This window comes from Phoenix dactylifera, chromosome 6 (genome assembly GCF_051530095.1).
Source record: "Phoenix dactylifera cultivar Ajwa chromosome 6, Ajwa_hap1_PhDact_Kaust_v1.1, whole genome shotgun sequence".
Lineage (NCBI taxonomy): Eukaryota > Viridiplantae > Streptophyta > Magnoliopsida > Arecales > Arecaceae > Phoenix > Phoenix dactylifera.
This window is the reverse complement of record NC_143195.1, coordinates 28,677,335-28,748,826: the sequence shown is the minus strand read 5'-3', so window position 1 is coordinate 28,748,826 and position 71,492 is coordinate 28,677,335. Positions and strand designations below refer to the sequence as shown.

Sequence of the window (71,492 nt, the reverse complement as noted above, 5' to 3'; positions counted from 1 at the left end):
ACAAGAGGGAATAAGATTACAAGGTAACGCTGATCCGGAGGACAGCCAGAATTATGTTGTTCCTGTTCCTCAATGAAAGCAGAGCAGAACTTTGTGGTGCTACGGCTGTCCTTCAAGAAAATCCATTTATTATTACGTTGCAGCCAAATTGTCCAGCAAAATTGTTCATGGCTTCTAGTTATGGGTAACCTGGCAAAATGGAACCTATGATATATACTGGAATTACATATAATTTTGCAGCTTAAATTCATGTAGTTGGAAAGCAGTCATTTAAGAGACTCTGAAGAGTCTGACAGAAACAAAAATAAATGTTAAAGCTAAGACCAAGTGTTCAACATTGGGACACTACCATAAGCCTAAAGATCCCCATAAGTGTATGCACTTGTCCATGACTAACCTAATCAAACAACAGTTATATGAGTGGCCGAATATTCATATTCTCATCACACAAGCATGAAATTTATCTTGATCATCCACCAGATAATTCTCCAAAGAATTCCATCAAATTCAAGACAGATGGTGAAAATCAAAAGGTTCAATAAATGAAAAGCAGGCTTCGTAAGAGAGAGAGAGAGAGAAAGAGAGAGAGAGAGAGAGAGAAACTATTCTGTTACTTTAGGCTTTTTAGTCCTGGAAGATAGCAGCAAGAATGTTCCAACAAATTTTAAACACATTGAATTTGGTTACAAGTGGTTCCTGCCATTTTAGATCCCATTCCTGAAGGTTTCTTAAATTTACTTCACACCAAGTTCAGCCCAAGCTTGCAATTCCAATTGGGCATCATAAGTCATCTTTCACCGACATAGCCTAGCTTCGGCACCTGGTCATGGGTAAATGCATCCATCACTGCACATGCTTAACCAAGTTCACATTTTTATCCTTAAGGTTTCATTGGTTGTGGCCTTTTACTTTCTTGGACTTGCTCTTGCTTTCCTGCATCTTCTTTTTCTTCGCCTCTGGAGTAGTCCAAGTGTAATCAGATGGTATCACAAAAGGATCCTGGATATCTTCCACGCGGCTACTTGGTCCTGATGTTGTGGAGTAGGACTGACGGTAAGGTGCCCTTATCCACTGAATCCAGGAGCTTGATGACTGTGCTGCAGGACTCTTGCTTTCAGGGCTTGAAGGAGGGGTTTCAAACTCTTCCAAGGGTTGGAGCTCTTCAAACTTTGTGAATGTAACCAGCACCCGGATAGTAGGTACAACTGGAATTGCAACCTGCAAATGTCTACAACTTCTCACACAAACAATACAAAAACAAGATGCAACCTAAGTACCATATGCGTATTCATAACAAATAATGTAGTTGGCATTGCTTAAGAGAGTTCAAAGAAGCTAACTTAATCCTCAAGAAACTTCAGCCTACTGATTGTGTTCTGTCCTCATTAGATGTTCTCGAAGGATTGCAAGAAGAATGTGATATATGTAGAAGCAGAACATTACAAAACCATATTTCTGTTACTTTCATGTCATTTTCTCCTGAATCATTTCAATGTTATCTCCAGATGTCCCAAAGTTCCATAACCTCGACCTCTGAAAAATAGGGTACAAGGACACTTCTGTACAGTACAGATAAATAATTGCATAATAATATCAAAGGATACAATTGGGCAGCCTAAATACAAACCAAATCTGTTAATGATATATTTTGTTAACAGATTAAGTTTCACTATTCCAATACTGAAGAAAATGAATTAAAAAATCTGACTCTTGACTTGAAGTGTTCGGTCATTGTAAATTAATATTATTTGGCACCCAAAATTTTTGAAACTTCAAGTCTCCCTAATTGTACATTAGAAACAGTTTGAAAATTTTGGAAACTGGGTCATATTGTGTCTAAGGGGTTGCCTGCATTTCTAGATGCCTGCAAATGCTACATTTGTATTTGCAAGAGTCTTTTTGGCTTGCTTGCCTCTGAAAACAACAACTGCAAAAATCCAATGTTTGGTTCTCTAACATGGAGAGGGTGTGATCACTATGCAATTGACGTGGTAAGTACTTCCGCTGATAATATTGTACCATATTGTATTACTAATATTATACTACAAGATATAATATAATATAGCATAATATAATGTTATCTTATGATATAATATAATGCATAATATATAATATAATATTAGAAAATACAATAAGATAATATAATAAATATAATATAATAATCATGCAATACAATACAATATACTATTATATAATGTAATATATAATACTATATTAAACTATATTATATTATTTTATATCATGACTATTATAAAATCAATTAATATGATTATCATGTTATTTTGTTTTAATAATTAATTAGTATTGATAACGTAATATATTACAATGATTATTATCAAATTATAGTAATAATTATTATGTTTGACTTCATATTATTAGTATATTATCTTATGATATTATAATTATGTAATATATTATATATGATTATGATATTAATTATTATTTATCATATAAGAACTAATAATAATAAGAATCATGATAATATTATGATGTTTTTTATTATTATAAGCATAGTAATATTATTTTCATATGATTATTGGAGAGAGAGAGAGAGAGAGGGAGGTAATAGTAGCCCATATGATTATCTAGATCCTGTATCTGAAGAGGTGGCCTTTGGCTGCATCTCTAGATGCAACAAAAGGGACTCAGAGTGCAACTCAGTTGCCTGCATCTGACCCAGTTGCAGGCAACCAAACACCTGCATCTGTTCACCTGCAACAGGGATCCATGATTTGAGGCTCACATGCAGGAAAGCAAACAACCTCCAAGCATCTGAAAGTCTGAACACTGCAAAACTTATTAAAAGCTGGAGTACTCAGACAACACCAAGAATGAAACACCTACCTTGTTGAAAATGCAGAATGCACTTCATCTTTTAATTTCAATCAAAGGCATCATTTTTCGGTAACACAACCTTTTCAAATCCTTCCTCCCAAATCATAATAAATCAGATTACTTAGTTAATAATGAAGGGAACTTAACAACCTTAGCAAAAGGATTATTGAAGGGCTCCCTTGCTTGGATAATTATATTGGGTCTCATTGAGTCACTGGTATGGGATGTCAGGAGTTCTTCAAACTCCAAAAATTGGATTCATAACAGCACAGCATATAGTCGGACATCAGTGTGTGCATGTCCATGCATGTTGTAGATCTAAAATAATAGGCGTGTCTATGTACGCTTAAAAAACACAACAGCTGAAGCATTAACTAAATCGTTCGGCATGTGGAACATTTATCAAGATTAAGCAAAAAGTTGAAAGCCACTGCATCTTTTATCTGCATGACTAATCTATCAGAACATGAATCCATACAAACCCCATGTCAGAGATGTTTATCACTTCTGAGTCAAAAGTACACAAAAATGGATTCTCCTTAGCTTATCAAATTATAAAGATGAGTGCTTTTTTTAAGCTACAATCGATATGATTTTAGTTAACCTAATGGGCTACATATAGCAAAAGAACGGAAAAGGTGATAGTTTCATAGAAGAAATTGGTAACATATACTGTAGTAAGGGTTGAAATAGGTTGTAAGGGTTGGTTAGCCTCATATGCATATGGATTTGAGCTATACTTGATCTTACCAGCTAAGGTATCATAGTTAACCAATATCCAGCAATGGCTAATAACAGTGACCCAGAACTGACCCACCTACTCTGCTCACTATCTTCCCGCATAAACGACTTTATTACCTCGTAGTGCAGCTAAAAGAGCAAATTATACCATCAAATATGGACTAGCAATAAAATTAGTATGAAAGTTTAGTACTTTCAACATATTGCAAATGACCAAGTGGATCATGTGAGTGCTGATCCATATAAATTGCAGGCCATTAGTAATTGGCCCATAACTGTCTTGCAAAGGAATACATGCCTTGTCATATCAGCCTTAGGTGAATCAGGTTTCGTGGATTAGATCCAAGGATGCCATCCCTAGAAGATGAGGAGGCCAAAACTTTCTAAAAAACGGGAATTCCCATAGCTTTCTCGATCATGAATTTGTGCTGGAAAAAGAGCACAAAAGTGGTACATCATCAAGTTAAGCTACTTATCTCTTTCAGCAATTTATAAGCAACATGAAGGCGATGCACATTGTTTGGGAGTCAAGAACACTCCAACACCAATTAGATGATCTAAAATTGAAGCCACAACCAGAATTAACACAGGCTAAGGAATCTAAGCAGATTAACAAGTTCAATGACATCCTAGGACCATGATAGATGTCTATGAAAGCCTCCTCTTAAAGAGAAAGCAAGAGGAAAAGAGAGGGTGAAGAGAGAAGAAAGAGAAGAGAGAGTTCCAAAATAAGTAAGTTATTCAATTACTACTCCGAAAAAGCTCTTTTCAAAGATTGGAGCTTCATAGGTTGTCCGTTTACATCAATGCCTGATACACAATTCCAAGAGATGATTTAGTACTTGCCAATCTAATCTTTACTTCTCTAGCCCTACAAACACAGAAAAACTCTAGTTTCTTAATTACAAAAAAATCACAAGCAACTCCATTAAGTTCTAAATTTGAGAAAAAAGCTGCATCTAAAGACCATCCTAAATCTTTTTTAAACTTCAATTACACCTTATAAGTACAATGCAGAAATTCAGGAATCAAGATTCCCTTACATGAAGTAGCATGCACAGAAATGTCATTTGGTCCTTAATCCATTTTGTCATGCGTTAATGGATGAAACCATTATATGGTGGTGCTATATTTGAGGCACTCAAATTTTTAGATGTTTACTTCATGGTAGCCATAGGATAATCTCGTGAGGATTTCTTGTTCACTTTGTCTGGATGGGATATAAAAATTAGAAGAAGAAGAAGAACGGAAGTGCACATGTGAGTTATATTTGATGCATGCTTCGAGTTTTTTTGTTTATTTTCTTGCAACTCTTATTGTTCAATTTATTTCATTACAATTGCATAACATTTGAATCGTTGTTTTTTCCAAGTTCTAATGCTGTTTAAATTTTTTATTGATTGACCATTACTTGATGCATGTTCCTGTTGTATCTACTAAATATTCTTGAGAAAACACGAGGCAGCATTGTTTTTCAAATGTCCTAGATTTAGATAATGATTATTCCAACATTGCTTCATTGTTTGCCTACCCTCACTTAAAATCCAGGCTCCGCCACCGGACAATACAATATAAATATCACTGGAAAAGGAACAGGTCAAACATTAAGGAAAAAGAGATAAAGACTTTCCTTCATGAACCTTTGATGCAAAGCAAAACCAGCCACCCTCCTCAAAAGGAATGAGGGTGAGAGCCACAGGGATTAAGAACCTAGTGGTCTAGCGACCAAACATAACCATAGCCTACATTCTTTTTACCATGGAGAGGTTGAAGTTAAATTCAATCGAAATGTTTGCCTTGTGATATCACAGCAGGTATGCATAGATTCAGCTCTTCAGCATGCTTATTTTTGGGTTATCACTCCTGCATCAAATTTGCTAAATCCACAAGTTCTTGTTGAACCCGCCATTATGCCAACCTTATGACTACCTCAGAAGGCCAGTATTGAGTTTGACATAGCCCATGATGGTCCTGCTGATCCAAAGTCCAAATACAACTCTTCCAAGGCAAGGTTAATTCTCATAGTACCTATCCCCCATTTCAGTATGGAATCTTCAACAGATCCCCCCCCCCCCCTCAAAACTCTATGCAAACAATCAATTCATACTCACATTTTTTACTTTTGATGCTGCTGTGAAAGATCAAATATCCCTACATTCATATAGAACAACTGCCCCAAAACCATGCTTGCAACTCCAACTCTAAATGGCCTACTAAATAACAAAGGAAAAAGATGTATGAGTCTACGAGATCCTTTGATTATAGTAACTATAGAAACAACTATCAGCTATACACTAAAATTTTCATTCAGTTACCGGTCTGGGAAAGCAACATTGCATGAGAGGCTATCTAGATTTCACATCTTTGTAATTATCACCATGATTAAAAAGACCAGAAAGTTGACTTAAGTGACACAAGATCATATTTTGATATCTGATTAGTTAAGCAAAATAACAAAATTTGTATACCAACTAAGTGCAAAATCTTATTTGCTTTAAAATCTTAGAACGATAGGGCCACCTTTGTATACTGTCATCCATATCAACAGATCTCCCTATCTACTAGCCCATGCATATCGAAGTTATAGGTAGTACCTTAGATCAATGCATGGTAACATCTATTTTGTTCCTTTTCTATTTTCATTTTTTTGGAGGATCTTTGGTTTGACTGGTTGATCTAGTCCAAGGAGTTTCTCGAGTGGCTCATGTCTCCTTTTACATGGGAGACCATGTTGGCAGTATGTCAGGGAACAGTCAAGTTTGTTGAGCCTTGTGGGTTTCATCACATGAAAAACCGTATTTTTATCTCATCTCTTCATCTAACGCCTGGGTATATTAGGATTCAAAAACGCACTTTGTCCCTCCTATTCCAGAGAACACCTCATCCCTTGAAATATCAGTCATTCAGATATGCTTTCAGACTAGGCATCAGCTACAGTCAAGATTTGAACTGACTTTCAGACTTCAACTTGCTCATCAAATGCACCAAACGCATGGATATGGATCAAGTATGCACTAATATCCCACTGATTATAATATTTCAACCTTACTGGATTTTTTTCATGATTGCATGATGTCAATTTTTTGTTTTTTTGTTTTTTTTATCCAATGCATCCTTCCATCGGGCACATCAATTGATCTTCAGTCATTGTGACATCAAAGCATTCGATTCCCCATGTAAGCAATATTAACCTATAGTTGAAGCATTAAGAAAGAATGGAGAGATAGAAACAAATATGCTTATGATAATTAAAGTTGGATGAAGTGAAGAGGTCTTTCTAAGAGTTTGAGTGGCAACTTATTGTAAATATACTAGAGGAAGCATAAGAATTGTATTGATCAAGAACAATGTGATGTAAAATTAATGAGAAGGTATGCTCTTGTACCATGGAGATCCACAAGAATCTAATACAAAGATTTGCTCATATGTGCATTGATGGGTCTAGAAAGTGGAAAGAAAGGCCAAATTTTGCAAATATAGAGGTCGTGACATGTGAAAAAGGATCTGGAGAATGTTACAGTTATTTTAGCCTTAATAGGTAGTGATAAGTCTTAAGCAAACAACAATGTTGAATGGCTCTTATCATTGTTACAACACTCCACATTCAAACATGAAGTAGGTTCCGAAGAAGCATTTCTACAAGGTCAAAGTGAAGTCTCAATTAGAAGACTAACAATACAACTACATCCATGGATAAAAAATTGAAATAAAATCCCAAAACAAAAATGAACCAAAATTAGCATGAGGAATAGATTTAAAGATAGTTAACCCCAAAGCAAAATAATTGGGCTTAAAGACCAAAGGAGGTGGTTAGCTTCATTACATTATAGCATAAAACTAAAAAACATTACATAGATTTTCTTCTCACCAACTTCTCATCATTGTCCCATCAATTATAGAATAAATCACAAGATTGAGAACTACAACTGCATTTATACAAGAATAATAGTACAATAAAAAATTTGAAGGATGAGACCATTAGACTAGAACCATAAATTCAGCATCAGAATAAGAACTCCTTGTAAGACATGTAACTTACTGATAGCTACATATTCAACCCAAGTATTTAGCTTTTCTACTTCTAACCGATTGCATGATCACCAAAAGGATGACCAAGATTTTGCGATGGTAAAGTTGTTTCTTTTTCAAATAGATCAGGGTTGTTTTTTAAGAATCTTCAACTTTATATAAGATATTTCAGATACATTACAACACAGGGTTTGTTCTGCCATTAACTATTAAGAACTCACTGACCAACATGCCAACAAATTCTATAATCACTTTCAACATTTACTAGCAAGACAGATGTTATTGACATAGATAAACTAAAAAGTGCATTGGTGGTGTAGTGACAAAAGCAATTCCAATTGCTTCAAAGAAAAGTTTGAATAAGAACTATAAAGGAGACAAAAACTACAAGGTATAATAACCATCAGTTTGATCAAAGAAGAAGCATGATGCAAAGAAATGAATATTTTCTTCAATGGTTGAAGTTTCTGTTGATAACATTAATCATGTAGGACAACTAATTCAGTTCCAACAAGGCATGGTCTTTTAGTGTTGCATTCCATAAGCTATTTTCAGCAGGTGACGATTAAAACAATTTAAGATATTAAAGTGGGTATATAGCACCTATCTACTTCTAAATGCCATACAACCAAGAGCACGCAATAAGTGAGAGATATTTAGTATTACAGAAGAATCGGGAAAGCAAGTACAAAATGAAACACTATAATAATGCAAATATATCCCATGACAGCTGTAAAAATCATAGTAAAGCACAGGTGTGATCAAAGGACATAGTGATTGTTTGGAGTTAATCATCGTACTAAAATTATTTTTTTTAAAAGAAAAGGCCTAAATCATGTAGTTGAAGTCTCATACCCTGACTGGAAAAGTTCCAGGAGGAAGCTTTGTTGTAAGTAGGTCCCTCAGACGACGTATTGCCTTGACCTTGTTTGCAAGAATATCAAGCAATGGTAGCAGCTCTTCAGTCTGAAGAGGAAAGTTCGGAGAAAGCCAGAGAACAGGCCTTAAACCTTTCTTATACTCACTTTCCTTGCTGCTCTCCTTATGCCGATGTCCATTTTCCAAACTAGCAACAGATTTTTTTGAATCCCTATCCCTTCCTCTTCTCAGATCAACCTCCACTGAATATCTTCCTGGCCTACCCTGACACCTAGAAGGAGAATCACCAAGGAGATCGCTCACCTTCTCATCCACACAAAGTGAGCTCCTTGGCGGCACAACCTTCTTCTGCCCTTCCTGCTTGTGAGCCTGACCCCTCTTTCCCCAACCACTAAACCAACCCTTTTTCTCTTGCTTAGTCTCACTGTTACTACAGCTACTCATGTCATCAATCGGGATCTCCCTTTGCTCATAGCAACTATGCCGGTGCGCAATGAACCCATCAGCCTGACTTTCTTCAGTCGTATCCGGGGATTCCACCTTAAGTGCATTTTCCAATTGCTTCCTCTCCTCCTCTGTGAGGATGTCCTCAAATTCTTCACTCTCGGCATCATTCTCATTGCAGGACGAAAAGAACTCCTCATCCGTCATAGCACCGGGGACCCGCCGAGACTTCACACTCACCACCACATGATGCATGTCATACACCTTGGCTTTCCACAGGCCAACCATCTCTGTCCTCTCCTGCCTCCTCCATGTCAATTGTGGGAGCAGCACAGCCTGAGTCACATCAATTCCTGGCCGAAAGATGTTTGTTTGGGACATCGCCGACACTTCTTGCTGGATCTCCGATTCACTGGCTGGAGCCCCGGCGCCATCCAAAGCATTCATCACCTCCTTATCCTTGTGAGAAATCATGCACAGTGATCCGGGTGGCACCTTCCCATCCTCAGAGCCATCCCCGAGGAACAGAATGCTCTGGTCAGACCGCTGAATCCGAAAACCATCGAAACCGGCCAGAGTCATGTCGGCCCGAAGATTGGAACCCCTCTTCCAAATCTTGTAGGTATCGGAGGGCGCAATTCGGGATATAAATGGGATAACCGAGCTCTCAAAGTGGAAGGTGATCTCCATGTAGAAGTCCCTCATCCTCCTCATCGTCGCCACGACTCGTGGCAGCCTCCGGCACCACTTGGCCCAAGCTAGCGGCTGGTAGTGCCGGACTATTATCTTGGCAAGATTCACCTCCCGGGTACAAATTGCCTCCTGGAGAGCACTCCACCCCTGCTCATTCTGGAGGCTCCAATCAGCGCCGGCCACCATGATCATCTCGGTGGCAGTGGCATCCCCGAGCTTGACGGCGAGGTGGAGCGGCGTCTCTCGATTTGGGACGTCCCGCCGGTCGATCACCGCCGAGATTTGGTCGGCCTTCTCCTCCTCGGCAAGCGACGCCGCCTCCGTCCGGATCTCCGAAGGGTCGGCGAGCCGCGGCAGCGCGGCAAGTATCCTCTTCAGGCCGGCGTAGTCCCTGGCGAGCACCGCCCTGTGGACGGGGCTGTGGGCATACTTCGCAGCATCGATTCCGGCCATCAGACGAACACCAAAAGGATCAAAATCGAAACTTTACCACAATCACAGCAAGAACGCAATACCCATTCCCCCAAGAACCGAACTTTCCACGGAAAAACACATGAAACTCGACGCCAAGAACTGGGTTCCGAATCGCCGGTGACCAGAGGCGGAAAACCGGCGAAAACCCAAGAATAAAGATCCGATTTTGAGCCCACCCAGCAGCCGAATTCAAGGAAATCTTGCTCCGAAGAGGGAGTTTCTTGGAGAAAACCCACCTCCCTCCTTGAGGAAGGGATGGAACAGCGGGAACCTCTGATCTGTGATTCTGAAGCGACAGGCCCTACAGGCGATGCATGTGGCTCACAAAATAATATATTATAGAAAGAGAAAAGAGAAGAAGAGCGAGAAAGCGATAGAGATAGAGATAGAGATAGAGATAGAGAGGGAAAAAAAAAAGGGAATCAAGAAAGGAATGGAGGACAGAACAGCACGAACGCAAAGGATTTTGGAAGGAAACAGAGGGAGAAAAACTTCACCGAAGAGAGAAAACTAGCTCTCTTTCCCTCTATATTCCCCCACAGAAGAGGAGATGAAATTATTCCAAGTACCAGATTTTCTTTTAAAAAAAAATTGGTAGAGAAGAGTAGAGGGAAGGGCGGGGAAGGAACCTTGTGGAAATATTTCTGCCATTCTTTTGGGGCAGCGGGGCCCACAGCAAAATACGCGTCCGCCGAGGGACACCGAATCGGCGGTGAACGAAGGGGGGATGGACAGCCAGGAGGGAGAAGGCGTCTTTTCGCTGAGGTTGGGGTTGGACGGTGGTGATGGATTTTTTGGTCCGCCGTTGGCCTCATTGGCTGTTTCATAATCTCATTTGGAGGCTTTACGTACGTTGATTGAAGAGAATGTTTTGTGGTGGGGGAGGAAAAAAATAACGACGGGGAGGGAGACTTTTCGTTGGTCATTGGTTTGATTAGTTTGTCACTGTTGATATGGGATTGTAAAATTCATTCCGATATGCACTTTGGTTTATTGTGGCTGAAAACTCCAGTAACAACTTTCCTATCAACTATTAGGGCTAATTTAGTTGGCCAAAAAAAGGAGCTCGACATAAAAAAAAAAAAGGTCAAATTTTTACCGGCTAGAAATGAGAATTGTTTTTTGTCAAAAATATTTTAAGCTTTTAGATAGAATACGGTAAAATCTTTTATATTACATATTTTTTAAAAAAATAGATGCTCCATCAAATATATATTATTTTCAAATGTGCCATTTTTTATAGCCAACCAAATACGTAAAAACTACCTTCCAAAGCATTATATATCTAAGTATCAGTTTCTGAGAGAAAAAATTCTTTCTGCGAACCAAATGAATCTTTAATCATAACATATCTCCAAATCATAGGGATGTATACTCTTTTTCACTTAATATTTTTAATGTTTTTTTCTATCAACAAGAAAAGAGAAATCAAATGTTGATTATGATTTCACAGCGGGCTTTGTAATATTATCTTTGAGAAGTACGTTTGCATCAACTCTAAAAGATCACATGCTGGTTATGCCACGGAATCAAATTAAGATTCTATTTAAAAGCTCGAACATTTATATGGATAAGTCCAAAAGTATATAAGCATCAAAAAGGTTCCTAACCTATCCAAAATAGAACTATGATTCCTCGGCACCTCCTCTCATACGCATAATGTGGATTAGTAAGTGGAAGGGTGAAGATCTCGATAAGCAAGAAAGATTGATGGGCTCTAATATTATGTTAAGATCTCACCTCAAAACTCGAGCTTTTAGATGGATAGGTCTGACATTATAACCTAATCCTCAACAAAAGTTTTCTAGCTGCAGCCACACTCACAACAATAAGCAACATTGTGATGACATGGTTCTCGGATAGAGGCCAGCCAATCCTACGCTGTGTTGTTAAGTAAATATTTTGCATGAAACCACGTTATGGGGTGGAAATAATGGTATCCATTACCTTGCGTGCTAACTGGTGCTAGGAATGTCAAAACAAAGGATGATTATATGAGGTGCAGCATCCAAGCTACACTGTACCGGTAGACACAATGAAACATCATAAGCCATCTTGATATAGATTGATTTAGATGCGCATGGTATCGTCCAAAATTCAAATGTACAAATAACAGCCATGATTCGATCCAAAAGAAATGTTGCTGTCGGTCTCCTTCCATGGTCGTTCTTCATTATATACGTCATTTCCAATCCTTGAGGAAATTTTTTAGGCTTGATTACATAAGCTATTTTAGTCGAGAAGGCTCAAATGGCAAACGAATTGGGTTGGATTGAGGATGGGCATAGTTCAAATCTTAAAAAAGTTACAGTTAAACCCAATCCAATTCTGTTTAGGTTGAATCAGATCGGACTTCACATTAATTTTTTCAATCCATTGAAGTTTTTAAGTCAAATTGGGTCAAAATAATCCAATTTACAAATATAATAAATGTATAAGTTGATTGCTTAATCATTTCGCAAGCATATTACGCAATAAATTATAGAACATTATCAAAACCATATTTCATATAAGATTTGATTGCTAACTGCATATAATTATAACTAACAAAACAAATTACTGATAAACATTTTATGAAAGGAAAATTAATTTTTATATTCAAGAAAAGTTTAAAGTTATGTAGTATATTTGGATCCGCTTGCATTGGATTTAGCAACACAAATCTAATCTATTTTCAAAAAAAAAAAGAAAAAAGAAAAATCACTTTTGATAGAAAACAAAAAGAAAACTACAAATCACTCTCAATGTCTCAGAGCATCAAAGCCCGGACTGGCCCCGGGACCGCCAGTTCTTTTAAGGAGCCATAGGCTGGGGACCAGCCTTGAGCTAATGGTTGGTAGATTGCTTTAGCTGCGGATCTTTTTGTCCTCGAGTGGGGGCGGATGCAGATCCTGAGAAGGAAAAGGGTGAAAAGCTGTCTAACGTTATTGGGAATGGTAAGAGAGGGGGAAGGCAGCTGCAATTGGGTCTCCCTTTATGGGGAGTCAAAGATGCCTCTGCTCCTTCCTCCTTCTCCGAGGTTATGGATGAAAGCTCCATCTTTGCACTTGGCATCTAAGGTCATGGATATGTATATATTAACAAAACCACCTGCATTTCTTTAACTACATGTTGTATATTGGTGTGAGTGTTGAGAGCTTAGATTAGTTAACAATACCACCCTTCATTTCTTTAACTACATGTTGTATATTGGTGTGGGTGTTGAGACTTGAGAGCTTAAAGGAAAAGGTGTGGGATCTTGGATTTGGATAGTGGGGCTCTTCTGGATTCTGAAGGAGGTGGAAATTTGAATTGGAATAGCCAATGAAGGCAACCAATTGAAGAGGGGCTTTTGGTTGAATGCACAATTTATGCTGAGTTTCTCTTGTATCTACTTGGTAAACAGGTCATGTTTTCTAGTTTATCCATGTCTTGCGACTCTATCTACCTGTCTGTCTATCTATCTGTCTGTCTGGTTTGCTTGTTCGTGATCATACAGATGCACGGTCCATGTTATAAAAAGTCTGGATCAGAACACCATTCATCTGATAGAAGTTTGATTTGTGCCTACCGATCGATACAGAATGGCTTCGATTAAACTATGCTATTTTACTTGAGGTTGGCTACTTGACTAAAAAAACCCTAAATTGTTGCAAGGAATGTCATGCTGCGTAAATAGATCTCCTTTATGTGCGTTATCTTTAGGCAGATTAACTACTAAATAGAGCTGATCATAGGTCAGACTTAGGAATATAAAATATCAAATTTTAAATAGGCTTGGCCCGAAACCCAACTATAAATAGATATAGTTTAGACTTGAGGTTTGACCCATGATCAGCTTTACTACTGAACCATTTTAGATCAAAGCACAAAAGAAATGAGTACAAACATTATTTGCACAGGAAATTGAGACTTCAATGAAACTTAACAACTTAGAATAAATTCATCAGAAACTTTACGATCCAACCTTCTGGAGATCTCAACGTCGTGCAGGTTGGCAACTAAGATAAGATTCTAGCAATTGTTTTCTATTAAGCTAATCCACAATGTGTGAACAAACACTGTCCAACTCCTAGGATGACAAAAAATTGTCCCTAACCCAAATCAATTAAGAAACCATGTTCCATACCAGGTAGATTCACCTAGTGTTGTGGGTGCATTAGGAAACAAAGCCACATTTTCCTTGAAGTTTCCAACAGTGCAAGAGCTCCATCAGACGAGTCTTTTGGTACTTGTGATGTTTGTGGAGTGGTGTGGTTCCCGAGAGCTTTTAGATTAAAAATAATTTTGCAGTGAAGTTGGCATGTGACTGTATTTTCCAATTTCATAAGAACGAATAATTAGGAGTATAAAGAGAGGCCTGGAACATTTAGGTTTCTTTCTTTTGTGGGTGCATGTGCGTGGATACTTGAGCCTTGGAATCTGGAATCTGGATACAGTCAAATAACAACAACTTATAAATTTAGTTTAGTTTAATATTCTGCATAGAATAATCAAAATTCCTACTTGGATATCTAAAACATTGATAGATCCTACTAAAGAACAACCAGAATGCCTGTGCAGGGATACGAAAAATTTTTACAGACCAGTTGGAACATGGATTCGGCGTCGACACCAAAGAATTGGATGATCATTCAATCCTACAGTTCACATCAAGACTTACAGTTAGTGCAGGCTCAGAAAATCCAGCCTGATACCCACTCTTGCAATGGATGCTCATGCTTAGCGTGAAATTTGCCTGCTTTTTCATTGCAATGACTTCTAAGAGGTCTTCAAAACTCCGTATCTGATCTTCAGATTCCACTGAAAGCTTCTGCTACTTTAGGAGAACCATGAAAAGATCTAGCACATTGTAGCAGGTTTAGAATATATTTTTAAAAAAGATCCAGTGCACCAAGTTCTTTTGAATTAATCTTTGACCATGATAAAAAAAGCTTGGTCATTTTAGTTTCTTAAATGTGACCATCAACCAATTAGAGATCAGCTACCTGTTTTATAGTTCGTCTACCATGGACAACTTGGGAAAATCCAGAAGTCTTTTTTCTTTTCTTTTTACTTTTCTTGAGGGGTGATGAAGCCCACCAACTGTTATTGATCATAAGAGAGAATACCAGGAAATCCCAGAAATCACACAACAAATATATCAACACATCACAGTAATAGCACAGTGAGGACCTTTCAGGCCCTGAATGTGGCTACGTTTTCTTAAGGAAAGCACACAAACTACAGTGAATCTTGGGAGGAGCCTGCTGCAGTACCAAGCACATGTTGAAGTTTAACCCAAAGTAGAAGAATAATCAATAACAGCCAAGAGCTCATTGAATAACAATTTTTACCAGTAGCAACAACTATTTCATCTCCAATGAAAAGGGAAAAGGTAATTTTATTTTTGAATGATTTCAAGTCAACGTACAAATATCATACAGGTCATCCCACTGGTATGCTATTTGATGCTCAAACTGGTTTCAGAATTGTGATTACATTGCATTTCACAAGATACCAATACTCCCTTGAGGATATAAACTCCATCTTGGGCTCTATACACAATCTTTCACACATTATCAGACAGAACCATTAGACGAGAAATAACATCTTCAAGGCAAGATATTTGAGTTGAGATTTCATCCCTGAGTCCAACAGAGTCAGCTTGACAAAGAGCATTGCGCATAACCTTCAGACCACTCTGAAGCAATTCCATTCCTTCACAAATTCCATCTGGAAGCTTTCTCTTCTTTTTGTTTACACAACTTTCAGCATTCATCTCCATGGTTTCAGAGCCAGAAACTTGTGGAATGGTATTTAATAACTTGCTTAATTTTTTCAGTGTTATCCCTTCCTTATCAAGAAGACTTAGCTGCTCTTCAGATGGAGTAACTTCATTCAAAGCCACCTCCTTTTCAAGAAATCCTTTCAATTCAGACATGAATCTGTCTTCATTTGTCTCGTTCCCCGTATCCGTATTGTATGAGAGAGCTGCATCATGGGGAACAAACCTCCAGAGTTGGGTACATGATGTACGAGCAGCAAAATAGCCAAAAGAAGCAATAGCCAAATGAATAAATGCCCAATGTCGTTCCCTCAATAGCACATGATACAATTCCCATATTGCAGAACACAGTGCACTACCTTCCCCTTCTGCTATTTCCATGTGACTAAGACCAGCCATGAAAGAAGCTAGAGAAGGCTTGCACTGATACAAAAATGAATCGGCATCAGCAGAACCTGATGCAAAAATGGTATGAAGCTCCAAGATTACTTTTGCAAATTCATCAGAACCAAAAAGATGCTTCATATTTGAGATGATATCTAAAGTCATGCCAAGAAGTCTGGCATAATGATCTTTCACAGCATCAATGGCACTTTTATACCCATGAATGACAGAAAGCATAAATTTCAGGACCTTCAAAGTTTTTTTTTCATCAATTAAATCAGAATTCTTGATATGGCTGAAAAAAAGAAAAAAAAGGTTAGCCATGGAGTTTAAACTGGTTAGCTCAGAAGATTAACTCTGAATAACCTGGAATTTCATTCACAACAGTCTGTTGCTTACCAACAACGTAAGGCAGATGATAAAGCATACACAGGTAGTCCAGGTAAACTGGAACTACAAGATCCTGGAGAAATATTCAACGCAAGTTCACTGGAGTTAGTCTCCATAAAACCATAAAATGCAGTGACAATTTTTTGAGTGGCAAGTGATTTTATGTTATCAGATAATGAATCCAGAGGGAATCCCTCCATGAGTAATGCTAAATAGATGACAGATGACAAAAAGGTGGAATTATCACTTAGTATAGAAGTGGAAACATGATCTACAATGGCCACAGGTGCATAAGTGAGAAGCACACATATTGATCTTGACATCTTTCTTAGAGCACTATTGGGTGTAAGAGCTGGTTCTGATGATGCTATCATCTTTAAAAATAAAAAGAGTCTGTTAAGAATGCAATTGACCATATCAGTTTCAGCATGACGCATAATAAAGCCCCAGAGTTCTGTAACAATCTCCACACACAGAAAATGAGGGTGGAAAAGGTTCTCATATAAAAAGGTTTCCACCTCCATCCAAGCTGGATCCAAAGAAGATGAGACAATAATGAAAGTCTTTAGGGCATGCAAAACAGAAGATAACATGGATTGCCAAACAACCCCAGGGTTTGCTCCAAAACCACACAGAACAGGTATCTGCAAACCAAGAATGGAAGAGTAGACTTCTTCATGCATCAAAATATTCAGAAGACACTCTAACTTCCTAGAGATTCCAAGTACCATTTCTTCTCTCAGAACTGTAGAAGTCTTCAGAAGATACAAGAATACAATAACACGGCCAAGCATTAATGTTTTGGTTCTGGGGATAGCATCAGAATCCACAGTGAATAAGCTATCCAAGGAAGTTGACTTTGCAGCAGTATTAACATTATTCTCCAGATCTATGGAATCAGACTCAATCTCATCTTTAAATAACCAATCCATGATAAGGAATTTGGATTCAGGCTTTATCTCAGCTGAATTCAGTAGTGTATGTAATAGGAGAAAGGATGTCGGTTCCAGGAACTCTACCAGTGCCTCACTTGCAGCTCTGAGATGCGTGTCTTTGCTAAAATAAATGCCTAAAGATGAGATCAACAGCACACACCTAGTTATCTCCTTATGTATATTTATGGCTTCACATGGAAACTCAGAGGAGATCCGTACAGCATTAATCAAGTAAAATTTTATCGGTAGAAATGTCCTTTTTGCTTCACTTATGGCCAGGGTTTCTTGTAATGTTGCAGACAGTGCTTGGGAAGCACATTTCAGAGATTCAATGGCCAGTGAAACCAGGGTTAGAATAATATTGCCCACAACTATCTTTTCAGCTAAAACCCCTTTACCAAGTTGCAGTAAAGAAACAACACCTTTCCACGACACATTTAGCACACTAGCAAGACTCCCTCCAGAAGCTGCAAAGATTCCCAGTTCATACAAATTCTCTATGGTGCAAACTGTTATGCTGATGATGTGACTACAATAATCCATCATTTTATCATCCTTTGATCCTTCATTTCTGTCAACATTTATCTCATAGCAATCCCATTTAGTGGCTTGAGAATATGCTCTGCATAGCTTTATTGCAGCATCCAGAACCACTTGAGCCACCTTGAGTACTTCTGAAGCAATTGAATGAATTTTCTGTATAAGAATGTACTAAGAATTAGGATACATATGACGTGGAACAAAGGGTTGAAGCATCTCGCAAACCCTATACATATAAAAGAGAAACAGAGCAACATAGATACTGCTCGACAGATATAGCTCAATAGTTTTACAAGATGACCTAAGGAATATTTTAGTTCTAAAAACTTCTATACTTCAGGAAGTAAGCTAAAGATCACTAGACTTTAGAAAAAGAATCTAGAAGAAAAATAACATTTATTGTCATCATTTACTGTTAGAATTCAAGTCAAACAGGTGGGTGTTTGGAAATATCAGGGGTGCAGGCAGCAAAGGGAACATTAGAATACAGAGCACAGTAGAGGATGCAAAATAAACCATTTGACAGTTCTCAAATACATAATCCACACTCTTCTTATGCCTCGTGTACATTTGTCTAGTATGAAAATGGATGGGCTAGTTTCAAAAAAAAGATGGGCCATGTAAATTGAATCAACGCTGTTGAACAGGATTTACATATCTTAAAATATGTTTGGACCAAATTTAGGAAATATAGGCACGTCCAACCACATCATATTATTTATCCCAAAGTCGTCCATTTCATGACCATTTAATGCATAATAAGAAACTGTCAGGACATTTGGTCAGGTTTCTGACATCTTAAATGATGTGGATTCAGAATTTTGTACACAAGTGCACGTAAGTGCATGACTGCATGGATTCATCTGCATGTATACATATTATAATGTGTAAAAGACATATGCGTGTGCATATGTAAATGTATAAAATATATACGCAATGTATGTGTACGTATATATGTACATATGTGTGTTCATATGTGCATGCTTGCTATGTGCATCCACCTACCTGAGCCAACTACTTTAGCCTACATACTACTTGCGCAAAGTACAAGATGGACCTTACACTGATAATTCCATATTATTGATCATTGCTTATGTAAAATACTTACAAACTTAAAATGTTCACAAGCTTTCATATCCAAATACTAAGCACAGGAATGGATCGTTGTTTTGACAGAGTCCATTATTATATTGAATTCATTCTTGGAAATCTCCACTGGCTTTTAGCATGCACATTTTTTAAGATGTTCCAAATAATTATTAATAGTGTTGCTATTCCCATTTAAATGGCCCACCATCTTGATAAACCTGTAGGATTTGGTATTGAATTTACCTAGTGATCTTTAGTCTCTCTCTCTCTCTCACGCATGCACATGCACACACAGTGTGTGTACATAATGTATGAGTATTGATTAGGAATAGTTTTACCATCTCTATAAACACTGTATGGTACAACCTAGGGGGTGGTCTTTATATTGGACTATTCCAAAACCTGCTTAACATAGTAAATTCTTTGCATCCTTCCAAGTTCCAGCTTCCATTCAAGCTTCACAATTACATAAATAATATTCAATACCAAGTAATACCTTGATCTCCAATATTATGGTCTTTGTAAAGCTTAATAATTCCACAACAAAATTCTCAACAATAAGCATCACCGCCTTGTCCCCTCTGAAGGGAGATCTTGTCAAAAGAGAAATGGTGGTAGAGGAGAAACTTAAAGAATCCAAAATTAACTGCAACAGAAGGATATTGATTAGTAACTTAGCATTTACCATGCAGAAATAAATTTGCAAGCATAAAGACATATTTTAACAAAAATAAGAAATCAATCACATACGACAAAACTTGAAGGACATGCACGAGAACAAACAATGTTGACAGTTCTAAGAAGGAGTGACATTATTAAAGAAGACGATTAGGCCGTGCGAAAAGTTGAAAAAAAAAGAGAGATGCAGACATAAAACTATGTGATATAAGAAAGATGTGAGGAAAACTGTAAATTTTTTGTAAATCTTATCTTTCCTCTATAAAGTACATGGATTCATGTCTTATGAATTACGACGACTTGAAATTCAACCAGAACCAATAAGGTCTTTCCTATTACTTGATTAGACATAAGTGCACATTACACACACCCAAAAAAACATTGAGGAAAAAAGAGTTATCCAAATTTGTGGCCACTTTGAAATTTACAAATTATAATATGCATAGAAAATCATAAAGATTATTTTAATTTTTATGGCAATTGCATTTCAAGGATGAGGCATAGGTAAATTCGAATGATCTTTCCAATAGTATTGTTTCAGTCATCTCTTAGCACAAGTCATGGCAATAAGCCAGTAAAGCAGATGATAGCCACAAGTGAAGACAGAAAGGTTTCTTCTCTATACAATAAGTTGGTCCAATTGGGAAGCAAGATATTTCTCTTGAAAAGATATATTAATTTAACCGAATCCTCTTAAGAGCAGAGAATAGTTAGTATGGATTAATGATCTAGATTCTATGACTCCGTCACATCCCAATCCGAACACTGAAACATGCCATAAAAAAAAAAAACAGATGGCGCCAGGAAGATAATTAGAAAAGAGGAGACCTGCAAAGACTTCAACGGACATGGTGAGAAATGAATACAAGAGATTTTGTTTTACAGACTCAGAATTGGAGAAAAACCAACCTTAGACACAACCTGTACACTTGCTCTAAATCAATGAGATAAGGCCCCTTGTTTACCTCGACACTCAAGTTGTTGTTTCTGATTAGTTGTAGGTTATGGACACTAAATTTTATGATAAAAAGAAAATATGAGTGCTCCTTGTTTTCATCCATAGGAACAATTAGGTCTTTGCACATAAAGTTCGGAACAAGTGATCTGCGTACCTGAAAAAATAGGCTAGAATGGTTTTCATCTTGGAGCTCATCAGATGACTCAAGTGTGACTAGAAGATGTTTTTGGCACCATACGCTTGCCTGACATGTGATTCTTGGAATTTTCCATCATTTCGCCAATCAAGTTTGCATAAAGTAATGCTTTAGTTTGAGAGACCTTGTATGTAGGATAATGCTCTGAAATATGCAAAAATTACCTTCATTCCAAGAATGAGAAACTGACGTGGGCAATCAGACATATCTGATTCCAAGTATTTTGCAGCTACATGCAAGATTACTTTGTTTAGCATGCATTGTGATGCACCCAAGCATGGGGAGTCATTCCAAAATGTCCAAACTTCTGTTAAGGTGATCAAAATTATAAAGGTTGGTTATTCTCAAAAATGCATGCAAGATCGTTTTAATACTTGTCACATCAGTCAAGATGCTTCAGAAACCAAAAGTACCAGGACAGGAATTTCATTTGGTAGTAATTTTGTAAGATATGATTCTTAAAAAATTATATATGTTCCGCATTGCAGAATCTTGGATATAACTTGTATGTTTTCTTGTGTAACATCTTAAAAGAAGCTAGTAGAATTAGCTAAAAATATATGGTTCATAGAAATTTATAATATAGGAAAGTATAACAGCAGAAAACAGCCTTCTCATATTAAAAACACTGCATAATACTAGTTTTCAGAGGAAAATTCAAATTAAAATAAGTATATGACAGAGGATACAGTAGGCACCATTGTTGGAGCATAAAAGAAACAAAGCATAAAGTATTCCTTTTTAAGTACAATACCATACCCTTCCCTACAAATCCTTATTCCTAACCTGGAACCACCGGCATGCTTTGCTGTAATTTCTATATTTGATTAGAGAATAAAAGAAAATTAATATAGCAATTAGCCACCAGTTTCATTTTCAAAATCTGGTAATGAGAAGTTTGAACATGTCCATAAATCCGTTAGATTCACTGCATAGGGCAACCCACAAAAGTAGAAAATTGCACGGGATACAACAAGATATTCAAACAAAAGGGTCTGATCAGATGTCTCAGACTGGCATGAATCTCCAAGTTGGCTGATAAGTGCTGTTCGGCTCTCTAAAATCTGTAATAGAAAAATAATCAAGTTGGTGACAATCAAAATAATGCAGGATCCAATAATTATGTAGTCAAAATAAGGAAGATAAGTCCAAATACGAAAATATAATACAATTAATAGAAAGACTGAGGAAATAATAATGCTAACAACATTATGTGGATATGAAGTATAGTGTAATGATTGGCCCAGCAAGATGGTGTATAATCAAGGTGGTGGATCATCAAGATCCGAAGTATTATTCAGACAGTATGCATTCAGGCAAAATTACATGACAATAGAAAGCATTATTGCAGTAAAGAAGATCACTTTGAAATTTTCCAGGTCCTATACCAGGTGTGTGCTTACATATTTAGATCATTCCAATGGGATAATGCTCATCTTTGCTCTAAATCAAGCAATCCCACTGGTGATAGCCTCGATCTAGTGGAGTGCTATAGTCTTGATGTGAATATTCAAGTATACAACTCCCTCTTTCTGTGCATATCCCTTAGTTACTGATATCTTATGGTCCTATAATTTTTCCTTCATTGAAGCTCGCTTCCTGGAATACCCACATGCAGTCAATGGCTATTTACCTTGGAAGTCCCCTAACTTCAAGTCTTTACTTTATGTAGTGAAAACAACTCTTCCATGCTAGCACTAATCTATTCTTTTATGTTTTCATTTTTCTCAATTGCTTCACATTACATCATTGGGTCTCTTGGAACACTAAGAACCCAAAAAGGAAGGTTTCTTATTAAGTTGTTGGTCACTTGAATGAGTTGAATCCAAGATGCAGGACTGAAACAAGGAGATAAAAACTGGAGCCAGAATTTAAGACATCAATAAATGAAAAGGGAAAAAACATAAAAGAAAGAGCAAAATGAAAAGGGGAAAACAGTACACTCTAAGCTATCAACCCATGAAGTGTCCTCATTATGAAGGCCGGCCATTTACTTGAAATATCGGGAGACAAGAATATCCCCAAAAATGCCAGGTTAACACAACAAAGCATTAGCTTTTCTAATCAAATTTCTAATAGGTGTATACTACTTTAGGATCAGAAAATCGGAGTGTACCATCCATCAGATCTGATTTTTCTGCTTAAGAATTCAACACAGCCCATCATGTGATGCATATATATTTCCATGCCTATTTTGGGACGCATGATCTGCAACAAGTAGCAACTATGAGCTTCTATAAAAAAGTCACATACCTAGTCATCAGAATTTTACATGGTCTATAAAGTTCACAGCAACATTCTTCGCAAAATGGTGGTTATCTATGTCTCTTAGGCCTTGATTGGCATTATTGTAGGTAGTAGAGCTTTGAGCACTAGAGCTTCTACTAGTAGAGCTTTTAATAAAAAGTGTTTCCTGTTTGGTAACTACATTTCGGAAGTTCTATGAAAATTTAACATTTGTCTAGTAACAAAACTAAGAATGTGCTTTTAGGTCTTATTTGACATTTCTATTGATAGTAGATCTTTTGTCTAAAAAGGTTTAAACGGTAGAGCTTTTACTAGTAGAGCTTTTAATAAAAAGCTATTTGCTGTTGATAATTACATATATGAGAAATGCTGTGGAACTTTAACATCTGTTTGATAACCAAAGTAAAAAAGTGCTTTTAGGATCAAAAAATGACAATAAAGGACATTCAATAATGCTTTTGATTGTCTAACTCTTTGTACCATCAAAAACTATTTTTATAAAGTATTCTTAATTCATAAATTATTTATGTTGATATTTGAATAATGATAATAAATTAAATATATAATAAAATAATAGAATAATTTTCTAATAATATTATTACATCACAATAATAATATCATTATAATATAATAATATAATGCTATTATTTTAATATAATATTATAATAATATCATATCATATCATATTTATTATTCTGGATATTTTTGTCTCTGTGGAATTTTCATCAAAATAAAAATAGCTTCCTATGCATCTCAAGTAAAGCTTTTATCCAAAAGCTCCAAATTGAAGTTTTTTCCTAGTAGACTTTTTTATGCTTTTGAAGAAAGCAGAAAAGTTGCTTCAGAATTTTTACCAAATAATTTAAAATCATCCAAAAAATCCTTTAGCCCTCCAAGAAGTGTTTTTTGGCTCTCCAAAAGCAATCCAAATGGGGCCTTAAACAAAACTGAGCTAGTAGAAATTAAGAAGGCAAAGGCAAGCACATTATTGCAAAACAATTTCTCCTGGTTTTGGAACCAAAGACCCACCAACTTGCAGATTACCTCATCATTCTAAAGCAGTCAGAGCCATCAGCCTGTAATAACATGCTTTGCACTTAAGTTGCTATAGTGTTTCTGTTTCTTAGTTCATCTAGTGACAGTATTACCTCCTAGAAACAGGCGATGGCCTATTATCTCCTCTAATAGAGACGTGACCCAATTAACATCAAAGTTAGAATGTCAAGACAACAATTACACATGTAAATAAGGTCCTCACCAAGGCCACATTTCAAGTAACTAAGAGTTCATCAAAGTATCAACACCCTCTCTAATGCAGAATACCAGTAGCATGCATTAGCTAGATTAATACATTTACCGCAAATCCTGCTCAGTGATTGTTATGCAAATAAGTTCCATCCAGAGCCTTCTATATCTGCTTGGATCTTGAAAGAACTGTCCTTTGACATTAAAGTTTTGCATTGGAAAACATAAGTGTCTATTGGTTTAACTTCTAAATCCTATTGTAGTGCTCTGGTGAGTAAATTGCGTCTAGGTAGACAATGACGCCAATTTTTGAGTGAGCAAAGTAATACAACTGATAAATATTTTAAATAACATCTTGAGGCACTCTCTTTCAGCATTATTCCACTTAATCACTGCCTATGGAAATTGTATTATTCACATAAACTTATTAGATGGCCATATATATCGCTGTCATCCAAACATATTTTGAATGACTGGCGCAATTGTATGAAATCCACATAAGTAATCATCTTTCATAACTTATTTACACAGGAGATTGCTTCACATAGAAAACCTCTTATAAATCATAAGGAAAAAGATTTCATGGCAAGTTGAACAAGGGCCAATTACATTAACAACAATAAATAAGATGACAAAAATAAAATGAAACATGGTGACTCAAGAAAAGGTCAGATCTTTTCTTTTCTTTTTTTCTAAGAAAAGGGCAGATCTTAGTTTATTCCAAATATTTGAGTGCACTCTTTTGGAATCAAATGAGCCTTTAACTTGTCAAGTCCATGAGCCCAAAATCTGTTTAGATAGGTAGGGCTGTCAAAGGGCCAGGGTGGCCCAAGCAGCCAAATAAACCAGCCTGGCACAAAAAAAAATGTCCTGGATGATTTTTAGCCTGAACACAAAGATTGAAGCCTGAAAGTTTCTGTGCTGGATCTGGGTTTAGATATGGCCTAAAATGAACAGGGGCCTGACTTGAGCCCAGCCTAGACTGAAGATACACACTATCAGATCGGGGTGGCCCTGGGACCCTCAAGCATGCTTTTGCCTGGACCAGCCTTCTGAATTTTGGGCTTTGCTCGGGCATAGGGCCGAGCTGTCTCATTAACACCCCTACCCTTAGGCCCTATTTGTTGTAGCAGAAAGTGAAGCAACCTTGAATAAAACCGCTTCTTTCTGTTTTATTTTGCTTTATTTCATGAAATGCCAAAGCCTTAACTTGAAATGAAGGAAGTTACTGGGGGGCACTTTTGTTCGGAAAAACATTTTACAGGAAAATGGTAGAATATAGTCATTACTACTTTCATTAAAATTCCTACTTCTCTGCTTTTCCGGGATACTTCCATTCCTGAAACAAACAGGGCCTTAGTGCATGCGTCCTTTTCCACTACCTTCCTCCCAAGATGAGATGGAACTTCATGATAGGATTGAGGCACAACTAAAACAAAAGGAACAACAGCAAGTAAGAACAGAGATTTGCAAAAGAAGCATAAGATAATTGAATGTATGGAGTTTATGCACCATTTCAGAGAATTTTAGGTGCAACTTAAAAGCCAAAGGCACCTCATTTTTCAAGCTATCGAGCAACAAGTTCTCTCCATGCACTGAGCTTAAGCATCAAACCATAAGATAATTGAATGTGTGGAGTTTATTCACCTTTTTGGAGAGTTTTGCATGCAACTTAAAAGCCAAAGGCACCTCATTTTTCAATCAATCATGAAATAAGTTCTGTCCATGCACTGAGCTTAAGCATCCAACTAGATACTATCCTAGAATTAATATGAACAGTGCTTTAGTATTAGCATGCTCCTGCTTGTCTTCCTTTTGTTTATCTCCCATTGATCAAGAAATTCGCCTTCCTTCATTACCATCTGGGACAGGCATGGTTTTCTTTTTAACTTGGATGCCATAGCAGACACAAACATCTGTAACGATCACAAATTTCTAGGAGAGTTGGAAGTTTTGCAAGCCCAATTTCAGGGTTCGAGGAAGACCTCCTACTTTCATTTCCTTGTGGACAGAAGAGAGAGAAGAGGATAGTTCAATCTGACAAAAGGAACGCTTGGGACCTGCCAGTGGTATTCTTTACATGGATGCCATCAATTGATAGGAATATTTGTATCGGTGAGTTTCAGCAGTGAGCAAGTTCATTCTAGAGTTAGATTCCTCCCATAAATTAGCATCTAGGCATAGCCTTGATCAGATTACATTGTTTCCTCAGAGTGTTGCTCACTTTGTTCCCTTTTTTCTTTGTAGCAAGTAACGATTTTATTACATGAGCCTAAAGTACATATAACCTAGCATTCCCAGGCGCACAAAAAGCCCCAGGTTCCCAGGACTCTGTTTTCATTTTTCTATAACTATTTCAAGTGCTTTGCAAGGAAAGAGCCAGAACGTGGCATACACACATACACATATAGACAGACATTTAGGAGAATGGGATATTCGGTTTGTTCTTGAAGTCTGAAGTCCTTGGATTTGGATTCTTCCTTGCTGTTTTTGTTGTGAACTGTTTGGTGCTTGATGTTAGGCATATGTATCCACCATATGATGGCTTTAAGGTTGTTGTGAAAGTGTTATTGGCCTGAGTAATGTTGGCACTTTTTGAAGTTTTAGACTGTCGCTTTTCATGGTTCACTTTTTTCAAGTCTGAAGTCACTGGCCATTTTTAGTAATTTTCATTTAAATAATGTAACAGGTCGCTTGCTATTGTAGCCAGCAGAAAGATCTAAAATCACCTAGATCACAAATTCAACTGTCATCCATGAATGCCTTTAAATTGGACACAACATCAAGGACCTGCTTGGTTACTGGATTATGTTCTCATGCACATCACCCGCTGTGTGGGAAAGGACTGAGAAAACAAGTAAGAAGAAGAAGAAATTTTGAGGGAAGGGAGGAGACTCCTAAACAAATTATACCGATAGTTTCAGAATATTTTTTTTTATCACATATCTTATAAACCAAGTCTCTTTTCTTTAATCTACCTTACATTATCTCCTCAGCTCAGCTATCCGAGAGAAAATATGAACGACATCCAAGATGCACTAAATTCTCCCAAAGCCTTACAATGTTCCATCTTTCACGGCATGAATCTGGATTTTGGTAATGCATCTCTACTCCCCATTATTTCAACCTAGCCACATCGAACTCTTATTTATCCCCCGACTTTCCCCTCTTGTTACGGCATATGAAATCTTGAGATACATTCGCCTCAATTTACAAATGGAGTGTATCAAAACCTGCTTATAGAGATTGCTCCTTCATCTAGCTAAGTTGCTAACTCAGATTCTCCCATCGACGGACCAACCAAATCTGATTATCGCCCGTTCATAAAACTTAAGTTAAGATATGATATCCTTCCGACTCAATAGCGCCGATACCAATTGTGCAAACAGAGAAAAAAGAACATTTTGATGCATATCAAAGGTCCTTCATAAACGATGTATTCTTGTTCAGAGGTTTCTAATCATACTTAAACCTTGAGAAAATGAAGCCCTAAATTTTTCAGGGAATCAGAATACTTCAATCACATCAAAAAAAACGCGAGACCGTACTCAAATCTTAATCCAAACAAGATTCCACCGGATTAAATAGGGACCTAGAGCTACAAAACGTACTAATATCAAAATCTTGGGCAGAAGAAAAGGGACCAAAAGAAAGGAGGAAATGGGGCAAATGCGATGAACAAATTTGAAAATCTTTGGAGATTTTGGGTGGAAGAGAGAGAGGGAGAGCTCACCTCTGTTGAGTTGATGGCTTCCAGTAGGCTCTGCAACCCATTGTTCCTCTTCGCTTCGCCGTCCATCTCTCTCCGAAGCTTGGTTTGGTTTCCCGCCCTAACGCAATAATTTAGCGCTCCCGTGCGGCCATCGGGATGCAAATAGGCTAGCCCAAAGTTTTTAGTAGTCCGGCCCGAGAAATGTAGATCTGGGCTGGCCCATTTATCTCCTTTTAGCCTGCTATGAAGCTCTACTTGCTTTTTTTAAAATTATTTTTTTGAGTGCTGGGAAAAAGGAGAAAATGGGAAGAGAGGGCGGCGGGGTTGTCTAGAGGATGGGACTTGTGGTGGCGCGGCTTATGTCGTGAAAGACCTATGTCGGAAGAATCTAGACGGAGGGAGGGGAGGAGAGGAGGAAGCTACCAATATCCCTGCCATAGTGCTTATCAAAGGCATGAGATTTTATATATTCATTTTATTTATTTTTTTATAGGTATTCGTGCGAATGTATATTTAGTTTTATATCGATTATTCATAAAAAAAATTAAGATACTTATATAAAATTTAAAAATTCATAAATATATTTTTCGGCTAATCTGTGAGGTTCTAAGTTGTGACAAATAATATCAAAGCACCCATATATTATTTAAATTAGAGGACATTGTAGTACAGATTCATGGAGGCTGACCACGTGCCGATCAAGGTACTTGTGATTAAATTTGAATGGATTTAAATTCTTAGCCCGATGGAGATGTCGGGATTTGAACAAGGAGTGTATGTGAGGATCCATACGGACATGTATTTAATGTCATATTAGTTATTTGCCAAGCAGACCTTGGATGCTTGTATAAGACTAAAAACCCATAAAAATACCTTTTAGGTAGTTTTTGGGTGAGATTTTTGGCTGGGACAAAATTTTTTTAGAAGAAGAGTATGTTAATAAATAAAATAAGAGGGAGGAGGGCCAAAAAGAGAGGAGTCAAGACTTGGAGAAATCTGAACTTCATTGGAGCGACAATGGGAGTTTCAGTTGCACTGGGGCAATTAGAAATCCAAAACTATAATTTGTTAAATGAGTTTATCATTTGCCGCAAAAACATAGGTTTATTATGAATTATTATAAATAATAAAAAAAAGAGTGAAGAGTTTATTGCCGACATGAGCATCTCTCCACCTCAGATACTAATGAAGGGGACTCCAATAATTAGTTTGTCCAAGTACATGACTAGGTTCATCCCACTGAACCTAGACATTGGCTCCTTTTTAATTTTGTTTTTGAAGGTATGAGTAAAAGGGAAACCAAAGTCCTATGGTACCAGACTCTCACCCGTTTTGGACCTATACTCTCAAAGCAATAAAACATTGAGGTTGTGTGCAATGTCATTAGCCAATTGCACTGGACAAACCCAAAAGAAAAAAAAAATGCCTTGTGCAAGCTTAGCATGCTCTTAGTGTATGCCCATCTGGTTATTGGCGAATCACGAGGGTAAAATGGACAATAAAACATTTTATAAACCACCTATCCCGTATACAGTATACAAAAATGCTCGTCTATGTATGCTAATTTTTTTTTAATAGGCTTATGTGCGTGCCAAATAGTACACTTGGTAAAGTCATTGGTTCATGATAGTAGTAACTTGGGTTCGAATCTCATTTATATGGCACACCTCTCCAGCTCTCCTAGGGGCTTTCCTTTGAAGTAGGTCAATGGTTCAAACTCTTACTTAGAAAACAATTTCTTTAAAAATAGCCCATCAATTAAGTGGGGGCTTGGATTAAAATACGGTCTTTAGTTTTATGGAGTGTTGTCTTTAGCTTTGGTCGTATATGGCACACCTCTCCTAAGAGCTTTTTCTTGAAGGAGGTCAAGGGTTCAAATTCTTACTTAGAAAATAACTCTTTTAAAAATAGCCCATCAACTAAGTGGGGGTTTGGATTAAAATACGGTCTTTAGTTTTATGGAATGTTGTATTTAGCTTTGGTCCCAATATTCTATTCAAGCCATGGTCTCTTCCATCTAATGGATGGGTTGAACTTGAACTACGCTTATGATTTGCTAAGTTGAGCATTATTGATATCCATCCCCCTCTCTTTCAGGTTCGGGCAGTATCTTTTGTGCAAAAGAATATCACAATGTCAACTATTACATCACACAATGCATGGATCTCAAAGCACTATTAATTCTTTCATTCATTTGTTCGTCTGCGCGGATCTCAAAGTAATAATTCCATAATCTAACAGTGGATTCACCTAAAAAAAGAGGAATCTTTTTTTCTTGATATAGGAACAAAATTTTCTACCGTGCAACTTTTATACCATACAATACAATATCATTTTGGAAAGTTATACCGTAAAGGATCCAGAACCCAAAGATATAACCCTTATCTTCCAAGTCTCCTTCTTGCAAGAAATTATACCGTATACCACATGGAAATGCATCATGCCAATCACAAACGCTCGTTTAGGTAGATTTTATTCATCAAAAGTTCATCTTTGTAATTGATCCCCACAAATAAGCGCCTGAATGACGCATTGCCACGTGCGCGTGCCGTGGGATATAATTTCGCCTCACCGTCTCCCAAATTTGTCACGTGCTCCCAGTCGTGGAGACCAAGTACCGCTCATCATGCCACAATCAGGTGCACGCCACCGGGTCCACTCCGAAGCATTAAACGAAGCTACTCCACAACCCAATCATCATCATTTACTAATTTTCTTTGAAGTAGCTTTCAAGCGGCCTTCCTGGCAACCAACTTGAACCTTGACTTTACGTAAATAATTTTCTTATTAAAAATTTCACCGACGTGGGCGCAGCGACGGACTGGCTCCGAAGCGAACGTATAACGCGTCGGAGAAGGGGAGTTGCCACGTGCCAGCCAATCATTCGCCTCTCAATTTTTTAGAATTTTTTTATTAATAGCTTTCTAAACATTAAATTTTGCATTTACATAAATATCTTCTAAAATTAATATTTACATGTATATTTGTATAAAATATTTATTTTACTATTTTATTTTTTATATTTTTATTTTTCATATGTACCTGTGCCATTTAGCATCATTTAAAAAATAAAAATTTTAAATTAAAATAATTAAAATATTTTTAATGAGTAGATGTAAAAAAAAAATTTATAAAACAAGCGCGATGAAAAAAATAATTTCAAAATTTTATTTTACTTTTTATTAAAATAAATATTATTTTTATTAATGGTGCTAGAAGAACCATTAGGAATATTTGTGCAAAAACAGAATTATATGGTAGTATGGGAATAAATATAAATTTTTAGAAAGATATTTACGGAAAGTTAAATATTTAGAAGGTATTTATGTAAAAAATTTATTTTTTAAATTCCTAAACGCGGAATCGGATTGATAGGTGGCGCGTGCTCGCACCGCTGCTGCTCCGTTAAGTCGCACATCAGCACGTGCGGACGGCCCCATGCGCGGCAGCACCGCCACGGTTACGACCTGAACAATGGCATTAGGGGCGTGATTACTTCAAAAACTAGCGGCTCTTTTCTAAAATTGAGTTGACCACATCAGAGTGGGAACCGACACGTCACCGGATCATCTGACGTGGCACGGAAGGCGACCGGCTACCGACGGAAAGAGACGGGCGCGGCGTTCCACCTGCTCTTTTTTAACCCTCCGAGATTTCGCCTTCGAGAGACGGAGCCCTCCGGCGTCGATTCTTCTCTCACGCTCTGTAAGTTTATGCCCTCCCACTCTCTCGCTGATCTCTTTATCCCTTTCTTTTCATTCCAAGATCTGGTTTTTAGATCATTTATCGTCTTGATTCGATCAAAGAAGAAGTTTTTTGTTGTTTTTGGGACGATTTCTTCCTTGGAATTCTGCCGTTTTTGATGTCTCTAGGCCTCCCCTGTTGTATTTAGGATTAAGGTTCTTTTATGGTAGCTGTGATTTGAGGGCTTGCTACGGTTTAATAGGCGTATCTCGTGATTTTGAGCACCGGATTAAGATTTGGGCTCGATACATTGATGCAAGGGATGCTCTTGTCTTCTCTTTAGCTGTAATTGATTCCCAAAATTTGTGATTTTATTTGAGATTTAGGGTTAAGGTTTCACTGGAGAATCAATTGGATCGTTAATCAATTTGAAATTGATGCTCAAATCGATGAGAATTGAGTTGTCATTGGAGGAGGTAGAGCCATTTTTTTCTTTTGCCTGAAGGTTAGAATCCCATGAGACGGCGTCCGCCTGTATCTAGTTATCACGAGGAGATGGAAAAGACCAATGATAGGCACCCGCCATCCCGTCTCTGCTTCCTAGCTACATTAGCTGCCATGTTCTGGGTCTTCATCTTCTACTTCCATTTCTCCATGCTCAGTAATAGCCCCATCAATCTGCCAGAACGACCTACCCGCTTCCACCGCATTTCATCCAATGCCCAACATTTGTCCAAGGACCAGGATCTATCTGAATTAACCTCATCCAGTGCTCCTCATTTGTCCAAGAACAACCATCCATCTGAGCCAGTTGTCATGCCACATCCCAAGCTGCCTGACACCCATCCAGCACCCAAGAATTACCCCTTCACCCGGGCCCTCAGGACCCTCGAGAACAAGAGCGACCCTTGTGGCGGAAGGTACATCTATGTCCATGACCTCCCTTCTCGGTTCAATGATGACATGCTTAAAGATTGCAGAAAGCTCAGTCTTTGGACCAACATGTGCAAGTTCATGACCAATGCCGGCATGGGTCCACCCCTCGAGAACATCAATGGGGTCTTCTCAAATACCGGGTGGTACGCCACCAACCAATTTGCAGTAGATGTGATCTTCAGCAACCGATTGAAGCAGTATGAGTGCTTGACCAAAGATTCGTCCATTGCAGCTGCCATCTTTGTGCCTTTCTATGCTGGTTTCGACATAGCACGGTATCTTTGGGGATATAACATCTCGGTCAGGGATGCTGCCTCTCTTGATCTGGTGGATTGGCTCATGAAGACGCCAGAGTGGAGCGTGATGGGTGGGAGGGACCACTTCTTGGTGGCGGGGAGGATTACATGGGATTTTAGGAGACTGACGGATTCTGAATCAGATTGGGGAAACAAGCTTCTCTTCTTACCGGCTGCCAAGAACATGTCTATGCTGGTTGTGGAGTCAAGCCCATGGAATGCAAATGATTTTGGGATCCCATATCCTACTTATTTCCACCCGGCAAAGGATGCTGATGTTTTCATTTGGCAAGATCGAATGAGAAAGTTGGAGCGGAAGTTTCTTTTCTCCTTTGCAGGGGCACCACGCCCTGATAACCCAAAATCTATCAGAGGACAGATTATCAACCAGTGCAAGAAGTCTAAGGTTTGTAAATTGTTGGAATGTGATTTTGGGGAGAGCAAGTGCCACTCTCCGAGCAGCATAATGCAGATGTTCCAGAGCTCATTGTTCTGCTTGCAACCTCAAGGGGATTCGTATACAAGGAGATCAGCTTTTGACTCAATGCTGGCCGGTTGTATCCCTGTTTTCTTCCATCCAGGGTCAGCTTATACCCAATACACTTGGCATCTTCCAAGAAATTATTCAAAGTATTCAGTCTTCATCCCAGAAGATGATATTCGCAAGAGGAACGTAAGCATTGAAGAAAGATTGAAGCAAATTCCTTCAGATGTCTTGAAGGATATGAGAGAGGAGGTCTTAAATCTCATACCAAGGCTGATATATGCGGATCCTAGGTCGAAATTGGAGACTCTTAAAGATGCCTTTGATGTGGCTGTACAGGCAATTATTGACAAGGTTACGAAATTGAGGAGGGACATAATCGAAGATCGTGAAGATAAGGATTTCATTGAGGAGAACAGTTGGAAGTATGCTTTGTTAGAGGAAGGTCAGCAGACAGTCGGCGCACATGAATGGGATCCATTCTTTTCTAAACCTAAGGATGGTGGTGGAGATTCTGGTAGTTCATCAGCTGATGCTGCTAAAAAGTCATGGAAGAATGAGCAAAGGAGTCAGTCTTAACCTATATGCTAGGTTTACTTGGCAAAAGGGCTAAGAGATCATTTTGATCAATCATCAGATCATTGTTGTTTTGAAGCTACTTCAGTGCTGGCGCACCATAGAGATCAAAGCTGAGGTTCATGGAACTCCAAATTCTGATCATGGCCATGTTGGGGCATATTCGATGATTTTTTCTAAATTTGGAAAGAAACTGTGCCTACAACAATATTTGGAATTAAGTGGTCGGCGACTGATATTCTTTTCAATATATATATCATTTTTTTATAGTTTAGGAGTTCCACCCGTTTTGGCATTTTCTTACAGTTCTGTACCCCTCTTATATTACATGTTTCACAAAGATAGAAATACCGTTATTGTATCTTTTCTTCTCCATTTTAATCCCATCAGATCCACCGAGAATTAGTGAATTAATAAAATTCTTTTTCTAGCTGCTTCTCTACATTGTGGACTTTTTTTATTTAAATAATATTGAATATAGAAATTAAATGCAAAATGTAGTGAGTTTTAGAATTTTGAATCTTTGATACTTAATTCGATTATTGTGTTGTTGAGCAGGAACATAATTGTTTTATTTTTTAAGAAAAAAGGGCATAAAAGTATGATGCTACTCTAATAATTGCAATTACTTATAGTCTATACTTGTTGCAGTTGCCAAAGGGTTAATGTGAACCTCAATATCAACACATTTGCCGTAACTTGACTTCAATATCTAAACACGAGCTTTCATTTTTATGAAATCTTAAAAATGTTCACCAGGTTTTATTAGAGTTACTGACAATGAAATGTTGGTTTAATCTACTCTTTCCCTCAAGGTAGTTTCTAGTATAGCCAAGAATTGCAGTACACAAATTGGAATTTTCTTGTTACGGAGTGACTGATCTCAGTTTCAATCTTGGAGATGAACAAGAATTTTATTTACACAAAGAACATTAACAGACAAGCTCATATGCTTCTTCATATGTGATCGAATATATATTTTGTATACGTTTCCTACATGTAGAATTGCATGAGTGTAACTGAGTGTTGCTCAAAGTAGACAATGAAGTTGAGTAGTATTATAAGTCCTTGTCCTTCTTTGGCCTCAAGAGAGTTTTCTACCTAGAAACTGCTGGAATTATTTGATTTTTGATTTCACAATCTGACAGTGAAAAACTGCAACATATGCTAGAAGCTCATGAAGACTAAGTTTATTTGCACCGTTGCATTTGTCAATTTTTAGTTCCCTCTCTTATAACTGGACAGAGCAGTCGATTCCTCGTTCTAGCTCTTTCATTAAGTAAACATGAAAATGGCTAGGGACGGGAGTCAATTTTTTCTGTATATATTTGAAGCTTTGAGATATTTCTTTTTTCTGGGGCATTGGTTGCGATTCTTTCATTGCTTGCTTTAAGTACGAGAACTAATTCCATGGGTGTATAACCCATACCATAATGAAGACGGTCTTCATTACAGTTTAAAGGTTTTCAATCTTGAAGCAAATAATTGAAAATGACTGGTGGACAAAATTTGCCCTCTTGTAAGTAAAATCTATAATGAGATAATTAAAGCTTCAAAATGGGATATCTTGACCATCATGGGGAATAATAACTGCTTTTGGTTTGAGTGCCTGTTTCCTTTCTATATGAACAGTTATTATGTTTTCTTTGAAGCCTGTCCTAAACTTGCAAAAAGGAACAGCAAGCTAGGTGATATTAAAGTCCTCATGGAATGGCATGATCGCATTGAGATATCTTCCATCAATCTCTTTGAGATCACATCAAGAATATGGTAGGAATGTATTGGAAAACCTTATTTTCATGCAGCATTGCAGGTAAAAAAGAGTGCTTGTGTTTGATTTTATTTGTGGTTCTTAATGGCTCGTGCGGCAGAGCTTTTAATGATTTTAGAAAATTTAGTATGTCGGCACCTTCCAGAAGTTTATGCATGGCTTTATACAAAGACATCATACATCACCAAAAAAACTACAAGTTTTCTGAATGTATTCTTGAATTGGGAATTTTGTGCCGATGCATAAAAACAGTTCATTATTCACATTTACGTGCTTAAATTCAGGAAATGCTAAGACCATATTCCAGATTGGTGTTATTTTAATCTGGCAGCAACGAGATATCCTTATTCATTTAAAGAAGTTGGAAGCATTTGGATTGTAGTTGCTGGATTCGGAACCCTTGGCAGGTGACGCAGTAATTAAACATCCTATATGGAGAGTGAAAATTCTGAACTTTGAAAGGGACATTACATGTTGTATTTCCTAACAATGGAACTTTTCTGTGATAATTTTGGACCAGTGCGTTCTGATGTCAGGTAGGAACCAAGTTATCAAGGTTTTGTTTGAACAGTTGCATTTAGAACCACTGCACAAGAGGACCATCAAGTTTCGAACTTTCGATTCCTCGGCTTGGTTTCGTCAGGATTCTTCTTTAGGCATTCATATAGCTGTCTCTCGCTACTCATGGTAGAATGGAATCGGTACTTCCATGCTTTGGTTGCAGACATAGTTTGCTCTTCTTAAGAATTAAGGAGAACAGAATATGCTGACTTGTGAATAGTTTCTTTCTCCGCTGCTTACGCAACATTGTTTATATCTCTTGATCATTTAGTAATTGTTGTCCTCTTTTGGTTAAGCATTTAGTTATTGCTGTCAATGCTTGTTTTCTGTGCTTGCTTCGAAAGTGAAGACGTAAGCAACAAGGTTTCTCTCAAGAAAAATGCAGAAAGCTATTTTCCCTTCATTTAACTCAATGCTGTTCTTGTTCTCTCAGAATAAGTAGTTAGCCTGCACTGCTTGGTTGAAGTGGAATCTGGTTTTAAATATTAGATTTAGTTGACATGTCCATTGTTTGCCATGCTGCTCTGTTTTAATTATGAATTCGGGGCACATGAAACATTGGCAAAACTGTTAAATAACCCTCTACCTACCTTCCAAGCACCCTTCTATCAGCTGGCTTGGTGGGACTTGCAACAAAAATAGGAGAATAAAGACATCAAATTCTATCTGCTGTTCAGAAAAAGAAAGAAAGAAAATATTGGAAACTTTATGCTGTTGTAAGGCAGTATAACATCTTGAAGGGCAGTTGGACAATTGAACATGCCAGATCATGCTTATTGTTAACCGTCAAGTTCCACTTTGAGAAGGATTAAATATATATACAGGATATGTAATGAGCTTCTATGGAATTATATAACATATATTCTCTCATTAAATACTTAATACAAAGTTATGTAATTCTTTAAATACCCAGCTCCATATCAGATGTCACTCCAAAATTCATCCTATGGATTCTTTACATTTGTGTTTTATTTGTCTCAAGTACTTCCTAAAACAAGCTTTTATATATTTCTAATGACATTGAAATAAATCTATTATGGTGGTTGATTTTGTATCATGCAAGGAAACCTTTGTCACATCTAAGGTTGCTAGAATTCATTTCCAAGGAATTTGAAAACCTTCATGGCATTTTCAAGACAGGCACATCTGATTATTCCCCAAATTTTCTTCTCAATTTCTTAGGTCTCTTTATCCAAAATGAGGAACGAGGCTTCACGTAAACTAATGTCATCTGATCATGTATAGAGAGATAAATAGACAGCAGTAGTGAATCGAAGCTCGAACTTCTGCGATCAAGCTTGGCCAAGAACAACAGGCAGCAGAATTGTCTTGGTACAAGTATGACTTGAAGCCATTCAACCAGTTAACTGGCCTGTTTGAATTCTTAAGAGAGAAATCCCGACAGCCAGTTTGAAGTGGTGTTCCTTTTTGTATTCAATGAATACTTTTTGAGATCAAAACAAACTTTCATTGATGTTACTGTAAGCACAAGGATTAAGTTAATAGACCATTTCGAGTTTGAAGTGCCTTGGAATTTTACTTCCGGAAGAATAAAGAAGCATCGCAGGGACATTTAAATTCTTGCAGACCCAGGGTCCTACTTTGAAGATGAAACTATCAACTAAGAAGACTCCTCTATAAGACAAAATGTTGGGTAATTATATGATTGGTGCTGTGACCAACCTTTATCTTACCTACGTGCCAATGTTAACTCGGAGCTTAATGAGAAAATTTTTCAAGAAGTTCTAGGCCCAAAAATTCTTCATTGGGTTCGCCATGCCTCCAACTAGGTAGCTTATTGAAGAACATGCTTCCTTTGCCATCATCCATACATAAGCCTTTAAACCGTGGAATCTAAGAGTTCAAGATGGAATTGGATTTCCACCTTTCTAGATCTATCATCTTTTCGGGTTTGCTGATCTTAAATTGGACCGGCATCGAGTCACAAAGGGGATGCGGGTAGGCCAGAGATGGAAAGAATTGTTGGAAGAGATGCTATTGGAGAGCTCTCATGGATAAAGAAAGGGCATCTCAGTACATGAGGCTCCTGCCATTGCAAGTCTAAGGAGATGTCAAACGTATGCGGACTTACTCTTGTATGCGAAAAAGTTGTTTTTATGTTTTAAACATGTGATATCTAAGTTATGGTTGAGCAAGACCTGTAGAGTCTGTGATCTGATCGTCCATGGGGAGAGAAGATGGAACAAGGGTCGTGTTCGTTGTGCCTTCGGGGAGCAGCTGGCTGAGAGGGTCTTGGCACTATCGATACCCTTAGGGAAGACCATGGATAGGAGGGTAAGGAGAATGACTGGAAAGTCAAAGGTAAGTGCTTGGGATCTGGTCAGAGGGGAGATGACCCGACAGATTGATGGGGGTTGGATCTGAAGGATGCACATCCACCCCCGTGTCGCCTTGCTCATTTGAAAGGTGGCATGGAAATGCTTGCCGATCGGGGGCTTGCTAGCGAGGAGGGGAGTGCAGGTCACCTTAGTATGCGAGGGGTGCCCTGACGTGGAGGAGTCTATCAGTCATATTCTCTTTGGATGCCTCCAGGCGACTCAGATTTGGGGGTGTGCTATAGCTTCACCTGGTATGTTGCAGGTTATGGTCTGGACAAAGGACTTCTTAGGCCATCTGAAGGAGTCCCTATGGAGGTGTTAGAATAAGTGGCTCATATTAAGTGGTATTCTTATTTGAGTGGTACACTGGTATTCTAACGGAACGGAGCAAAGCGATGAGATATATTTATCTTTGGGATCTTTGGGATAATTATGTAATATTTTATTTTACCAGGGATGCTGATAGGGATTGGGACTCTAGGGTTAGGGTTTAGCTATAAATATCTTGTAACCCTTGTTGTTTGGTGACAGTTGAAAGTTACGGCCGTTTCGCTCCCGTGGACGTAGGCACATTGCCGAACCACGTAAATCTCTGTGTTATCTTCTTCTTCCTCTTCTTCTCTTAATTCTGTGCATTGTTCTGTTTGCCGTTTTGGATCCTGTATTTTCCGCAACAATTGGTATAAGAGCATCAGGATTCCGTGGGTGTTTTCCTTCACGCGAGGAAGAGGAGTTTCGGCGTCTTCTGCTTTACGTGGGATCTCAGGCGCTGTTCCCAAGCCGTGGGAAACAAATTCCTAGGAAGAGGATGCCTAGGAAAGTATTTTTGGCATGTTTGGTGGACCATGGAAAAGTGACAAATTTCCAAGGTGCTTATGTTTGGTTGGCCATCCACTTTCCTAGGAAAGTTATATATAATTCCTATTATGCCCTTAATAAAAATTAGATTTTTAATGCCTCTTTAATGCTTCTTTAATGCTGAAGGGACTTTTTGGAAAAAAGTAAAAATGGAGTGATTCCCGCCTCATGGGAAAGTAACTTTCCCATGTTTCTCATGGGAAAGACTTTCCCATGAAATGTGGGAATCACATTCCCATGGGAATATAACTTTCCCTTCTCTCTCCTTTGAAAACTCCAACCAAACAAGAGGCATCTCATTACTTTTCCGTTGACCACACTTTCCCCCCTACTTTTCCCGCGAACCAAACGAGCCCATAGTGTTTTCTATTCCCTTTCACGTGGTGTAGGGCGCTTTCTCCAAGGCGTCTTCTTCCCCAAACTCCCTTCATCCCGTGAGCGTTCCCTGGTGTCTGTGGTGACTCCCGTGGAAGAAGGGGAAGAAGGCCTGTCGCGCCGCCGCCGCGTGAATAGATCCGGAGGAGAAGAACCTCCGTCGCGGAGAAAGGGGGAGGCCCAAACCTCCATCGCCGAGAAAGGGGGAGGCCTAAACCCCGTTGCCGATCGGCCGCAAGCGAGGAGAAAGATCCTCCCATCCCGTAGCGCCACCGCCTGCATCCCCATCGCCGCCGCACGCCGGATCCGGAAGAGAGGAGGCCTGATCACGGTCCGGCGCCACCGTTCGTGGCCGGAACCAGACGAGATCGACACCCCGTTCAGATCGCCGTTCGGAGGAGAAGAGGAGGCCACGTGCACGGTCCTCCCGTCACCGTTCGCACGCCGCCCGCGCCAGATTTGGAACCGCCGCACGATCCGAGCAAGGAGGAGGAGGAGAGCGTCTCCCTGACGCTGTCTGTTGCCGGAGAAAGGAGGAGAAATCTCTGCCGCGTCTCCACCAAAGCCGCGCATCAGATCCAGGGAGAAGGATCTTTGCCACGCGCCGTCGTCTGCCTTCGCCCACTCGTACGTCACCGTAGACGCGCGAGGAGGGGAGTTCTGCCGTTGCTAGCGCGCGTTCTGACCTAGGAGAAGAGGGGCGTTTCTGGTTTTTTTTTATTTTCATCAGATCCTATTTTCTATAATTTATTTTGCAAAAAGATAAGATTGTAGGGATGTCTTCTGCAAAGTTCGATGTGATAAAGTTCGATGGAACCGGGAATTTCGGGCTATGGCAGAGGAGGGTGAAGGATCTGTTAGTATCACAAGGTATGGTGAAGGCCTTGTATGGAAAGAAACCAGATGACATGGGTAATGCAGAGTGGAAGGAATTGGAAGCTAAGGCTGTTTCAAATATACGACTTTGTCTGGCTGATGACGTGATGTATTATGTCATGGACGAGGAATCGCCGGCAGCAATTTGGTCAAAATTGGAGAGTCGGTACATGTCCAAGTCGTTGACGAACAAGCTCTATCTTAAGCAGAAACTGTACGGTCTTAAGATGATAGAGGGTGCTGATTTAAGCCAACATATCAACGTATTCAATCAGATTATCAGTGATTTGCAGCAAGTTGATGTGAAGTTCGAAGACGAAGACAAAGCATTGATGTTATTGCATTCTTTACCTGCTTCTCCTACGTACGAAAATTTGGTTACAACTCTGACGTGGGGAAAGGAGACCCTAGAGTTAGAGGACGTCATTGGAGCCTTGTTAGGTTTTCATCAAAGGAAGAAAGCCAGTGCTGAGAGTTCTCAGGGAGAAGGTTTAGTGGTGAAGGGTAACCAGGAGCGTGGAAGAAGCAACACAAGGAATGGATCAAATCGCAGTAAATCCCGGTCTAAATCCAGGAAAAAGAAGAGCATAACGTGCTACAAGTGTGGAAAACAGGGTCACATAAAGCGAAATTGTCCTGAGAAAAAGAAGGGTAAAGATGATGACAGATCTGAAGGGTCCAAGTCTGCAAATATAGTGAAAGAAGACACAGAGAGCAGTGACGGTGATATACTTTCAGTTTCGTCCAGTTCAGATCATCTCGCGGATTCTTGGATTCTAGATTCAGCATGTTCGTATCACATGACGCCCAATAAAGATTGGTTTGATACCTACAGATTAGTTAATTCTGGTTCTGTTTTGATGGGTAATAATGCATCTTGCAGAGTCATTGGAATAGGGAATATCAGAATTACTATGTTTGATGGTGTGGTTAGAACGTTGTGTGATGTTAGACATGTTCCAGATTTGAGAAAGAATCTAATTTCATTGGGTAGCTTAGACTCTAACGGGTTTTGTTACAAGTCTCAAGGTGGAGTAATGAAGGTTAGTAGAGGTGCTATGACAGTGATGAAGGGGCAGAAAGTAGCAGGAAACATCTACAGGTTGATAGGGACTACTGTTGTAGGTGGAGTTGCTGCTGCAGAATCTGAGTCTGATAATACAGTCTTGTGGCATATGCGTTTGGGTCATATGAGTGAACGTGGTATGCTGGAATTGCATAAAAGAAATTTTCTGAAGGGTGTTAAAACTTGCAAACTGGATTTCTGCAAGTATTGTGTTCTTGGAAAACAGAACAAGGTTCAATTCAGGACTGCCACGCACAAAACAGAGGGTATTCTTGACTATATTCATACAGATGTTTGGGGACCAGTCAGAGTAGCATCACGGGGTGGACATACATATTTCGTAACTTTTATTGATGATTTCTCGAGAAAGGTTTGGGTGTACTTCATGCAGCACAAGTCAGAAATGTTTGCCAAGTTCAAGTTGTGGAAAGCTGAAGTAGAGAATCAGACAGGGAGAAAGATCAAATGCCTCAGGTCAGACAATGGGACTGAGTACACAGATTCAAAGTTCATTGAGTTTTGTGAGCAGCATTGGATTAAGAGACACTTCACAGTACGCAAGACACCTCAGCAGAACGGTGTGGCGGAAAGGACGAACAGGACTATAGCTGAAAGAACACGGTGTCTCAGGTTAAATACAGGGCTTGCAAAGAACTTCTGGGCAGAGGCAGTGAATATGGCATGCTTCTTGATTAACAGGTCACCTAGGGCAGCACTAGATGGTAAGGTTGCAGAAGAGGTATGGACAGGTAATGAGGTAGACTACTCAAGTTTGAGAGTATTTGGATGTCCTGCCTATGTGCATATTCCTAGTGAGGAGAGGTCAAAGCTAGACCCGAAGTCTAAACAGTGTATCTTTCTGGGGTATCAGAAAGGGGTGAAAGGGTACAAGCTTTGGGATTCGAAGGCAAACAAGGTGGTGATCAGCAGAGATGTGGTTTTTGATGAGAAAGCCATGTTGAAAAGTACTCAAGAAGAAGAGAAGCAGATGCCAGAAAGTTGCACCAGCAATAAGCAGGTGATGCAGGTGGAGTTAGAGAGTTCTGTCAAAAAAAATAATGTTCAGGGTACAGAGACTTCTACCTCAGCCGATCAAGATCAACATAATATAACCACAGACAGACCCAAGCGTACTATCAAGCCACCAACTAGGTATGGTTTTGAAGATTTGGTTTCCTATGCATTAATCACTAGCAGTGGAGATCCTACTACTTTTCAGGAGGCAGTACACAGTCAGGAGAAGAGTAAATGGATGGGTGCTATGATGGAGGAGATGGAATCTTTGAATAAAAATCAGACATGGAAGTTGGTGGAGCTTCCAAAGGGGAAGAGAGCGATAGGATGCAAGTGGGTGTTCAAGAAAAAGGAAGCAGTATCAGAAAAAGAAGGAAAAAAGTTCAAGGCACGTCTGGTAGCAAAGGGATACTCACAGAGAGCTGGGATTGACTATGATGAGATTTTCTCCCCAGTGGTCAGACACACTTCCATCAGGGTAGTGTTGGCATTGGTAGCACATTACAATATGGAGTTAGAGCAGATGGATGTAAAAACAGCTTTTCTTCATGGTGAGTTGGAGGAGCAGATTTACATGCAGCAGCCAGAAGGGTTTTCAGAACCTGGACAGGAGCACTTAGTCTGTAAATTGAGGAAGTCACTTTATGGGCTAAAGCAGTCTCCGAGGCAGTGGTACAAGCATTTTGACTCCTATATGATTCGGATTGGCTACAGAAGATGTGAGTATGACTGTTGTGTTTATGTGAGGAGCCTTGATGATGGTTCTTTTATTTTTCTGTTACTGTATGTGGATGACATGCTGATTGCTGCGAAGAGTATAAATGAAGTCAACAAGTTGAAGACTTTGTTGAGTAGAGAGTTTGACATGAAGGATTTGGGCGCGGCCAAGAAGATTCTTGGGATGGAGATTCGCAGGGACAGAGATTCCAGGAAATTGTGGTTATCTCAGGGTAGTTATATACAAAAGGTGTTGGAGAGGTTCAGCATGGGTAATGCGAAGCCAGTGAGCACACCTTTAGCGAATCATTTCAGATTGTCTACCTCACAGTGCCCAAAGACAGAAAAAGAAATTGAAGACATGTCAAAGGTTCCATATGCTAGTGCAGTGGGGTGTCTGATGTATGCTATGGTTTGTACTAGGCCGAATTTAGCGCATGCAGTTAGTGCAGTGAGCAAGTTAATGGCGAATCCAGGAAGACAGCATTGGGATGCAGTCAAGTGGATTTTCAGATACTTGAGGAGTACTACAGACCATGGTATCATGTTTGTCAGACAGCAGGATGATCCTTCAGTCGTGGGGTATGTTGATGCAGATTATGCAGGGGACTTGGATGACAGGAGGTCGACTACAGGCTATGTATTCACTCTTGCAGGAGGGCCTATCAGTTGGAGGTCCATGGTACAGTCTCTAGTTGCACTATCTACGACTGAGTCAGAGTATATGGCAGTGGCTGAGGCTGCCAAGGAAGCATTGTGGTTAACGGGATTAGTCAAGGAGCTGGGTGTTCAGCAAGGTGGAGTTCAGTTGCATTGTGACAGTCAGAGTGCGATCTATTTGGCGAAGAACCAGGTGTATCATGCGAGAACCAAGCACATAGATGTGAGGTATCACAAGATCAGGGAGTTGGTTTCTTCCGGTGACATATTGCTTGAGAAAGTTTACACTTCTGAAAATGCAGCAGATATATTGACAAAACCCGTTACTGCAGACAAGTTCAAGCATTGCTTGGACTTGGTTAACATCTCTAGGTGCTAGAAAGGATGTGTTCCAACCTATCAGCGTCAGGTGGTATCCCAGGTTATTTTTTCTCCTAAGGGGTGAATATTCGCCAAGGTGGAGATTGTTAGAATAAGTGGCTCATATTAAGTGGTATTCTTATTTGAGTGGTACACTGGTATTCTAACGGAGCGGAGCGAAGCGATGAGATATATTTATCTTTGGGATCTTTGGGATAATTATGTAATATTTTATTTTACCAGGGATGTTGATAGGGATTGGGACTCTAGGGTTAGGGTTTAGCTATAAATATCTTGTAACCCTTGTTATTTGGTGACAGTTGAAAGTTACGGTCGTTTCGCTCCCATGGACGTAGGCACATTGCCGAACCACGTAAATCTCTGTGTTATCTTCTTCTTCCTCTTCTTCTCTTAATTCTGTGCATTGTTCTGTTCGCCATTTTGGATCCTGTATTTTCCGCAACAGGAGGTCTAGTACTGTAGAGTGGGGTATCAGATGTGTCTATATGGCCTATTAAATATGGTTTGATAGAAATACCCAGATTTTCGAGGATAGAAGGGTGCACCCAAGGACAGTGGTGGACAGCGTATTACTTCATATTGTTGAGATCACTAGTATTATTGCAATAGTTTTATCTGGGTCGGCTAGGGATATCTGAGGCTCTCACTCAGCTTTTGCAGGGTCCAAAATTGTTTGTCTCCTAGGAGCCTCTACCCTCCGAGCTTTCTCAAGGTAAACTTTGATGACAGTGTTTTTGAGGATAGAAACATAGGAGAAGTGGGCTTTGTGATCAGAGATCATGACTCTATACTTGTCGCAACCGGAGGTCGGCGCATTTTTGACAAACAGAGCTGAGAGTTGCATTGGAGAGCATCACCTATGCGAGGTTAGTTCTAAGTGCGGACAACATCTATCTTGAAGATGACTCAGCTACAATGATCGATTGAATTCAGATCCAGCACAATAATAACGACCGGCACTCGCTACTTCAGGATACTTGTAGGCTCTTGAGAGGGTTTGGCTCCTTTCGTGCCATTCATGTTTATTGGGAGGCGAATAGTGCTACTGACTGGGTCACTTCCTATGTTGCATATCATTTGGAAGGAATCTTCTGGGAGAGTCATGAGTCTGTTCCTTCCTCTCTCTGTTAACTTTTTTTTTCTGATCTTTCTAGGTGTTCTCATGCTCGCTCAGTGCGAGTCACTATTGTATCAAAAAAAAAGCTACTGAGGAGGTGATAGGAGGATGGAACGTGGGAGAAGTTGGTGAAGCCAGCAGTTTTTTTTAGTATACCGAATCTATATACCAAACATAGATGAGTACAACCAAGAAAATCGTAGGCTAAGTGAGTGGGGCACGCCCGCCTGGTTTAGCCAAAATAAGTCTCCTGAGTGTTGCGCGCATAGGAGGCCACCCAGTCAGCATCTGTGTTGGATTCCTGATACACATGCGTGGCCCTAAAGGAGCCACAGTCCCGCACGATCCTCCGTATGTCATATAGTAAGGACTGCCCAATCGACTCGAAGAGTCGCCCGCAGATCCCCTCAATTACCGTAGCCGAGTCATCCTTCAAATGGATGTACTCCGCACCCAGCTTGGGTGTCGAGGTGGTGAGATGACATCGAATGTTCAAGCCCCTGGTTTTATTGTCGACAACTAGGCCCAAGTTCAGTCATTTATTAAATAGGTCAAAAAATTTAGGCCAGCTTGACCTCGCCACTCTAGCCAATCCTAGCCCATTCGAGCATGTGCTTAATCTATTGAGACAATGATTGCTTTGTTTCTTGATACCTTCGATTCTTTTATTATCAAGATAATTTGTATGATAATATCCATCCATGTACCTCAACGAAATTCTGCATCACATTGCCATGAGAAAGATATGACAAGATATGAAGGTTATGCAATCAAATTAAGCAAATGAAGCTTTCGTGCATGTGTCAAAATTTTAAATCAAGTAGACAAATGTATCCATGGATGAAATAAAAAATCCTTAAGATGATCAGTTCCATCACTATTTTCAATATATCACTGAGTCGGTTATCTTATCCATCTCTTCAAGTGCAAAAGCGAATACTGAATCAAGTTTAATATTCCTGTTTTTTGCCTGGACAAAATATCAAAATTTATATTGACTGTGAAGAAATAAAAGATGAGATGAATATATATGGATATGCAATATGTGCTAAGAAACTCAATGCGGCTGGGGACTATTCCCTTTTTGAGTCTTGTCTGAAAACTAATGACAAGTTTTATTGCCAAATATTGGTAGTCAGAAAAGCCCATTGATGCAATAGTCAAAACCGTTGTGCTAATTTGCGACTCCACAAAGCAACAGTACTGGATTCATTCGAAGTACAAGATTTATACCATCTCCAGAAATATGAGCTAAAAGATATTTGATGCTATCTTTTTTTTTTTTTGAGTAAATTACAAGAATTTTATTGAGATTAGAGATAAAGTATACTTATATCCAACAATTGAAAAATCTACACTTATCTTCTTGAGATTTATTTTTATCCAATACTTTAATTCGTAACTTAACAAAACATTAGTCAAGCCGTTAATCTTAAATGAGTCCCAATTGCCATTTCAGAATAAATTTTAAAAATAACCAAAATAATCTTAAATGACATAACAACCACCAAGGACATAAAAAGATGCGTGCATTCTTCTTCCCATTCAAGAGCAATTTTGATTTTTCATATGAGATAAACGGCTTTAGTAACACCATAAATTTAATTGAAGATAAGTGTAGATTTTACAAACTATTGGACGTAAATGTGATGGACCTAAACTTTAGGAAGAATTTTGTATTTTTTTTTTTGTAAATGATGCTATCTCCTTTACTGGCTTTGGGTACACTGAACTGGGATGACCATGAATTGGTGTGGCAAATAAATGGCAAATGAGCCTTCTCCGCTGCATCTCTTCAAGGAAGACCGGAAAGCCCGGGCTCACCTTCCAAGTGCAACTAAGGCCTCTTCTACCCTGAGGAAGAGAAGGTGGAGGATATCGAGTTCATTTTTTTGAGGGGTGGGAGGAATAGAGGTGGTGGGCTAAGGGCCGGGGAGAGCGAAGGGAGATGATGTATACGGAAAACACTTCAAAGTATGCATGTTTTTTTAACACAAATTGGAGGCTACTTTGAGATTAGAAGCTTTCATGAGGAATCTACTAGTTTCATGGGTTGAAAATGGAATACTGAGCTAGGAACTAAAAATACTAAAGTTCTTTGTGGATGGTTGGACTGAAAATTCTATGAGATTCGTAGGTTGAGCTAGTATAACCAGCAAAATTATAGGATTACATGCTAGACTAGATCTATATTGGCTCGAATTTAATCTTTTAAAACTATAAATCAAATTTTTTTTAAATCTATTCTATAATTTTTTTCTAACTTTCCAACAATATTTTTTTCAAGTGAAGAAATTATTGTCTATACAATATACACCAGTACAGCAGTACATCTGTTCATACAATCAATCACAACTACTATAATTTCTCCCTCAAGTTCGAGTTAAGGTGTTGATTTCAAGCTTCAACTCTCAACAACCCCTTGTCTCAAAATAAAAAACTCTCACCAACCCCTGAAATATGAACACGTTGAACTGAAGAGAGAATTCAAACCAAGGAAGACCACTGGTCCAAACGAGAACTTCAGCGTAATTGACCACCAATTACGAAAGAATTTCTACATCTCGTTGCTAGCATGAAGCACATATCTTGCAACGTGACACATGCCCAATATTAACCATGCAAACTGGTCGGTCAGCGAGCAGAGATGTAACGTGTTTCATGTTCATATCTCATGGTGTTTGTGGAGTCAATATAAAGGAAGAAGTTTGACACGCAAGTTCTTGTTTGAGGAGATCCAAAAGCCCTCATGAATTACAATGCCTTACATTTATGTGTGACACCTAGTGCTATCATAATTTTGGACTTTACCCAAAATAGTTAGCAGAAAGATATTTTTTAGGTTACTTAGTCCTATATAATTTTCCAAGATCTTCTCGGCGAATAACCGATGTGAGACTAAACATACACCTGCACGAGTCCTTACATATTCTTCCCATTCAAACTCCGTCAGACTAAGAGTTCAGATCCATTTAAATCTAATCTCAAGTACCACGATCAGCCTATGATCCTCCTCTATGAACTCGCGCTGCAATATCTCCAAATCCACATAGGCTATGGGCCGAGCTCGCTCTGATACCATTTGTCACAATTTAATACCTCATCCAAAATGGCTAGCAAAAAAGTATTTTTTTGAGTTCTTTAATTTTTTATAATTATTTAAATTTTTTTGACGAATAATTGATGAGAGACTAAATACACGTCCACACAGTTCATCATAAATATATAGTGTTAAAATAACCCATGTCGCCGTATAAAAAGGGATAGAGGTTTTTTCTAGGATGTCTCAGCTAACTCATTTCAGACCACGCTCTCGTGCCGCACGCCAATGAGTCAAAGAAGTCACAATTGTTATATGGGATGTCGACTAATTGTGCGAGTCATGTCAGATGAAGTCCATCCAACTACCATATCACACTGGGGAACTAAACAGTAGTCTTACACCGGCTCATATCATGGTGAACTGAAGACGATTTATATCAATATTTTTCGTTTTGGTAAAACATAAAAATGTTCCCTTTTTTTTTGGTAAAATACATAAAAATCTTCCTCTAAAAGAATGTAATGTACATATTCCCTTTTTACATGAAAATTGGGTCAAAGTTGGATGACGTTTTTTATTAAGTTTCTGATGTCCCACATATATACTTTGATCTACCCACATATACAAGGAAAGATAATAAGAATCCTCCCAAAAATCTCGTCATCGCATTCTCTTTGCCAATACCACCTACTGCTCACATCATAGATAATTATTTATTTATTTTTATACCTAAGTGTGTAACGATATAGATAAAGTACAAGATGATGTAGCTAATGGGGCCACAAGTTAAGTAGCGTTGTATGTGGTGGATCACTATAGAGAGACTCTGTGGGTCACGAAGAGAAAGCTGCTTAGGACACTCTGCGATGTATTTTTTTATTTTTTTAAATATATCCATACTCAAAATATATGAAGTTTTGTTGCAGCAAAAAATAAAAAATAAAAAATAAAAATAAAAAGACAGTTCCTCGTTCATTGTTGGATCTAGATTTTATATATATATATATATATATATATATATATATATATATATATATATATATATATATAGGAGATTAGATCAATCACGCCTTATATTACGTTTTTTTTTATTGAAAAATATTTGATGGATCAGATTCAGCAAATCAAATCCAAATCTCCGTGATGCCTTGGTCCGCTCGATATGGTCCATATAATAATTTCTTATTTATTTATTTTTTTATTTTTTTTTATATAAGTTGGTTTATGATTGGACCGATCAACCGCTGAGCTGGTGGACCTGCTTACGTCGTCTCGTTTTGACCTCTGACCAAACTTCTTGTTTGTACTAAAATATATATTGACACTCCCCGTCTAAAGGGCGAGAGGGCAAGAGAGCAGGGGAACTAAATCCAATAGAGAGCGAGGCAGAGAGAGAGAGAGAGAGAGAGAGAGAGAGATGGAAAAAGCCATCGGCAGGCAAAGAGTCCTCCTCCAGCATCTCCATCCCTCCTCCGGATCTGACGATCATCCGACGCTCTCTGTTCGTATTTCGACGATCCGTGTTTACTTTCTTGATTGATTTCAGTTTGGGATTCGTAGGGGAAAGGATTTGATTCGTTTTCTAAAGGGTTTGTTGGCCTCCATTTATCTGTTTCTTGACTTGAATTGGAAATGGTTGTTTCTTGGCAGACTTCGATTTGTGCTGCTGGGGACAGCGCGGCGTACCAGAGGAGTTCTTGCTTCGGAGACGATGTTGTTATCGTCGCGTAAGAATTCCTTGTTCTCCGGTTCGATCGATTTCATTTCTATTTCTTGTATTTAGTCCCTTTGGAGATGCTCAGAAATCAATTGTCTCTGAGTTGTTTTGGGATCGGTTTAAGCTTGGTCTTTTGCTTTTATTATATATCTAAAATGGAAGATCATCTCAAATCTTGTTGCAGAAAAGATGTATATAGTTCAATTAGAAAAGACCCAAAATTGTCGTTTTTTTTTTATAAAAAAAAATCCTCTTCTTTATTTCTCTATTTGGTCCCTTTATTCTGTATTTAGTGAATTTATTTTTCCATCAGTCGTTTGTTTGCTTTCGTTATGCATGACTATTTGTGTGATCAGTCTTGTGAAGCTCTTTCTTTCCGAATAAAATGGCCAAGACTTAGAGATGAAGTAAGTTATACATTTAGTAAGAAATTTCTCCTTTTTTTGTATATTTCCCCCTATTATTATTATTATTATTATAATCTGTTGATACTAAGCTTCCAATAGTTCTGTATTCCCGTTATAATAGGAACTCTTTGAAACTGTTATGGAGTAAGAGCGGCCTTTATTTTTGCAGATTTACCTGGAAGGAGACCATTTTAAAATTAATCAGCGACTGTTATAATAGCTGTTACTTTCAATTATATCAATAACTGAAAAATAATGCATCATATGTTATAGCTGGTGGCCTAAGTTGATCTCTGTCTATTAGCAACCATATGTTAAACTACTACCAGAAGAATTTTCTATGGAGAATCTGTATCCTTCAACTGTCCATCAAAATGGAGAGTTTATTTTTCAGACTATAACAATTGAAACATCATTAGCTTTCCATAATATGATGGAAGGGAAAATATCGGTAGCAATACAAAGACCTTGCCTTTGGAAGCCATCTAAACCCAGTCATTGCAACCAATTATCATGTTTGAAAGAACACATGAACGGACTTCTAAAATGAGACCACACATTAGATTCTAGTATCCAGAGCTAAAAAGGTGGTTCAATATTACAATTTGCTTTCAATGACAGCAGTTGCACCTCAGACCTGAAGAATCTTGCAACTCTGGATTTGGGAGCCCACAAGGATTCAGCATATATAAACTTGCCCAATAGAGTTATATTAATGGAAAAGAGAACAAACTGAATTTATTTGTTGTTTATGATATTGCTAGCATAGCAGATTAGTACCTGCCCTATTTTGACATTTTCTAATGTACAATTATCTATTCTGTTATGGCATTGGTTGATGTAGTTTTATCATGTACTTCATTCTGTCTTGTAAAGATGGATTGATAATATTTCTTTCTTATGCATTATTGTGATTTATGTATGTCAAACAGTGCTTGTCGTACTGCAATTTGTAAGTCCAAACGAGGGGGCTTTAAGGATACACATCCTGAGGACCTGTTAGCACCTGTTCTTAAGGTTTGTAAATTTTTCAAATTTTCACTGGCAGACAACGTGCTGACAATCAAATTGGTCAAGATCTTGTAAATGTTAAAATACTGGGGTTATCTTGTTTCACTTCATGTTATGCAATCCCTGACAAATTTTCTGTTGCAGGCATTGTTGGATAAGACCAAACTTAACCCAAGTGAAGTTGGTGATATCGTTGTTGGTACTGTATTGGCACCTGGATCCCAGAGAGCAATTGAATGCAGGATGGCAGCATTTTATGCGGGTTTCCCTGGTATTTGTGTTTCCTTGTGCTCTATGCTTGTAATATTTGTGAATGTATCCTGTGCCTTACACTGCCTTTGTGGATAAAACAGAAACTGTTCCTCTCAGAACTGTGAACCGACAATGTTCGTCTGGACTTCAGGCTGTTGCTGATATTGCTGCTTCTATTAAAGCTGGATTTTATGATATTGGTAGCATTTTACTGTGGTTTGCCTTGTTCTCGTGTTTTTTGACTAAACTCTTCGCCTTATTAGTTTTATGTTACCAATGCAGGTATTGCAGCTGGGATGGAATCTATGACTGTAAATTCAGTTGGCAGGATTGTGCCAGTTAATCCCAGAGTATGTCCTGGATACCCAAAGCTTCTTACATGCTTTCTGTAAAATTAGACATTATCTAAGATCCTTTTGCATCAAAAATCCACTTGTTATGCTCTAGGCAGAGATGTTTGCACAAGCCCGAGACTGCCTTCTTCCCATGGGCATGACTTCTGAGATTGTTGCACAGCGTTATGGCGTAACACGACAGGAGCAAGATCAGGCTGCTGTGAGTTTTGCATGTCTATTTGTTGTTCTTGTGTGGCAAGCATATGCTAATTTTGTTTTATTTTTTTTCTCTTTGGTTGTCTTTTCTTTGTTTAGGTTGAATCTCATAGGCGGGCAGCTGCAGCAACTGCTGCCGGCAAATTTAAGGAAGAAATCATTCCAGTAACTACAAAGGTGAAATTACTGCAATCAGTTCCTATGATATATGTCTCTTTTTTGAACTCTATTATTAACTTGTAAGAGGTTTTATAATTACTTAGTATTAAAAGAAAGGAATTCTTTGCATATATGCCCCTTAAAAACCCTGTACCTGTGTATTTGGCCTACAAAGTTGATATTGCATATATACACCTCTAAAACTCTAAGATTTGCATATATACCCTTCCTGTCATTGCACTTTCAGTTCTAATATTCTAGTCATAGTTTTCTAGTTTAGAAGTTAGCTTACCCATTTACTAGTTTCCCCTGGATTACATATATTTTTTGAAATTTTGAGGTGAATATCTAAAACTTTGTGCCACTAGTTTATATGTGTTTTTTGAAAGTAATTAAGCACCTTTTGAAAAGTATACAGGCAAAAATTGCTGAAGGGATAGCATGCTAGACAATATCTTGATGTTACTTTTAATTTGGAGGATATCATCTTAACACATGGAGTGCATGCAATTTTCATATTTGGGAGGAGCTTACTTGAAAATTTCATTTTTTTAGAGGTGTAATATGCAAGTTTTGCACTTTGGATGGTGTTATAATACTTCCATTCGTGCAACCCTGTAGGTTGCTCCTACTAGCAAATGACAGATTTAACCTCCATACATTCCATTAAATAGTTTTATATGCATGGAGGTATTTTTGTCATTCGGGCCATGCCATAAATGCACCTGTTTTTCTTGAAATAATTGCTTCAATTTAAATGCATTGATGGCCTTGGCCAAATGACCAAAAATGCCCCATTTATAGAAAATTATCTACTGCAATACATGAGGTAAATTTGTCATTTGTTGGCAGGAGCAACTTACAGAGTTTCTCCGGTGGTTAAATTTTAACCGCGCCCTCATATTTGTATGTGCGAATGCATGTATGTATCTATCACTTTTTGAAGGACAAATGAGCAATTAATTCTTTTGAAGGGTATATATGCAAAAATCCCAGGAAGGGAAGAACACCAAGAAATTATAAACAAGCAATTGGCTAAAGAAGTACTTCTGCTATCAATTTGTAGAGATAAATTTGGGGATAAAATAAGAAAAAAATCTCCGATTGTATTCCCTTACAATTATTTTAACAGGTTTTGTTTTATTCTTCTTGCTGTTATATTTTCTCAATGTTGATGTGATAAATGTTATCCTGTGAAGATTGTAGACCCAAAATCTGGAGAGGAAAAGCAAGTCACAATTTCTGTTGATGATGGAGTTCGGCCAGACACATCAATGTCTGTTCTTGCAAAACTCAAACCTGCATTTAAGAAAGATGGAAGCACAACTGCTGGTATTAAAGGCATCTTGTGTGAATTTTTAGAAATATAGCTAATTCTTGGCCTATGGATATTAATTTGGTCATTGCAGGCAATGCTAGTCAAGTGAGTGATGGTGCTGGAGCAGTGCTTCTCATGAGAAAAGATGTTGCAATGCAAAAGGGGTTTCCCATACTTGGAGTATTCAGGTTAAACATTCCCATTTAAAAGTAAACAATTCCAACATATGCTACAAAAATTATTTATCTATCTAGATTTACTTAAGATGTTGGAATGCTTGATTTCTGTATCTGTACTTACCTATTCTCTTAGTGTAGTCACTCCATCCATAACTAGATTCACACGCTCTGGTGGTAGGACCAATAACCTTCTTTCTTTTGGCAATTATGTTCTCGAGTCGCTTGACTAATTATCGGCAGGGTTTTGCCCATGAAGCATCCATTTACAGAATTATTGATATAATTATTGATTTTTTTTGGGATATGTATTAGCACAGCTTATGGTTCTTGTTGGTTATGCTCTGCCCAAAGTTGACATTAGTTATTGTAATTGGAAATTTGAAATATTATTAGAAGCTTTATTTTGCTATCAGCTGATTACATACATTAAATGGGTTACATATAGTATGTGGTGTATTATAATTTACACGAGATAAGTTTTATTGAAAAAATATATGTACTGACCTGATTAGGAGTTTTGCTGCGGTTGGAGTGGATCCTGCTGTAATGGGCATCGGTCCTGCTGTTGCAATACCTGCTGCGGTGAAAGCTGCTGGTCTTCAGATTGATGATATTGACCTTTTTGAAATTAATGAGGTAATAGTGTGGGGTCAACTTCTCTAACCTATTATTTCTATTTATTTAATGGAAAATGCGAAATTAAAATTTTGTTTTTTGTTTATCTAGGCATTTGCCTCCCAATTTGTATATTGCTGCAAAAAGCTGGAGCTAGACCCTTCAAAAGTAAATGTTAATGGTGGTGCTATCGCTCTTGGACATCCATTGGGTGCTACAGGTATTTAATAAAATCATTTTGTATAACTGTGTTATGAATATAACATGCAACTATAGCTTGAAAAAATATTGAAGATTGGTGTCTGAGCTAAATTATTCACTAGCATTGTTGACAAAAAAAGAAGTTAACTAGTAGCTGTGCTCCATAATAGTCTTGTCTATGAAAAAATTGTCTAAAGATATTTTAAGAAAATAATAAGTTCTTGCAGATCTAATGGTTAGGGACTGTAATATCAGGGTACAATTGCTGTTGAGTCTTATGTTTCATCATTGACATCTTAGAAATGTAAAGTAAAAAAAAATGGAACTGGATAAGCTTTTCATTTGATTATTTATTCAAATATATTTTGCATTATTTGGTATAGAATGAACTTCAGGCTGCTTTAATCACCAATCACATGGAAAAGTTAGTGTCATGGGAATGAGGGCAAAATTGCATTTAATGAGGGCAAACTGGATAGGCCTCACTGCTTTCTTCCTTAACCTGTTCTCATATGTCAGAAGTTTTGTGCATCTGCTGAGTATGATTGTAGATTTTGCCTAACAAGTATTAACCTTAAGTTGCAATTTGATTTTCACCAAACAATCCAGAGTTCATAATATCTACCACATAATTTGGTTACGGCTTTTCATTCATAGGTAAATTTACTGTATTCTATTTATTTATTTCCAAAATTTCTAGGTCTGCACAAGGTCAGTAGAGTTCTTTCTATATCTTTTAGTTTAAATATGAACTTTGGTGATGTTTTTAGAAATTGTTTTTTATTTGCATGAGTTTTCAAATATTGGATTTTCTTTTTTCTCTAATCAAACTCATCAACTTGCATTATTTTATCTGGCCATAAAGTTAATTTCAAATATTATGAATTATTTGACACTACTGGCTTCTACTCTTTTGCATAATCAATGTGGCCAAAAAGGAATGGCACTTCCAGATTATTTAGTGTTTGAGATGTTACACAATCCAAATCTGAAATAAAATAATATGCATAAACAATTTATTTTAGGTTCCATATGGATATCATTAGGATAAAATTCATGCAGACAGTTTGCCACTGAGTTGCTAAATACAACAATAAAAAATGGTCGAGATTAATATATGGAAATATATTCAAATTTTTGGTCCCATACCAGATCTAATGGAAAGGACTTCATGTTGAAGCAATTCATATTTTTGGCATGTTGTTTCATCATATTTGAGGTCACTATAGGAGTCCATTCATATGCGAGCTACGTGCAATCCAAATGATTGGACGGTAGAACTAAAAACCCATTCCCACTACTGTGGAATCAAATTTGGAGCAGAATCCGGTCACTTTCTGTTTGCTTTGGGTTTACATTCGTCTCAGTCACATGTATGTGCTGCCGGGGCCAAAATGCTGCCTGTAAATCTTGCAATATTCATTTTGGCTCATTCAGACCTTTTTTCATACCAAAAAAACAAAGAAAAGAGAGGAAAAGTCATTTTTGTTATTTTTCCTGTCCGCAGGTGCCCGCTCTGTGAGCACTCTTCTAAACGAGATGAAGCGCAGAGGCAAGGACTGCCGGTTTGGAGTGATTTCTATGTGCATAGGTCCCACCCTCCCTCCCTCCCTCCCTTCCAATTTGTGTGCTCTTGTTTGTTTATGTGCGTAAGTTGGCTAAGGTAACTGGTTTAAAATATATGGCAGGTTCCGGGATGGGAGCTGCAGCTGTTTTTGAGCGAGGAGATGTGGTAGATCAGCTCAGTAATGTCAGGAGGATCCAGTCTAACAACCTGTTATCCAAGGATGCCATGTAGCTTTCGACATTCACAAGTTTTATACTTATCTTGATGAATATTGCTTTACACAGCAAGATCTGGAAAGTGATGGATATCCCAATTAACTGTAGTGGTCCTCTGGGAAATAATAAGCATCACAGTGAGTTAGGTGATGCGTGGCTTTAAATTGGTTGATCAACCTCCATAGACCATCCATTGTTTGGACCATGATGGATGTATTATTGATTGAAGGTTCTACCATTTTCTCTGTTTATTGTTGTCTTTCGGAAGTTGTGATGTGATATTTAGCATTGTTCTTGTGATGATCTATCTCGATGTGTCTTTCGCTCTTTGTTGAAGAAATTTCTGATCAATCTGTGTTAACATAGAAGAAAGGTGATTTCATGCTGCAGGAACTTTTAACCCTTGATTTGTCTCTTTATTTAATGCTAAAACAATTTAATTCTATTTTTAGGCTTTGGACATATGATAAGAACTTTGATTTATTAAGCAGGCTGCTTTTTTCCCCTAAAAAGCAGTTTAAGATCTGCGTGCCCCGTGGATCCCAATAATCCCAGAATTGCACTTGGGGATGGTTGTGCTACATTGGGAAAATTGATTGTAACACCATTCTTTCAGTTCATCGCATTCGCGGGTTTCAACTTAAGTCATTTCTCTGTTCTTTTGGCTAGTTTTTTTTCAAGAGAATGATCTCAATTTAGAAACTTTTATACTTTTGCTTTTATCCCCAACTTGTATAATTCAACCATAAGTGGCATAGAATGAATATGTTTCATGGTGAAAGAGGTGGATAAAAGGAGGGATAAGTTGGACCAATAAAATGCAATGCCGGAGATCATTAGGATGGCATTAGGGAACCTACTGCAAGTGCTAATGCAGGACCAAAGAAGGGAAACAAGGGTTTAGGTATAGTGGTAAGAGTAAGGGGAAAGAGAATGGTTGGCAAAGAAGATCAATTAGTTAACAGCTTATATCTCGGTTGGCACCAATTTCTAAGAGAGAATGCTGGGTAAAGTTTTTTTAAAAAAAAATGAGTCCTTCTTTATCACTGCCCAACGGATGGTAAGAGATCAAAAATGGAGGATGCATTTGTTTCACCCAAAATATATGAGAAATGTCGTTATCCAAGAAAAGACATCTTGAATAAATTTACTTACCCATCGCCTATAGACTATCCTCACCTAAATAGTGACTCCATGCTTACCCAAACTCTTTAATTTCCATAATTTCCAACTTAAGCATTGCACAATGATAATATATTCCTCGAACTTGGGCTCTTTTCAACACAGTTTCAGAGCATTTTGATAGCTGATGTTATGCGGGTGTAGTTTCATAAGATTGTAGTTCTCTTTATTTACACTGATTGTTGTATTTCATCGCCGTTTTTCTGTAATGCAGCATACTTTTTGTTTGTACCAAAAAGAAAAAAATTGCGAGTTACACAAACAAATCAGTTCCATAAGCACTAGGACATGAAAATTATAAAACACCCTACTGCCTTTCAGGCCTCAAATCCATGCAAGATATTTGCCGATGGGGCTACCTTACTTAAATATTGTTTTTTTTTTTACCCATATAGCCCTAGTATGAATACATTCAATAAAATTAGAAAATAACAAATTTTAGAACGTTCAAACAACTCCATTCCTCCGAAACACTGGACGTTTCTAAAGTAACTGCGTAACTGGCCACATACAACTATAGAAAGCCATTTAATTCGTGATTTCATTAGCTTCTCTAGATGTATGCGCCGCTTGCCACGTTTAAAAGAAATGATAACAATAATAATGAAGGGCAACCGGTGGACGGATGCTTGCTTGAAATGGGAAATAAACGATTTAAACAACCGAGACATAATGAGGTGCCCCCACGGCGCTGCCCCCTCGACAGTGCCCTTGCAATCCCGGAGCCCTTGTCATCTCCCGGACGTCAAAGAAACGTTCACCGTCCGATATTTCGAAGGGCAAGCTCGAACGGCGGATCTAGCGGTGGCGTAGGAGGTTTTGCCGCGGGGTTGATCGTCGCGGGACCCACGTTTGTGCTGTGAGGCGCCTCACATGTGAGGCGCCGTGTCGGGTTGTCGCTCGACGGTTGCCGGATGGGCCGCCCTCGTCCCTCGAGAAGATTAAGTGCACTTGAATTATTTTGCTCCTTTTGAATTCTGGACTCCTTTTGGTTCGCGGCAAGGGTGAAAAAAATATTGATGAACGAAAAAATAAAAATATTTTATATTTGATTTTTTTTAATAATAAAAAATTTTAAAAATAAATTTTTATATGTTATAAAAAAATTTATATGAGATATAGAAAAATTATTTTTCCACCTGCTCAAAATTGAGGTAATATTTTTTTTTTCAAAAAATTTCTCTTTATTAAAAGTGTAATATATATTTTATATAACTTTTTCATAAAAAAAGTAGATAATCAACCAAACATAAACCATCTATATGTAAAAACTACTTTTGAAGCATTATATATCTGGGTATTAGCTTTTGAGAAAAAATATTTTCTATGGATAAATTTTTCTTATGAACCAAACGAGTTCTCTAGATGAAGATATCATCTTTCAACCATATTTTCAGCATTTTTGTAGAACTTCCTTTATTTTCCCCAAGTTATTAAACTTTTCGGAGGTTGAGGTATTCAATTATTTCTTTTTATTTTCTTCTTTCTCCTTTTACTCTGCAAGTCATTAACAATCCATGCTCCTTGATAAAAATAAGTTAAAATAGTAATGATTAGCTTAATACTCACTCATAAATAGCCATTTTCTTAATTGATTAGCACTTTGAGAGTCTGAACCGGTAGCAGGTCACTCTCATTTACAAAATTAATTAGTAATCGATTAAAAAAAATAAAATACTTATATGTAAAAAATATTATATGTATAACAAGAAAACATTGTAAAACAAGGAATAAAAAAGTACGTTGCTAAGTTCTAGTTCTTGTTTTCTTTTTTTTTATTGGTACATCAAGTGCTAGATCTTGTTGAATCATCCAAAGAGATACTTAGTTCATAAGCTGGCATGCATCTTTTGAATGCATGCAACAAAAGGAAACTGCCATTTCATGCATTGATAACATCCACACTGCGTGAAATTTCATAAGTAATGCTCCTGCAAGATATGACAACATTCTGGCAAACGATTTTAGATCATCAAATCAGCCAATAACAAGAAATTATATTGTATAGGATGTATACCATATGATCATGTATATAGTTAATTATAGTCGTCTATTTTTGGAACAATGCATTTGATGAATAAGGCTTGTCATGGGGTGCATAGGACTTAATTTTTCATTAAAAAACAAGGAAAAGTGAACACAGGAATAAGCCAATTGTCAGATTCTCAGTTACCCACGTACGCATAGAATTTTTATGCGGTAGCTGTTTCAAGCAACGAATCAGCAAGGTACCATTTGGAATGATCGACGGCAGATATGGATTCTGCATATAAACTTTCTATGGATGCGTACGTAGTTGAGAACCCTTCTAAGAAAAACCGAAACTGGGGCCTGCAGAAAAGCCGGCAATCCAGAAGCAGTATTCTCTTGTCCCTGTCTTCCAGCACCGTCCAGTCCAAGCCAAAAAAGAAGTCCGCATCTAGATTCTCTACGCGATCTCTTGATCTGCCGTCCATTTATTCACGCTTTCAACTCAGTAACGGTCAGATATCAAAACAGCGGCCCAGACTTAGTTGACCGCATATAGAGTTTATGCATTCTATCCGTATGAGAGAATCTAGACTTGGACCTATTTCAACTCCGCTCCTTCGGCTTCCCATATTTGTCCACTGGCGTTAACCGCCCCGCACGATTCGCAAAGCATCAACTCGGAGAAAGGGTGCGGGTGCCGTCCCCCCGATTCCCGGCGCCGGTCTTTTTTCTAGAGGGAGGAAGTAGGGGGGCGCGAGTCATCCTCCGGCTCGATGTCGACGGTGTCGAAGGGGCGGCCGGCGGCGGTGGCGGAGGAGTCGGAAGGGGACATGGTGGAGAAGGACTACGTGTGTCTTTCGGAGGAGAGCTCCTCGTGCTACGTCGGCGGCAAGGGCGACGACGGCGGAGCCGAGGATGAAGAGGAGGAGCTGGAGCTGGGACTGAGCCTGGGGGCCAAGAAGGCTACCGGTGGAGGCGGGAACCGGGGAGGGGCGCCGTGGCGGGACTACTGTAGGATTCTCACCGCCGAGGACTTCCCGTCGCTGGTGTCGCGCGCTTCGCCGCTGTCTTCCTCCTCCTCCGTCTCCTCTTCGGCGACGCTGGTCGGCGGCGGTAGCGCCGGCAGCGCTGCGTCTCGGAGGGTTATAGTATCCGGTTTGCCGGATGCCGCGGGGTCCGCCAATCCACCACCCAGGTGACCGTTAGGGGTTTTCCTTCTTTTCCTTTTTGTTGCAGTTCTTCCCTTTTATTACCTTTTGAAGGGGGATTTTAATATTTTTTCTCAAATTTAGAATCTCTCTCGATTGAATGCCTTTTTTATTTATTTGACTATTTTAGGTTTTAGGCCTTTTTTTTTTCATTTTTAAGATACCCTCGGTTTGATGCTGAGGTTTATTTGATATTCCCTTGTCATTTATTTATCTTTTTTTAAGGCTATACTGTTCTTCATCAGTGAGTTAGATTAGTTGGATCTAGCTCCTGTTCTACGATTAAAGATAGCTTATTCTTTTTTTTCCATGGATATTATTCTTATGCTAACAATGAGTGGTTTGATATATTTCAGTTTAGGGTGGTGTTGTTTTATATATGATCTTTTCTTTTGCATCGTTTTCTTGTGTTATTGCTATTATTTCTCTTCTTGATACATTCTCCTCCTGAATTGTATCAGCTTGTTGTAGGTCACCGTCTCACTAATATTAGATCCGGCCCTTAGGACAGAGGCCACTGAGGCCACCATATTAGCTGCTTCACTTGGTTTTGATCGTTGAGGCTTTACTGTGGTATCACTCTTGGTTGTGGCACTTCTAGTGCCAAAGCTCGGAAATTAAAGATGAGGTTTGAAAGATGTAGGGCAAAGTTTGAAGACTCTTGTTTCAGTTTCAGTTGGGCTTACTGAGTTTCATTTTTAACCATTTCAGTGATTTACTGAGGTTCTTTTTTAACCATTTTAGTGATTTACTGAGTTTCTTTTTTAACCATTTCAGTAGTTTCAGTTCAGTTTTTGAGTTTCGACCAAATATTGCGAAATAATCATGTAAAAATAAGAAAATAAAAAAAAAGTCCTGGAAACATACATCACATGATCTTAGATTATGTTATACTGTTTGTAATTCGGATTTATATGTTTGGTAGTTCCAGTGTAAAAGCCTCAAATTGTAAAAATCATTCTATTCTTTTAAAAAACAATGGAAATAATATGTTACATTCATTTGGTTGATAAATTTTTAATTTAATCCATTAAATTCTAATCTTGTAAATATCTATAATGTAGAATGTACCGATGTTAAACTGCATTTTAAGTATGAACTTGATACAATGATTATGACCATATCAAGAACCAAATATCTGAAAATGACTTGTAAACTATAGAGCATGAAGAGTAGACATGGTTTAAACTAAGATCTTGTAAATCCAAGCTTAAATATTGGGAATCCAATATTAAGCTGGATCAATTTACTGCGTTAACCTCTCCTCTTTGTCCTCAGAATTTGACCTTAAAAAGTCTCCTACATCATGGTAAAGCTACTTTTTATTTGAATTTAAACCAAACTCCTTTTAATTCAAAAGAAATAAAAGTGATTCAAAAGTGAGAAAAATAATTGATAACAAATATCAAAATTTTTAGTAATCAAGAATAGCTAATATCAGGTAAAGTTTCAAACCTTGTATGTTGGTGTTGAATGTCTAGCTCAGAGGAAATCAAGGATGTGCTGTATAAGTGGGAGGGGGAGGTGAGAAGATGGTAGGATGTCCTTGTAGGAAATTGGTAGTGTTTGGTGTGGTAATTGTCATGCTATTTTGACATTTGGTTGGACTATTTTTTCTGACTTACTAATTTACCCAGATTGCTACCTTGTGGATAGTAAACATCAACATCACACACAAGAACCCTAGGAGTCGAGTTTAAGGAAGTTGGTGTTGATGCTTTCATTTATCCTCTTATTTCTGCTTCTATGCAAACACACTTGCATGCATACAGAAGCATCCACATGAACACATGCACATTTCCATGTATATATGTAAGTACATATATATAATTGGTCAGGTTTCAGTTATTCAATTATAGATTGGCATAACCCTAACACGAACCTGTAATATTTTGGCTTTAAGTTGGTATCCAAGGGCAACTTAAATTCTAGATCAGGTTCAGATCGAATTAGCAAGCTACCAGCCCCTATTGCCACCCCTAGTAATTGATGTAATACTTGGATCTTGATCTAATGGTTTAGGTATCCCTCAGTCCATTCCTTTCAATTATGATGGCACCCCCAATTCTCCTCTTTTGTTTCTTCTCTTACGTCCTCCCACTCTCTTTTTATTTCTAAACTCCCTGCATAACCCAACACCACACCACAACCCAGAACCCTTTGTAATATTAGATTCCCAAGTCCCATCTTGTCCCTTTTTTTTTTGTTGGCGCGGGGTGGGGGGGTGGGTTGGAAACAAATGCTGCTGATGGAGCCATGGTGGATAATAATGGCAATGACCATCATAATCTAAGTCAAGGATGGTTGTGCTCTCAATTCATGCTAGCATCCAGCTTCATCAGCCTTTCTTGTACACATCAACACCTCCCCCACTCCCTCCCTTATTTTCTCCCTCCCTCTTCTCCCTAAGACTGCATTTGGAAGCGGAATGAGGAGAAACAGAAGTGTCTTAACCTGCCTACACACCTCTTTTTAGCCAAACAGTCATTTGAGCACACGAAACATGCCACCTTTTAGAATGACAGAATGTATATTTTGTTATCCTCCTAACTCATTTACCCAGTTAATCTTGGAATTACTTACTCCAATAAAAGATGGAATAATTTTGCCTCCCCACCCCCCCTCTAAAAAAAAAAACAAAACAAAAACTTACTCCATTTAATCCAATTATTCTGTATTTTTTATTCCACTTTTGAATGCAGCCTAAGAGTTTTGTTGGAACTGGGGAAGGTCAAGACCACATCCTTTGTTAGGTTTTTTTCTTGAACGTGAAATTGGGCCATAATAAGCAAGCTAAGTTCACATGGTTTCAATCTAAATGAGCCAAGCTCCCAATTTTCTGAACGAAGCAATCTGAGCTCAAACTGGTCTGACACTATATTGGCTGAGCTTGTGCTCGGTATTTATAACTCAACTCAAGCTTGCCCCAGCTTGCTTGTGTTTGGCTCGTTTGCATTCCTAGATGCATGGCATGATTTTTTACTTGGTAGAATTGGTGACTTGGGCTGTATGGAAATGGATACGGATTGGTATAAGAGATGTCTTGTATCTAGGATTTTGTCAGGATTTTAATTTTTGTGCAGTGTATGGCATTTCTTATTTCCATATAAGCATGTTTTTTCCTATTTTTCGTTCTATTTTTATGTTAATCTAATCTTGTAGCACCACCGTTGACCCACCCACCCAATCCCTCCCCCACCATCACCAAAAAAAAAGAAAAGAAAAAAGGAAGAGAAAAAAAAATCCTCTTCCTCCTAGCATACATACAAAAACCAAACATAAGCTTATCATTTTAATCCTATTTCTCTAAAAGTAAGGTTGGACGAATTTCTCTGTTTAGAGTACTATGATATTGATACATATGTGTTGCCTGAATTTTTTTTTCTTTTTATTCCCCCTTCCCAAATGATTTTAATATTCTTGCATCGCTCTCTCTTTTTTGACTGATGAGCTAATTATTTATGTTATTTTAAAATTTTTATCCCGCAGCACTCAGATGGTGGTGGGATGGCCACCTATAAGAGCATACAGGATGAACAGCATAGTTAACCAATCCAAAGATAATGCATCCTCAAATGCTGCAGTAACGACAACCCCCAAGAAGACCAATGAAAAGAGCAAAAACATTACAAAAGAAGTAATTGCTAAGGAACTTGAAAAGAAAGGGGGGCTTGCTGGGAATTCTCTCTTTGTCAAGGTGAACATGGATGGGGATGTTATCGGGAGGAAGGTCGATCTCAATGCCCATCGGTCCTATGAAACACTTGCAGGAGCACTTGAGGCCATGTTTCACAAACCAACATCAGCACTTGGTGCTTCCATATGTAAGTTCATAAATCCTACAATTTTTTTTGTATTGTCAATGTCAATATCTTTTTTTGATGTATATATGTCAGTAGATAAGTCTATAGATGTGTTTGGGCTGGTAATCTTTAGATGAGACAGTAATTAATTTAATCACCATGGATAGTGGTAGGTGGCTCAGGGACCTCAAAGTTGCATGATGGCTCCTCTGAGTTCTTACTAACATACGAGGACAAGGATGGAGACTGGATGTTGGTTGGAGATGTTCCATGGGGGTATGCATTTCCTTTGTGCTGATGTTAATGTGAATTATGACAACCTACCAACTTGCTAAATTCAACAAATGCCTATACAAAAACAATCATGTCTGTCACTTTGTTAGTGAGATAGTACAATTGTGCATCAGAGTCATTTAAATAAACTAATTGCTCGAGTTTCTTGGGAAGGAATATTTCTATGTTTGACGTTTATGTTTTCTTTCTTAATCTAAGACTCCAAGTTTATCCATCTAATTTCAATTTGGTTTTTATAACAGAATGTTTTTGAGCACTGTCAAGAGACTTAGAATCGTGAGGACCTCCGACACCAGTGGGGGGCTTGGTAAGTCCCATCTCTAGTCAATCTTTATATGGAAATGTCAGATGCAATCATTTTATAACTGAAACAACCAATCACATACATTCATTTGGACCATGGCACTGACCATGGCACTACAAACTCATGATTGTCCGTGTAAGACATTGGAGCCTTGTTTCAGGATATTAATGCTTTGGCTTATCTAAGGGAAAGTTCCATGAGTCTGGTGGCGCGTTGTTTGAATTTGCATGGTTTTGTTGTACGATTAGTTAGTGCACATATATTAATTGATTGACAGCTTAAGAAAGAAATATGGTCATTGATCTTTGATATGCTTACTTATGTAAGAAACATCTCTGCAGCACCAAGGCTTCGTTCCTCCAAGTCCAGTGGTGGACTAGGAAACGTTCCCTAGCATCAAAACAAGGTTTTTAGTAGTTGAAGATCGTTGGAGAAAGGTATAAGATAAGGAGTATGGAGGATTTTTTTTTTCTTTTGTGGTGGGTGAGCAGGTGGAGGGTGGGTTTCGGGGGCCTTGGGGGTTGCTCAACGCTACAACTGTCATTTGTTTCATTTTGTTATTTAATCCCCCTTTTTTTTGTTGTGTTTCTGGGTGGTGGTTGTGGTGGTGGAAATCGTGAAGTTGAATGTTCCGGTTCCCTTTTGTTGGGTGGCTTGCAAGATATGACATCATGTTTACGTTGTAGCATAATGTTACACACTTGGTAATACATTAACTCTTTCTTTCAATACTGTAGGTACTGTTTTTTCTGCTTTCCTCCTGCTCAGTTCGAGTTGTGTCAATCTTATTTGTTGTAAATGTACATTGGAAATATTTTCTTCTCTTGGTGCTCCACAAGTTTGTATGTGTGACCCAAGGCTCGGTAGTCTTTGGTTATTGATCGCAGAATAAGGCCTTGGCAAAGCTGAAATAGTTGCGAACAAACTATTCAGAAGCACATGCTTACATTTCTGGCAGAATGATTTCTATCAAATCTTGTTGATCTTTTTTATCTGTTTAGCTGCGTATGGATTATGCATGTTTGGATAGATTGTCTAATTAGCTTGGAAGAAAGCTTTGAAGAGGAAATTAGCTTGGCTTGCCATGATTTATGGGCTTTGATTTTATGTAAGGATGTTATAGATGATCTAACATTCAGAGTGATGGACTTATTTTCCCCAACATTGAAGTGTTTTGGGTAGAAATTTTTGTTTGGTATATCACTTTGTAGCATGATTTGAGAATGAGCGATGAATAATTTAGATACACTTGTTGGCCTACAGATTGTAGATACAGAAGTTTTGGGTGAAACTGGACCTGAACCTAAGTTGGGCCACTTCTGACGATAACAGAAACAAAGGACCAAAGTGTATACGTCCATATTTACTGCATTAACAATTTGTATATCATTAGCATGGTACAAGAATAGTGCTTTACACCCAAAAGTTCTGTCAACAGGTGTATCTGCCTCTGTATCCCTAAAAAAAAGCCCGTAAGCAATGAATAATCCCCTATTCAACAGATTTTTTTTTCTTTTTTTCCCAAAAGAAGTGCTTATGCAGGAAATATAATATGCTTCCATTAGAAAATGGGGAGAGGAAAAAAAAAAGTAACATGATATTAGAGTGACCATTGGGATCCCACAAATATCATTAAGAATATATTTGGTTTGGAGGAGTTGAACTCTGGAATGAAAATGAATGACTCCGATTCTATCTATTGGGTTGGGAGGAGCCTCTTCCTTCTTCTGATTCAGAAACGAGAATGTCTGAATACTCAAAACTATTTTTTTTCTCTTCCTACTATTTAAATTTTATTTGGATTTCAATTTCGATTTTGGTCATGAACCAAATATGTCACAAGATGGCCATTTCAATTTCCATTCTAACGTATTCTAATTCTGATTTCAGTTGCGAACCAGACACACCTTGAATGGCATCTAGCATCCACAAATTAGTGCATTTGGATACTCCAATTCTAATACAAATGGTCATCAGTGGGAATTAAAAAAACATCAGAGGTTTTCCACTTGAAGCCATTGATCCCTAATTTAGTCTTTGCTGAACGGTGGGCCTTCGTGCTTATATCTGAAGTAATATGATTACCCGGGAGGTTTTCCAGTCTATGGCAAAAGTCTCAGCTCGTAACTCTTTGATGGTCATCAAGGCAGACATGGAAAAAGCTTACGATCTGATATCTTGGAAGTATCTTGAAGCTGTTGCTTCGTTACGGGATTCATCACACGTTCATCAAATGGATTATGCGATGTGAGCTAAAACCAGTGGTCCAATACAGCCCTGTGGTAGGTTCGTGCTCTCTCTCTGTCATGCACAATATGATAGAGATATTTGGCAAACAACCATGAATCCATCCATGTTTCATTGAATAAGTTTCGCGCAATGTTTCATGGCGTGCATTGATGGCACAGGAGGAGAAATGGAAACGAGTTAGCCATTAAAATATGTGACAGCTGTTGCGGCATAATCTTTTGACCTTCGCAGTCAAAAGCTACTATACTTCTTCTTCTTCAATGAATGGTCTATACCATTCTAGTATGAATACATCCAACAAAGTCAGAAAGTAATGAGTCACGGAGCGCTCTATGCCGCTCCCTCTCACCAGTCCAGAGAACTCATCGAGAATGATTTGCCACAAGTGAAGCCACCTAATGCACAGCTATATTACCCTTCCTAAAGACATGCTTGCTTGGAAGTCAACATCTCCGTGTACTATGCCCCAAATGTTAGAATAATTTCAAAATATAGGTTTACACTGATTGCGTATTTTTGTTTTATGCCCCTAAATCTTAGCATGTTATTATTTATGACTAACACCAAATGGTTCGGAGCAAAGGATGACAGCCACCCAACTTGGAAGTCAACGTCTTCGCCTACTATGCCCCAAATGTTTCGGAGTAGAGGATGACAACCATCCATGTCACCAGTGCAACCAGTGTACCTTTGGATCCAGCCGATCACTATAGTCAAGCCATTTTTGACCAAGATTGCGTTGGCAAACTTTGCTCAGACCATCTGGAAAGTCCCTCTATTGGAAAAATCAAAAATTTTTGCATGGCTTGTTTCCAATCATAGAATCTTAACACCAGATAATCTAAGGAAAGGGAAGATGAAGGTGCTGCTTGCTTGCCCACTCTGCAGAATGGACGATGAAATGACGAATCACTTGTTTCTCAAATGTGGCTTCTCGTCCGATATTTGGAAAAAAAAAAATCTCTCAAAAGCTACATCTCATCCACCTCCCAACCAGCATTGACGGTATATGGCTTTTGAGATGGAGAGAGCGCGACAAAAGAATCGTCCATTTTTAAGCGTTCACAAAAAAAATGCTGTTTCAGCAACGTCTTTCCTTATTCGAAAGCCGGATGATATTTCAGCGCCCAGATTCGCCATTGTTTCTTGGGCACCTCCATCCCTTGGTCATCTCAAAGTAAATTTTGATGGCAGTGTGGCGATGGATGGAAGGTCAGAAGGGATTGGATTTGTTATCAGAGACTACCTTGGGAGATTGGTTGCAGTGGGTGGCCGGTGCACGCCAGGACTCACTGTTGCTGGGGCAGAGTTGTGGGCAGCTTGGGCGGGCATATCCTATGCGAGGCGGGTGCTCGAGGCCGGGCGGGTGCACCTTGAGGGGGATTCATCTATAGTTATAGATGGTCACCCTCTTATTCGTGAGACTCGCAGGTTGGCTATGAAGATGGATGAGTTTTAGGCAGTACACATTTTTCGGGAGGCGAATAGGGCAGCATACTGGGTCGTCTTCTATGTTGCACGGCATTCCGGGGAGCTCCGCTAGACATCCACAGTAGAGCTTCCGCCCCATTTGTATTTTTTACTTTCTTCTGACTTGGCAGGATGTACTTGTAGTTTTCACCAAAAAAAAAAAAAAAAAGCTGGACGATGTGCCTTCAAGGGCCTGTCAAAAAATGGATGTTTTAGATGATTGAAATGTTAAGCTTGACGTTTGGGAGGTTGTAGCACCTTTTAGGTTGTGCATACCTACCGGACCGAGCTGCCGATTCGGTGGCTACCTATGCGGCGCAGCATTCTGGAGAGATTCTTTCAGCTTACCAGGGGGTCCTTCCAGCATCGTCGTGCCAGGTTCTTGCTTTTGACTCGGTTGGCTACACCTACACTAGAGTAGGGTGAGTAGCCCGTGTATCAAAAAAAAAAAAAAGAAGAAGAAGAAGAAGAAGAAGAAGAAGAAGAAGAAGAAGAAGAAGAAGAAAAAAAGAAAGGGGGGGGGGGGGGGGGGGGGGGAGATCCGCATGAGGAAATGACTCCAGCTAACGGATGAAGTATATTAATCAAACCTGGTCATGTGCTCCCTTTGTATCCCTCTCGTTCTGAGAAAAGCCTCTTTTCTCACTCCATTCTCCTTGCAGTCTTCTCTTTATGATTAGATGAAGGGCTGAGACCACCTTATCCTTTCATCTCTTCTAATGTACATACTTACTATCATCTAATAAATTACCAAGTGGCCCACCCGCTATAATAATAATAATATGGAGTCAAAAAAAAAATAATTGAAAGAAATGGAGATATAATTATCATCCAATTTATGTATGATTTGGTCCCACAAACCTGTCCCTCGGGCATTTGCCAACAAATATAAATATCATGTCGATTAAAAACAATGAATTAGATGGATGTAATGATTAGCAGTCTTGCCAGCTTTTGCTAGAACATGCAAATTACTTAAGAAATTTATTGAGGTACGTACTCAAGTTCTGTTAGGTTCATGAGTAAACTGTAACAAATCTAACTAAAATCTATTTGTTCTACTTTTTCCTATCCTTCCAAATAATCTTTTGGGGAGGTCAAAGTCTCAAAGAGTACTCTTGGATGGGGCTGCAACCCGTCAGGGTTGGTGAAATTGAAGGCCTATCTTAGCCCAATCCGACCTTTGTATGTCTTAACCCTTTCACCCAACCCAGGCTGGCCATAGGTTGGAATTTCTTCACCCAACCTAACTTGTCCTAACCAAAGACTTAACGGTGGGTTGGGTTAGATTACTTTGGGTTCTTTGGTTTACATCATGGTCAACATAGATTTTTGATGTAGGGAGAAGGTTTAGACCACTCTGTCTTTGTGAGGACCCGTGCGGGCATGTGTTTAGTCCCATATCGGTTATTTGCTGGGTAGATCTTGGGTACTTATACAGGATCAAGAAATCCAAATAATACCTTCTGGCTAACCATTTTGGGTGAGGTCCTGGGTTGTTACAAATGGTATCAGAGCGGACCCGGCCCATAACCTATGTGGACTAGGGGACACTACAGCATGGATCCATTGGGGCTGACCACGGGTCAATCGTGGTATTTGTGATTTGATTTGAATATATATGAACCCTTAGCCTGACGAGGACGTCAGGACTTGAACGGAGGGAGTCTATGAGGACCCGTGCGGGCGTGTGTTTAGTCTCACATCGGTTATTTGCTGGGTAGATCTTGGGTACTTATACAGGATCAAGGAACCCAAATAATACCTTCCGGCTGACCATTTTGGATGAGGTCCTGGGTTGTTACAGCCTTAATGATCCATTGTATTAAAAAAATTATAAAAGAAACAT

At 38.4% G+C, this 71,492-nt stretch overlaps 5 protein-coding genes across 6 annotated transcripts; 3 read left to right on the top strand and 2 right to left on the bottom strand.

Moving 5' to 3' along the window:
• Positions 1-592: 592 nt before the first annotated feature.
• Positions 593-10,857, bottom strand: LOC103717939 (uncharacterized). Its single transcript, XM_008806526.6, has 2 exons — positions 8,461-10,857; positions 593-1,218 (listed from the first exon to the last, which is right to left on the bottom strand). Exons 1-2 carry the CDS (start codon positions 10,072-10,074, stop codon positions 889-891), a joined length of 1,944 nt encoding a protein of 647 aa, XP_008804748.1. The 5' UTR covers positions 10,075-10,857; the 3' UTR covers positions 593-888.
• Positions 10,858-15,432: 4,575 nt separating this feature from the next.
• On the bottom strand, positions 15,433-28,570 carry LOC103717938 (holliday junction resolvase). Of its 2 annotated transcripts, XM_089923975.1 has the most exons (8): positions 28,237-28,569; positions 23,128-23,219; positions 21,983-22,075; positions 21,176-21,310; positions 20,970-21,059; positions 19,676-19,825; positions 16,625-18,246; positions 15,433-16,520 (listed from the first exon to the last, which is right to left on the bottom strand). In XM_089923975.1, the coding sequence occupies exons 2-8, from the start codon at positions 23,128-23,130 to the stop codon at positions 15,626-15,628; spliced, it is 2,988 nt and encodes a 995-aa protein (XP_089780101.1). In that variant the 5' UTR covers positions 23,131-23,219; positions 28,237-28,569; the 3' UTR covers positions 15,433-15,625. The 2 variants fall into 2 exon arrangements, with proteins under 2 accessions (XP_089780101.1, XP_026664588.4); XM_026808787.4 differs by lacking the exon at positions 23,128-23,219 and having other exon boundaries at positions 28,237-28,570.
• A 3,291-nt stretch (positions 28,571-31,861) lies between these two features.
• LOC103717937 (xyloglucan galactosyltransferase KATAMARI1 homolog) lies at positions 31,862-34,633 on the top strand. The gene has a single exon (XM_008806524.5). The coding sequence runs from the start codon at positions 32,416-32,418 to the stop codon at positions 34,192-34,194; it is 1,779 nt and encodes a 592-aa protein (XP_008804746.3). The 5' UTR covers positions 31,862-32,415; the 3' UTR covers positions 34,195-34,633.
• Positions 34,634-50,304: 15,671 nt separating this feature from the next.
• LOC103717936 (3-ketoacyl-CoA thiolase 2, peroxisomal) lies at positions 50,305-57,501 on the top strand. Its single transcript, XM_008806523.5, has 14 exons — positions 50,305-50,470; positions 50,620-50,696; positions 52,026-52,110; positions 52,249-52,375; positions 52,458-52,556; positions 52,639-52,706; positions 52,804-52,911; positions 53,007-53,084; positions 54,266-54,398; positions 54,476-54,572; positions 55,076-55,199; positions 55,290-55,398; positions 56,887-56,970; positions 57,068-57,501. Exons 1-14 carry the CDS (start codon positions 50,387-50,389, stop codon positions 57,175-57,177), a joined length of 1,383 nt encoding a protein of 460 aa, XP_008804745.1. The 5' UTR covers positions 50,305-50,386; the 3' UTR covers positions 57,178-57,501.
• Positions 57,502-60,947: 3,446 nt separating this feature from the next.
• LOC103717948 (auxin-responsive protein IAA12-like) lies at positions 60,948-66,915 on the top strand. The gene is made up of 5 exons (XM_008806534.6): positions 60,948-61,509; positions 65,012-65,346; positions 65,493-65,601; positions 65,862-65,926; positions 66,265-66,915. Exons 1-5 carry the CDS (start codon positions 61,088-61,090, stop codon positions 66,315-66,317), a joined length of 984 nt encoding a protein of 327 aa, XP_008804756.4. The 5' UTR covers positions 60,948-61,087; the 3' UTR covers positions 66,318-66,915.
• The last annotated feature ends 4,577 nt before the right edge of the window (positions 66,916-71,492 follow it).

What these genes read in the sequence shown, in the direction of transcription:
- LOC103717939 (XM_008806526.6), bottom strand. Translation starts at nt 10,074, where the DNA reads ATGGCCGGAATCGATGCTGCGAAGTATGCCCACAGCCCCGTCCACAGG. An exon ending in CTGGAACTTTTCCAGTCAGG is followed by an intron (nt 1,219 to 8,460) that starts GTATGAGACTTC and finishes AGACATTTGCAG; the next exon opens with GTTGCAATTCCAGTTGTACC.
- LOC103717938 (XM_026808787.4), bottom strand. Translation starts at nt 28,302, where the DNA reads ATGGACGGCGAAGCGAAGAGGAACAATGGGTTGCAGAGCCTACTGGAA. An exon ending in AAGCCATCAACTCAACAGAG is followed by an intron (nt 22,076 to 28,236) that starts GTGAGCTCTCCC and finishes TTTCTATTACAG; the next exon opens with ATTTTAGAGAGCCGAACAGC. An exon ending in CCATAATATTGGAGATCAAG is followed by an intron (nt 18,247 to 19,675) that starts GTATTACTTGGT and finishes ATTCTTATACAG; the next exon opens with AAAATTCATTCAATTGCTTC.
- LOC103717937 (XM_008806524.5), top strand. Translation starts at nt 32,416, where the DNA reads ATGAGACGGCGTCCGCCTGTATCTAGTTATCACGAGGAGATGGAAAAG.
- LOC103717936 (XM_008806523.5), top strand. Translation starts at nt 50,387, where the DNA reads ATGGAAAAAGCCATCGGCAGGCAAAGAGTCCTCCTCCAGCATCTCCAT. An exon ending in AGCTGGATTTTATGATATTG is followed by an intron (nt 52,557 to 52,638) that starts GTAGCATTTTAC and finishes TTACCAATGCAG; the next exon opens with GTATTGCAGCTGGGATGGAA. An exon ending in ACATCCATTGGGTGCTACAG is followed by an intron (nt 55,399 to 56,886) that starts GTATTTAATAAA and finishes TCCTGTCCGCAG; the next exon opens with GTGCCCGCTCTGTGAGCACT.
- LOC103717948 (XM_008806534.6), top strand. Translation starts at nt 61,088, where the DNA reads ATGTCGACGGTGTCGAAGGGGCGGCCGGCGGCGGTGGCGGAGGAGTCG. An exon ending in GTTGGAGATGTTCCATGGGG is followed by an intron (nt 65,602 to 65,861) that starts GTATGCATTTCC and finishes TTTTTATAACAG; the next exon opens with AATGTTTTTGAGCACTGTCA. An exon ending in CGACACCAGTGGGGGGCTTG is followed by an intron (nt 65,927 to 66,264) that starts GTAAGTCCCATC and finishes ACATCTCTGCAG; the next exon opens with CACCAAGGCTTCGTTCCTCC.